Source organism: Numenius arquata, chromosome 15 (genome assembly GCF_964106895.1).
Source record: "Numenius arquata chromosome 15, bNumArq3.hap1.1, whole genome shotgun sequence".
Lineage (NCBI taxonomy): Eukaryota > Metazoa > Chordata > Aves > Charadriiformes > Scolopacidae > Numenius > Numenius arquata.
The window spans coordinates 13,807,441-13,878,698 of record NC_133590.1 but is presented as its reverse complement, the minus strand read 5'-3'; the positions used below and the strand labels follow the sequence as shown (position 1 = coordinate 13,878,698).

The 71,258-nt window shown below is 44.9% G+C and overlaps 2 protein-coding genes across 2 annotated transcripts; one reads left to right on the top strand and one right to left on the bottom strand.

Moving 5' to 3' along the window:
* Positions 1–29,342: 29,342 nt before the first annotated feature.
* Positions 29,343–47,625, bottom strand: ABRAXAS2 (abraxas 2, BRISC complex subunit). The gene is made up of 9 exons (XM_074158998.1): positions 47,523–47,625; positions 46,317–46,407; positions 43,373–43,409; positions 40,983–41,049; positions 39,357–39,547; positions 38,741–38,860; positions 37,980–38,064; positions 35,768–35,882; positions 29,343–31,606 (listed from the first exon to the last, which is right to left on the bottom strand). The coding sequence occupies exons 1-9, from the start codon at positions 47,592–47,594 to the stop codon at positions 31,140–31,142; spliced, it is 1,245 nt and encodes a 414-aa protein (XP_074015099.1). The 5' UTR covers positions 47,595–47,625; the 3' UTR covers positions 29,343–31,139.
* Positions 47,626–47,768: 143 nt separating this feature from the next.
* On the top strand, positions 47,769–56,821 carry EEF1AKMT2 (EEF1A lysine methyltransferase 2). The gene is made up of 6 exons (XM_074159079.1): positions 47,769–47,914; positions 48,594–48,659; positions 49,220–49,334; positions 53,021–53,128; positions 54,020–54,236; positions 55,010–56,821. Exons 1-6 carry the CDS (start codon positions 47,823–47,825, stop codon positions 55,135–55,137), a joined length of 726 nt encoding a protein of 241 aa, XP_074015180.1. The 5' UTR covers positions 47,769–47,822; the 3' UTR covers positions 55,138–56,821.
* The last annotated feature ends 14,437 nt before the right edge of the window (positions 56,822–71,258 follow it).

Sequence of the window (71,258 nt, the reverse complement as noted above, 5' to 3'; positions counted from 1 at the left end):
CTCAGCCTGGAGCTGCACCCCTGGAGCCCCAGAGGCAGGAACCCTTTGTGCCTCAGAGGTGCCAGCCTTGCTGGCAGCCAGCGAGGCAGATGGCTGGGAAGTTCCCTTCCTTTTCTGCACAGAATTTATAAATTTAGGCTGTTTTTCGGAACCACCCGGCACTGTAAATTACCTCTATCTCCTATGAAACAAGAGCACTTTGCACCATCCAGCCTTACAAGCCGCCCTGTTTCTGCTGTCCTGGTGCTTGCTGTTAGTAAAAGGTTTTTTTCCCTCAGCCCTCCCTGACGTCTCTGTTCTGATTCACCCTGCTTGTAACCGAGCGAGCGATACCAAAAGCTATAATTAGAAAGAAAACATTCGCAGTAATGTATTTCTAGATGTTGCATGGAATAGCTGGGGGGCTCGGGGAAGCAAAAATTATGTTTCAGGTGAGCAAAAAGACAAATACCAAGATTATTTTACCCTGGCGCGGAGTGGTTTTGTGCTGCAGCAGAACCGCCTCAGCTCGAGCGCAAAGATTACAGCTCGTTAGTGATGTGTAAGTGCAGATCTGGCTCTTAGGTAATTCTCTTTACCCTGGTAACTGCTGGCTCTCCGGCAGAGCGCTGCCTCCCATTAGGCGATTCATCCTCGGCTCATCCAGGAGCGCAGACGGACGTGCTCCTCCGATGGTTGTTTCTCACCCGCTGAACTTTGAACACGCCGAACTCCCCACTCGCACCGGCTCCTCCAATCCTGCTCTCGCTGTTGCTTTATTCAGCGTTTTCAGGCTTTTTGTGATCAAGGAAGATTCGTAACTGAGCTGAAACGCTTAGATAAAGGGTGAAGAATGGAAATGCACAAAAATCCAAAGGAAGCACAGTTTTTGAAGCTATTGAGAACAGGGTATTATAAATGGTTGACTGATTCGTTACCATTTTCCCATCCTCTCTCTGAAGCAGCCTCAGCCTTCACACCCAGTAAATCTCATACTTGCAGCTCTTTTTCCTATTTTAGTTTGAAATATAAAAATACTCAACTGTAGCTAGATCTCTATCCAGACGGGGATGAAGTCAGAGAAGGCACAGTGTCCTGACCAAATCCGTTCTTCTCTGCCACAGCTGCTGGGGTTTTTTCCAGGCTGCCACCCTGAGACCTGTAAACGAGCTTTAAATATTCGCAGCTGAGCTCTGGGCAGGGAGGGAAGGCAGGGTCCTTCCCTGTGACCACCACATGCTCCCAGTTGTGATGGGGGAGCTACTGTCCTCACAACTCATGGCTGCATCCGGTGGAAAACGGCTTTGCTCATTCTTACCAATTCTGTTGGCTCAGTTTTCAGCCATTTCTCAAAAAAAAACAAAACAAAACAAAAAACATCCTTCAGAACATATTTTCAGAGTCACAAGTTTTCTTCTGACTTCCCCAGGGGCTTTGCGCTGAGAAGGGATGTCATGCATGTGCATTAAGTCCTTCTCCTTTTTGTCCTTTTTTACTACAAGAAAAGTAAAGGTTTATCCCACACCCTGAGCCACCAAACACATCGGGACAGGGAAAGGAAGGAGAGAGACGTGGTCCCCTCTGCCTCGCTGTCTGTACCCCCCAGGAAGAGGTACCCATCTTCTCCCAGAGGGCAGCCAGAGGTAGGAGCAGCTCACATTGCACAGCAAAACACTCACTCGTGCCTTCCTCCTCTTCATCAGGCTGCCTTGTTATGGTTTGAGAAACCAACAATAATTTATTGTCATTTAGACAATTATTCTCTCACCCCATGACCCCTCCCCACCCAGGAAGGGGAATCGGAAAAAACAAGGAAACCCAAAGGGTTGAAATATAAACAGGTTTAACAGAATAATACTAAATAATTAGCAGTAATAACACTAAAGAACCAATATTGATCCTGATAGCAATATAAAATTCGCAAGGACTATACTCAGCCCATTCCATCACAGGAAGCCGTGCCCTCCCTGCAGGGACAGCCAATGTGGGACACTGCGAGCGCTCTGGCTTCGGGAGGAAAGGAAGGGCTCAGGACTCCAGTACCTGGGCAAGGAGTTCTCAGGATGGCAGCCATCAAGGAATAGAGAACTTTGAAGCAAACTTTCTAATTTATGTTGAATGTGACGCTTATGGTACAAAATAACCCTGTTGGCAGCTTGGGTCAAGAGCCCAGGTCTCACTCCTCCTTGTCCCCACACCTGGTGAGCTCAAAAACACCGAGACCTTGAAACCCACGTACCAGAGCTGGCTATGTAGTAAATATTTTCTCAAATTCAGACACTAGAATCTTCTAAAAGTGAGGTTTTCCCAGGCATTAGAAGATAAATTAGTCCTGTGTCACTCAATCCAGGACACTGCCCTGCTGTAAAAGCACCGAGGCTCTCCATGGGGCCAGCGATGGGCACCTCGCACCTCTCCAGGTGGTGTGGGCCCAGCAGAGGTGGCAGTGGGGTGTGTGATTGTTTTAGGGACAAAACAGCTAGGAAAGGTAGAGAATAAACACCCAGAGTGTGCAGAAACATGACAAAACTATGTATTGAGTTGTTATCTCCTCAATCTCTTCAAAACGTATTCCAATAGCAAAAAGTGGGGAGCACTTGGATTGAAAGCTTCAACGTGCACCATATTTTTCTTGCTTTCTCTCTGGTTCCACAGGGAGCAGAGGAAGGGGGTGATGGAGCAAATCCGTCATGGTGGGGCTTTCCAGCTGGAGGGTTGGAGCCCCACGATCTGGGAATCGTGGAAACTTTCCTTGGTTGGGCAGATGCTCGGTGGGGGAAGGAGTCTGTGCTGGATGGCCAACAGAAAAGCAGCGCACTTGGAGGAAAATGGGAAACTGGGAGGCGATGGGATGGCTGTGGTCCAGCGTCCTCATGATTCTGGAGCCTCCGGGAAGCTGCAGGATCTGCCTTCCCAGATGGTGAGCACAGCGTGGCTGCTGCCGCTGCTCTAAGCATGCATCAGCAGGTTTGTCACAGCCAAAGAACGCAGGGGGGAGGACAAAGAGGAGAGGAGAAAACGAGGGAGAGAACGAAGGGAAATGTGAGACAGCATATTAAAAACGAAGGGAGAAGAAAAATAAAACAGGAAAATGCAAAGAGCTCTTTGAACGCCCTCTTAAAGAAAGTCACGAGGGAGGACAATAACAAGTAACAATGCAACTATAAAAGGAAGCAGCAGCCTGGGTCCCTTTACGGGAATGTAAGACATTTGTGAGGAACTTAAGGCAAAAATCCCTGAGAAAAATGGACTAAAATCCATAAACTAATTGCTGTATAGAAATGTCAGGCCAAAAGAGGATGGATTCCTCTGTGCAATGGCCGGGATCGCTCTCATCCTCAACAATGATGCATTTAACCTCTACCAAACACCAGGACCCCCACAAAATGCTTCTACCAGCAGAAAAAAAATTGAGGTGAATTGTGAATTCTTCAGCGCTGCTGACTGAGGCTGGATAAAAATACCACCTTGTACAACCCCTGGTTTTGATGCTTGGGTTAGGTACCTCCCTCCTCCAAGGACAGGCTTCTGAGAGCATCACCCCTCCCCAGCCGTCCTATGAAAGTCATAGATGCTGAACTCAGTGGCCATAGGTTTGAAGCAAAAACTCAGGCATTTTTCTCCTTTAGGTGAGCACGCCAATTTTCCCATGCAGCAAGCCAAAGATGGCATTAATATGCCCCAAATCCAAGCTGTGGTTTGCAGCCATTAGCGGTTGGGGAAAGAGAAAGGGAATTTATTGTAAAAGAAGGCTATACAGGAGCGTGCGAGGCAACGGAGAAGGGACGTTCTGTGTTCAGTTTGCAGAACAGAGTACATCATGCCGAGCGTAATCAGCGCCAGCTAATCAGATTATTTGATGAGCCAGAGGAAGCAAAATCTATCTTGGAGCTGACATAATCCACCTGCTTAAGGATCCTGGATATGTTCATTGCGTGTCTGAGAAGCCTTCCCTTTACCTATTCATTGAGACTCAGCCTTTTTTATGAGCAAATCTAGGATTAAGCATATACAGTTCACATAAAAAGCAGGAAAAAAAAACAGGTAAGAGTGAGACTTCACAGGAGCGTGGCTGGCAGAGCGGTGCCAGTTGCCACACCACCGGTTTAGCAAGATAGTGGAAAAAATATCAGTGACACCAGGGACAGTTTAATGCTATTAGTGGGGACCTTATAAGGATGGTAACCGATGAAGCTAAGGAATACACGAGTCTGGAATTAAGACGTAGAAAGGATGATTTTCTGGAAAGTCTTGAATTTTAACAGATTTTTATTTTAATTCAGGCCTAGCCTGAGCCGTAAATTCGTAATGCTTTAGTACCGTTGCCTTATTTCAGAAATGTATTCTGCAAAAAATCTATGCCTTCTCACAGTATTTCTCATCCCAAATAGGCAGCTTCCACAACGGGATAAAAAGTAGCTTTCAGTCTTATTCCTACTTTTAATCTTACAGAAAGCCATTTAGCAGGATACCTCATAATTCTATGCCTTATTTACAGATACAACCAGGGGAAAAATAAATCAGAGAATCAGAAAAATAAATTACTTTTCAAACCAGATTACTTTCCTGAAAGGGCAATTCTTTGATTGCCTTTATTCCTAACTTTAAAAGAAAAGAATTTAGTAATTATACATTGAGCAACTATTGTTTACTTTTATCACAGAAGCTGCTGCATCTTATGCTGAAGTGATGGCTAGAAACAGAATAAAATAATTGCACTAGAACATTGTCTAGGATCACTGTCTCCCTCCCACTGCACAAAGAAATGCTGAAGCAAAGCTGAGACATTTATCGAGCAGCAGGAGCTCATTAGCTTGTTGTCAGTACTCTCTCATTGATAGCTCTTACGTGGATATCTAAGAGGTAAGCAGCATTATAAATAGACTTTTTGTAGCACACATTTCTGCTTTTATACAACAAATATGTTTGTCGTCTCCCAAATAATCCTTGCCGCCCTGAGGAGTACACATTTTGGGATTCAGGAATGTGTTGCCTCAGTATTCCAAGCACGAGACTCAGCTGCACGTGAGTTTGTATTGCCTAAGCTCTTTGAAAAAAGTTTAAGCTTCACCAGCCTCTGCTTCCATAAGACAGACAGCTCAGGAGCTGCCCATGTCCAGGGACAGTTTTAAATTTACAGAGTTTTAACACAAAAGGGCAATTTAGAGTATATATTGGGATTGTATACAGCTGAAATTGCTTAATTATTGCAGCAAGTTCGATCTTCCACAGAGGTCAGATAAGGACTGAGCATTAGAGAATTCAGAAGTATATTTAACTGTGGGGTAAACTTCTGTCTCAACGATTGATGTCATAAGCCAGCCAGAGCCACGTATAATTATTTGTCTGTACACCTCATTACTGGCCAAGGAAAACAGAAGCAGAGAGGGCGAGCCATTGATTTACATTTACCCAATGCAATTCAGGTTAATCAATAAAACCAATTTTACAAAATCATGCAAAATGTCGAGCTCCCTCCCTGAAATAATTGGAAATTGGTGAAGCTGCTCGGTCTCACGAATCTCCACTGGAGATTGAACCTTTACAAACACTGAAATCCTTGACCTGGGGGATTCACATGCTTCTCTTCTTGGCCATTGCTCTGCTCTTCTTGCAATGCTAGGGGTTTTCATGTAGGGTTTAATTCAGGGTTTTTCCACTTTCCCCAAGACTTCCCACCACACATCTCTCTGTCAAGTCAACTGCTTGCAATCGAGGGGCCTGGGCACACCCCCAAGGCCCAGCGAGAAGGTTCAGGTTTGGACCTTTGCCCACAAGCCATATGTGATCGATATAGAAAAAAAAAATCACATTAAATTGAATACATTGATAATACTTATTACACAACCAATGTAGATAGAATCCAGGCTACACGTGTGAGAAGCAGAAGGCGGCTGTTCAGATTATTTGCATCAAATTGGAAGCCTGTTTCTCAAATGGAGCAAAAATCTTTTGGATTAGGGCTTTCCTTCTATTCTGGGGAAGAAACAAAAGTTCTGCCATTTCATTTTGGTGCTGTTTCCATTATCGTGCCATCCTGGCTTTGAATTTGCCACACTCTTATTCTGAGTATTCTTCTTGCCTGGAGAGCTTAGTCTTCAAGAGGTTTCACGATGTTCTCAGGCAGTGAGTGAAGAGGTCAAGTGGAGCTGCTCTTGCCTCAGAGCACACGTCTCCGAAGCCGAACCGTATTCATTTCTTGGCCGTCTTCCTTTCACATCAGAGAATATTCCAAATAAGGTCTTGCTGGTGCGTTGCTCAAAATCAAAATAGCTTCATCTTATTTAAGTTTGATAACCCCTTGAGAAAACTCCCTTGGACTTTGACTTCCCTTTAGAGCTGTTGACTGCCTCGGCGTATGGTCCTGTTAGATCTCCTCAGTTAAACACAGTTAAATCACAGTTCTGTCAACTCTCAGTATTTTAATGTTTTTCTTGGAATATTTGCTTTCTGTCCTTGACCTCCTGCCTCTAGAGTCAAGTGATTAAGTTAGACACTGAGGTTTTATTTTCAAAGTAGATTTCTAATCCTCAAGGCAGTGAAGAAAAAGCATAAAATATGGACTAAATATAACCTCAGTGCAATCTGAAGGCTCAGAAACTAGAAGTGAAGACAAAAAAAAGAACCTCATATATTAGTTCTTAAAACTAATTATTTAAAAATAAATTTCAAATGTTTTTGCAAATGGCAAATTTGGTTTTTCCCCTGATGTTTTTCACTGCCGGTTCCACAATGCAGAAGACATTTCTTTTTGTGCCAGAGCTGGACCAATATCCCAGCTTAGTAGAGGAATGAGTAGATTTGTTCTCACCAAGAGGTCACTCCGGCTGAGGTTCTTACATGTAGTTGTAATCACAGTCTTCCTAAAACATGCCAGGAGAAATAAGGGATATTACCATCCATGTTCTATGTTGGGTAGAAACGCTATGTTTAGCTAATTTTCTTATACAGCAGAATACCTACATATTCCTTTTCTTTCAGTACCATCAGTCATTGGATTTGGGCTGCAGGAGTCCATCCCAAAGATGACTCTGCCATAGCTCTGGCTACAATAATTTCTTTGTATTTGCAGACATCATCCACAGTTTTACACAGCTTTGGTGTTAAAAGTGTACTAGATAATGTCGTGGAATTGTAGAATTATTTGGTGGGAAGGGACTTCCAGAGGTTTTCTGCTTCTCTGCTCAAACCATGGACAACTTTAAAGTTAGATCCAGCTTGAAAGTCAGGTCATGTTGCCAGGGCCTTGTACAGCTGAGTCTAAATCTCTCCAAGGATGGGATCCCACAGCTTCTCTGAGCCCCATTCCAGGGTCTGACTGATGCTGAATTATTTTTTTCTAATATGTAGTCTAAGTTTGCACTAGTTGTCTCCAAAACACGTACACTCTGCCTCTTTTCACTGCTGTAAGCCTATATGAGGTTTGATTTAGCTGTTTTGCATTGAGAGATAATGTGACTAGAGTTCATGAAGCCCCAAGTTTGCTGAGACGGCATGAAATAAAAGAGATTCTAGGTTAGAAACACAAGCCATTGACCTAAAGCACCAAAAAAAGCTTTGGCTTCTTTTTCTTCTAGACTAATACTGGAGGGGCCTTGACAAAAATAATGATTTAACTTATGTTTATCCTACAAGTTTATAACTAGAACTGGTTAAAGGCCATTATTTCTTTTCTGCTTGAATTTTCAAAGTTCCAAAATACTTAATTCCACAAAAAAAAAAAAAAAAAATTGAAAACTTGCCAGAAGAAAACAATATTATTTAAAACAAAAAATGAAATGATCACAGAATTTGAGGCTCTTGCAATTTATCCAGGAACTCTTGGACTTGCTCTCCAAAGCTCTCTGCGATCTCCTAAGGTCTCCGGTGTCCAAGCCCGGGAGCCCAGCATGGCTGGTCCAGAGATGGACTCTGAAGTGATGGGGACACCTCGTTACAAAACGGGGCTCCTCAGAGACAGACTCCATCAAATCCAGGCTACCTCCTGGTCCTCCTGGCACGCTGGCAGGTAGTTGACTGGAGCACTCATTAGAGTAGCTCCAAAACGTGCTGAAACTCATTAGCTTGTGCAAAACAGTTTGGTTTCAACAAACTGCCATTTACCACAACATCTGCATTTTTGGAAACTGTCTGGTGAGCAATATTTCCTATCTAAAAGGAAGTATTTTGCTTATCATCTAGCAGCCGTCTCTTCAGCAGCCATTTACCTACGGCCCGATCTGAGATGTCCTATCTCCTAGATGCAAGGAGCAAGCAGCATATCCAGCTCACCACACTTGAAAAACGTCTCACCGCGTTACGCTGCATCTAAACTAGGCTAAACAAGTTACACCCTGGGCACACTGACCCCTCGGGGGAATACGAACAGTCTGGTTCAGACTACAGTCGCATCACGAAGACCTAATTTAGTCCTGATGTTTTGAGATACACATGCAAGCTGTTTTTTTAAAAGGTCACCCCCAGCAGAGACAAGAAATTTTTTACTATGAGCGTTAAGACCTTGAGTTTTGAAAAATGCCTTTCATCATCATCATCTGCAGGCTATTTTTTTTTTTCCATCTTACTTACATTAAATGGTCAGTAGAAGAGGCTGTAATTTATGCAGTTCTCCAGACAGCCATCTCAGGGGTTACATGGAATGCAACCACCTTCATTTTAAATGCTGGTTTTAAACAAAAGGTCTCAAAACCACTGTGTAGTTTGAAAACTGGAAAGACAACAGAGGCTACCTGGTATGGATGAAGAACTGAACTGCATTTGGTGGCAAATTAAAGGCACAAAAACAATGACTAAGAGGAGATGAAGGAAAAAAAATGGTAAAAGAATGTTAAAGAGACATTTTGACATTTAAGCACATTTTCTCAGTCTCCTTATATAGATGTTTTAAAGGTGAGTCCTGATCCTGTGCACTTGTCCTTAAGAGTTAGTACCAAACACACAGGAACATGATTTAGATCCGGCAGCTGCTAATTACCCTGCCTCGTGGTACCCATTTCCTTGGGTGCTCTGTTTTTCTCTATCGCCGTGACAACACTTCCCACACCAGAGGAAATATTTAGCTCCCATCTTCCTGTAGAGTAGCAATTTCCCCATTTTTCATAACTCGGGCCTTCCTCACCCAGCAGCTGCGGTATCTGCTTGAATTGGTGAGTATTTATTTTGCGATTTGTTTTTTCTTTAAGTCCTGATCAAATTAGTTTGAGGGAGAGGTACCTACAGCATCTTAAAGAGCAGCTGCTCTTTACAAATCAACCCCAGGAAGTATTTTGTCTGTTTATAGTATGAATTGGCAGAACACAGGCTTCTGTATCCTGAGATGTTCTATCATCTCCCACTAAACAAATATGGAACCGAACCTCCGTTCCGAGCTACAGATCACAAACGTAAGCGGGAGGAGAGTAAACATCCAGTTTAGCTTTCACCTCGCTGTGTTTGCCGAGATCCGTATCGCAGTTTCCAGGTCTCATTCATCTGAGGTTTCTCAGCAATATCCTTACGAAAATAAGTGAGTATCTCGTGTTTTTTTTTTTTTTTTCTTTTACTGAGCATCAGTTTCTCTGAAGTGCTAACATCCCTCTTGGCTGAGCTGATCCATGCTAGATGGATAAAGATCTCTATAAAAAAGGAATTCTTGTCTAACCTTTGTCTGGCCGGGGGCCAAAGAAGGCTGTGTGATGGTTAATCTTACGTTTGCACAGCACAGCGTGAAAAAGAAACGTACAGTGGTACTCTGAGGGGCTCAGCCAGCCACTCCTCAGCCTGTTTTTCAGTGCTAAACTACATGGAATTCTTCCCCTTCAGTGAAAAAAAAAAAATATAAAAAACCCAAAATATATATTATTTTTTTTTTGGCACGGTGACACTGGTGGTTGTGGGGTTTGGGTTCAGAGGATTTTTTCTTTATAGGGTTTCTAATGGCAGCAAGGGTTCCTGAATCCTGCATGCGTCACACTTCTGCTGCAGGCGGAGCCGTACGGACGGGCTCTGCCATCCTGTCCCAATCTGGTAATAAACAGTAATAACAGACTCCAAGCTGCCATGAGAGGATATGACCAAGCCTTGGCTGGGCAATGGGGAATTCAGCCACCTCTAATGACTGGCAGCTGAGGTCATCTCAGAGGGAAGGGAATCTGCCCACAACAAACAGCTTGTTGCCCACCCAAACATACCATTGACCCCTCCATGGGATGGTCCTGGAATCTCACCTCCAGCATCCCTTCTACTCACCACGCTCAAGAGTCATCCTCGGAGGGTCAACCCCAGCTCTCTCCTGTGCCGGACCAGGTGGTCAAAACTGGATTAATTTAATTTTGCCCTAAAAATGATGTAAGCTCTGTGTTCTTGCTATACCACAGTGGGTGGGGGGAGAATTTTACCCCCCTGTGAGGTTTCCCACCCATAGGGATGCCCCCTGCACCCGCATGTAGCCTTCGTACAAGCGATGGACCTTCTGCAAGACTCTGCATTTTAGGGGAGCAGTGGTGCCCAGGGACGAGGCTGAGCTCTTTCCCCAAGTAGCAGGGCAAGCAGCTTCCTCAGTTTTGTTTAAGAAGCCACACTAATTACAGAGCTATTGTCCTCTTCACTTAAGCAGACAGCATTAATCCCAGCGCTATTAAAATCTCAGCGTTTCCAGCTTTCCTCAGGAGCGGTGGGTGAAGAATGGCTGTCCATGGAGCCAGCTCACACCCACGCTGCTCTTCTGTGGTGACCCTGGGCAAGTGGCAAACGCTGCACGGTCACTATAAATTCCTATTTTGCTGGCCTCCTTACCTAGGAGCCAGGCCAGAGCAGCCTGGAACAGGATCTGTGCTCCTGCTTCCTACTGTGACAGAGAAGATGCCACAGGAGGGCACAAGGAAAGTGAGTCATTCCTGTGATCATTAATTAATTAGTGTCCTGCTGCTGCTCCAGGCAGGCCAAACAGATTACACATGGCAAAATTGACATAAACAAGCAGAAAATTCTGCTCATAAAGGAAGCTGGGAAGGCACTCAGTCCCAACCTGCCGGAGCCCCAGACGATCCATTCTGCTCCCTTTTCAGGATGCTCTCAGGTGCTCGGATCAATTAGGCTTCTTCCTAATGAAGGTGGGGTTCCCAGATGAGGGGATGCTCAGAATTTACTCTCCCTGGTGAGACAAACACCTCACTCTCCAGCCTGGATGGGTGAAGCTTTAGGGTCTGACTAAACCACAGCCAGGGCCACCACTTCCCAGCGGGTGCTCTGTGTCTCCTGGCAAAAGGCAGACACCTCCACTGCCAGCACCGAGATGAGGAGTTAATGTCCCTGGTGTCCCCTCTGCACCAGAGCCACCCCAGAGGAAGAAGCTCACCAGAAAAGGCAATATTGCTACCAAAAAAGGGATATTCCAGCCCCCAGCTGCTCAGAGAAAACCGGTCTGGGGGTAGTGAGCTCAGAAGGAGGGTCCCTGCTGCCCTCACGGTCCCTCTCGGCTCCCTGAGCTCCCCGAAGCTGCTGGCCAAGGGGAGGCAGGGGCTGGGCACGGCAGAGGACGGTAAATGGCAGTGATGCTCCCAAGAGCGTGGGCTGCCTGCCAAAGAGCACTGCCAGGTGCTCACTGTTTAAATTGCTTAATATATTATATTAAACAAAGATCAATATCACATACACTGTCTCCATCCCTGTCTCAGAGCACGAGCTTGTCCAGAGCACGCAGCATCCCACGGCGGCTGCGCCGAGGCACTTCGAGCATCTCCCGACGGCAGAGCTCGCTGTGCCACATCAGTCATATTCCACCTTACCCCAGTCAGAGGACTGGGGGTGCTGGGAGAGTGCAGATAGCTACCACTCTTAAACTGACCCTCTGCGAATTCTGGGTGCTGAAGTACAAAAACAACCTCGGCAGGGAAACTAGAGCAGGGCAGCCCTCTGAATTCCGTCTGCACACATCTGCCTGATGATGGAAAGGACCTCAAACCTCAGAGAAGGGTGCGCGGCCCCAAACCCACCTTCCTGAGGCTGGGGGGGGGTAAGTCATTCTGAGACCGATGGATAAAACCACAACAAAAGAATCAAACCTTGTTGTTAGTTGCCATACAGGCGAGGTCCATCATCTTTCCAAGTGCTGTAGGCTCAGGCCCAAACTCTAATTGCTTTATTGTTGTTGAGTTACAATGGTCTGTGATAAAATCTCCAGCTATACAGGGCATTTCCCTGGCACGGATTCAGAGCAGCAGACACACCTCGATGCCTGAGCCGTAGCAGAGCTCCCCGTGGCCATCCACTGCCTCGGCAACCAGGGAACAGCCACCAAATCCCCACGGCATCCCTGGAGCCCCTGCTCCAGCAGGTAGCATCCTGGTTGGCAGTAGTCACGTAGCACTGAGGATGGCAAAATTTCACAGAATCATAGAATTGCCTGGGTTGGAAGGGACCCTTTAGATCATCTAGTCCAACCATCAACCTAACGCTGACAAAAACCACCATTAACAACTTTTTCTGGACCTCTGAGTTAAAGATGGTGGACTGTACTTGGGTACTTGGTAAGTAAAGTGTATCAGGTCTGACAGCTACAATAGTTTATTAGTTTGCCTCGTTAATCTAATTCCCTAGACTCTTTTGGGAAAGATTAAATCAATCATATATCAACATTAAAAGTCAGCACAAGGGGAAGAAATGTGGAGGCCTGGCACAGAAAAGTCAAAATTTGTTAAAAAAAAAATATTGGGTAAGTGTTTGTGGTGACCAGAAGCTAAATGATGAGTATTTGTTACTAGGAGGAAAATTCCCCTCTCTTCTGTATATAGGTGGGAACCCTATGGAAACCCCATGAAGGACTATAAATGAGCACAGTTTATAAAGATTTCTGCTCTGTGTGAAGCTGGGAACCATGGCTTGCTGAGGGGGTTTCCGTGGTAGGTTTATGTTCGTGGAGCCTCTGTGCTTCTGTTTTCTTAAGTACAGATACGGCTTTGCAAGAATTACAACGTGTGAAAAGCAAAATGCTAAAACAAACCTGGTGGCAGGTCACCGCAACCCCTGGAAAGTCAGATGTGAGATAATCTTCCCTTGTTTACCCCATCAGTTACCTGCGTGGTCAAGGCCACGATTCATACTTCAATGTTTTCTGAAAATCAAACTGGGGAAAAGATTTGCTTTCAGGTTTTCAATAATAAAAATTTTCCCAAGTCAGATACTTCAGCAGAAAATCTCAGAAATAGGCTGGAAGCTGTCCTCTGAGGAGGAGCTTAAAGGCAGGTTCCCATGTCCAATTTACCTGACTTTAAAGGTGGTTGAGACACTTGACTAAGATGTGTTTCAGGGTTTAATCCTTAATCTCGCAGAGGCACTGGGAAGACCTGGAGCACAGTAGGATTTTAGGGATTCTTCCAACCAGGAGTTAACCTTTGCTTTCCGAAAATAGGTATTTCCAAAAACCTTGTGCGGAACATGCATAGAACAAATTTATAGGGTCAGCCTCCCTATTTTCTTCCACAAAATAGGCTCTCTTTTAGAAGTTGTTATGTTTAGCCGTTTTGCATGGCTGAATTTCCATTCCCCAATGGCACGTGATGTCCCAGCTTGGAATCACAATCAGTTTGATACTTTAAAAGGACTGCTCTCCCCTATACTTCAGAGATTTCAGATTGTAGCTTGTCAGACAACTGGTCTGTCCCACCCCTGGTCCAAACTGCAGCTGAGTAGTTTTTCTCCCTTTGCTCTACTAAAAAACGTTTGAACAACCCTGTGAAAAATGCCATGTCCTGTGTACTTTCTCCATGGGAGACAATTAACCCAAGAGAAGGATCAAGACTTGGTCCCATCTCCTCAGGATTTAGTAATCCTTTCAACATTATTACACTTTTAAAGCCATCAACTGTTTATTTCACCTCATTTTCAGAAGGTTTCCACCCAGCTGCCAATATCTGCCTTGTCTAAATTGAACATCCCTGTCATTTCTTACTCAGACATCGTAGAGGGTATCGATCATGGACCATCTCAACTTCTGCTGCAAGAGACGTAGTACCTGGAAATAATTCAAAGGGACCTTTCTGAGATAGATCCTTCTTTCATTGGGAAGCCTGTGGAAGGGATGAAACATTCACCAGAGCCCCTATTTGAAATGAGCCTAGGATGGCAAGGGGGACCAGTAAATGTAAAGCAAATTATCCCAGCTTTAAAATGGCTCAGGCCACCAATACAGTCCTGCAGGAACAGAGTGGGGAGGATGGAGGACAATAGAATCATGGAATCACTATGGTTGAAAGAGACCTATAAGATCACCAGGTCCAACCATCAACCTAACACTGCCAAGGTCCCACTAAACCTTGTGCCTCAGCACCACATCTACATGCCTTTTAAATACCTCCAGGGACGACGACTCAACCACTTCTCTGGGCAGCCTGTTCCAATGTTTGATAACCTTTTGGTGAAGACATTTCCGTGTCCAACCTGAAGTGGGCAGCATGTCCAGAAGCTACCCAAGGCAAGCAATGAGCCCAGCAACCAGCAGGCAGTGGGATTTCCTTGGGAAACCAGGCTAGAAAACAACCTGAACTCACTCGAGGGCTGCAAATAAACTCCCTATGAAGAGATGAAGGCTGTAGCTCTGTGTTCCCCCAGCCGGCAGCCTCAATGACTGCCAGCATCACCCGTGCCACCTGCGAGACCCATTGGCAAAGCCCTGCTGCCACCCCAGCATGCTTCTGCTCTGCTCTGCCTCGGCCATCCCGCTTTCTCCCGCTTCGAATAGAACACAGGTATTTCCTAGAACATTTTTAAGGCTTTTGTTCTGCAGAGATCAACTTTTTCCCTGCACGAGGCCAGCCACATGTTAAGAGGTTGGCCGTGCCGTGCAGGAGTGTATTTATTTCCACACGGAACCGATGGGATCCCCCATCACCTGCCTCGTGCTCGGTGTTTCCCTGCAGCTGCAGTTTGAAATGTTGCATCTATCTGACTCTCCCATCCTTCTGGAAGGGATTTTAACATTTTTCTTCCATGTTTCTCTGCTGCAGCAGCAGTGGGCTGGATGTCGGATCAGCCCAGTGAAGGGCAGGCAAGGTGCAAGGACTCTTCTGGTGGCTGCTTGTGGCATTGGGGAGGCTCAGCCCTGAGGGAGGGGGTCAGCGCAGGGTCTCAGGGTCTCAGAGAGATGCTGTGCCATGCCTGGGGACATTTAATACTGCTGAGACCCCTGAAAAGGAGCACTTGGCAGGGGAGAGGTGAGCATCAGCTGCCAAATCATAATCCCTGCCGTGGCATGACTCAGTGACGAGTTTTAGGGTAATTTATTTCTCACTCTGCTCTTACCTGCATAAAGGGGAGATGTGGGTCACTAACAGAGATCCCAAACTGGAGAAGTTTAGTAGCTTCAGCAGAAGAATCAGCCTTAAGTTTGTCTCTACCACATACACAACAGTGGTCAGAAATATCATTTAACTGCATGTCCCATCACACAAGGGGAGCCGTGCCCCCCGCTGCATCCACGCCTCCCTCACCCGCCTCCCCGCGCTCTCCCGCTGCATTAATCAGACCTTTTCCAAAGACACTTACTGGCTCTTTCCCTGTTCAAAATCCCAAAATAATTGTCAGTAGCTATTTAAAGCCCTTCACAGACCGGCGCACCACGGGTACAAACAAAACCCTTCTGGGTCAGCCCAGCCTGGCTGTTTATAAACAGGACACACAAAAAAGGACAGTCACGTTGCCCAGATAAGCACAGAGACTCCTGCTCGTCAAGAACATCCCCGGAGGTTTTGCGTGGCCAAGCCCATGGGTCACACGACTGCACTTTATTAACCTGCCTCAGTCATAGTGAGAACAGGCACCACAGGTTTGGGTAACGCTCAGTGTCCCTAGAGATGTTTGCAGCTTAATTAGGGAAAATTCTTCTTCAAACACACACGGGCAGCAGCACAAGGGAAGAGGACCTCTACATCTTCTTGGGGTTGGTGGGATGCTGTGGAGCTGCTGCAGGCGTGCAGGAAAACACAGGGATGCTGCTCGGTGCGGTTGATCAGCAACTCTGGGCTTCATATCCAGAGAAGGAAGGTGAAAACATGGGCATGGAGAACAAACAAGCCGTCTGAGCGAGCCACACAGAGGCACCCGAGCTGTAACCCTGGCCATCGGTTTACTCCGGAGTTTACCAAACCATAAACCAGATTGCAAAAACTTTTTTTTTGGCAAACTGAAAGGGGAATTAGAAATGCAGAGAATTATCTTGCCGCAAGTGCTGTGCAGCGCACAAATGTCAGCAGAAAAATCTTCAAAGCGGCGGTAAGGTCATTCCTATAAATAAATCATCCTGGCCCCGAGGAGCCCTACGGAGCTTCCCGGGAAACATGCATCCTGGCAAATTGGATCTACCCTGAAAGAGGAGACGGGTAACGACCGCTCCTTTCAGTGCCGCAGGAACTGAGGGTTTAAATGGGACCAACAATAGCTACCCCATTTTTTAATCTCTCTGATGAATAATGCAGTGCATTCAATAAGACGATGGGCAGCGTGTTCCAACACACTGATATCAAATACCAGCGGCCCTCGCGATCCCAGGATGGGCTGTTTATTAAGAGGGTAAAAGCAGAGATGGAGCCACTCAAGAGGAGTGGGGTTTGCACACTCAGGGCACATTTAGCCAGGGAGGCATCTAGTGCCCACGTGCAACTGTGTGGCTCGGCCTGGATATTGAACCTTACAATCCCGTAAATACCTGCTAGACAGCAAAAAGCAGAAGAAAGCGCACTAAATTACTTCCACCCAACCTCATGGCACAGCAAACAGGCGTGAGCCGATCAAATAGGCAATCTTTCTGCTTGGCTTAAGGACCAACAGAGAGGACCCACCTGCTTTGGTGGGTCCGTGTCTGAGAATTTATCAGAAAACAAAACTAAGCAGCTGGCAGACTGGGTACCACGCAGGAGGTGATGTCCAAGCCACAGAAGCACATTGCATGGGTTTTGCGTGGGACAAATCGCCCAGGTCTCCGTGGTCTGGCACAGCATCCTGTGCCACTGCTGTGAGTGAAAATCATCCCTGGGCGAAAGGAAAAAGTAATATGTAGGGAATCATCTGATTATATGTTTTAATATTTATGCATCGCAGAGCTTACTACGAACTATTTTGCAAGCAGAAATTTCAACGCCGAAGAGAGAAAGCATTAGGGGTAATGCAAGAGTTGTGAGTCAGGCAGGGTTTGCATGTCTTGTGATCGACTTCCACAGCCATTACACTAAAACTACTTGCTGTTCTTCCGGAAAATAATTGGATTTGAAAAGAATAAACCATAATTATTTTTTAAAGTACTATTACTCCATCCTCATCCTACAGCTTCTGCTGACCTTCAGTAGCACAGATCAGATCCACGCAACACCTTTTAACCTCAACCCACTGTAAAATATTAACGCTTATGTGCGGCACAGCATTATTATTCCCTTTCTGGGGTTGGGAAAGTGTGGTGGGGAGACGGGCTGAGCCGCTGGAGCTTCAGCAAGCAGGGGCTGATGCACTAAAACCCCTGGCCTCTGACCAAGTGCCTGCTCTTACCTGTGCTGAGCAGAGAAATCAGGAGGGGGGCAACGATGTGCTGGGTAGAACAAGCTCAGTGCTCGGCTCCCAGGGCAAATCCAGGAGGGTGGCACCACCCCAGTGCATGGGAAGGTGACCAAATCCATTACAAGGGGAAACAAAGCTTTTACTGTAGTGTCTGTCCTGTTTGAGAAAAATAAATAAATGTGTTATGATATTCTCATGGTAAAATTATCTGTGCCATTTTTTCAGATAACAATGAAAAAAAAAGCTACATTGGGATGCAAATCAACCTCTGATTTTCATTTTTTAAATTATTTATTTTAATTATTTTGCTTTGGAACAGAGAAGGGATGGGGAAGGTTTCCAAGTGAGAGAGAACTGCATTAAAAGAGGGAACTTGTGCTTTATGATTAATTTTCATAAAGGATGAGAATGGTCAATTAACCTGAAAATGTGGTGGGAAAGGTTCACTTTGGCCTGAAAAGGCTTTTCTCTCAAAAATGGTTTAAATAGAAAATTTATGATCAATAGCCAGCTGAAAATGGGTGGTAGACACGTTCACATCCTACGGCAGCATTAGATGGATGAAGCAACCTCCTCCTTAACCTCCCACGTCTTATCAAACACTGTGCAATCAAGAGATGTTGCCAGTAGCAACAATGAGCGTTTCACCTGTTTGAAGATCTCTCTCTCTCCTTCGCTTTAGCTGCTTCCCGGGCCCTGATCCTGCTGCACGTGGTGTATCCCCAAAGGCTCTGCGCTTCAGTGTGTCCTTTCTGTTCCACCAGGTGTGAAATTCAAGCCCACAGGGCTGACACGGACCTTTACGAGACGCCTGGTCTCTCCATTTCATGCCGTGCTCATTTGGCAGCCCAGTAAAGCCAACTCATAGAATCACAGACTGGTTTGGGCTGGAAGGGACTTTTAAAGGTCATCTAATCCAAGCCCCCTACCGAGAGCAGGGACATCTTCAACTGTATAAGCCCCTGACATTGAAATGGAGTAGAATGGAATATTTCAGTTGGAAGGGACCTCCAAGGATCATCTAGTCCAACTACAATGGGACGGTGTGCTATGGGTCAGTACGTTAAAAACAAGGAGCTCCAAGAAGAGACTGAGTGAAGCTGCCCAAGGTCTCCATAGCTCACCCGTCCTTCTAGTTATGAAATTAGAAATGGCCAAGTCCAGACACAAATGTGAAGAGGGAGTGAATATATCTTTCATCAGACGTAAGCAAAGCAACACAGGGACCTTACCTTCTCCCAGCAGTGGCCAGCAGCCGACCTTCCATCTTCGTGTCTTCAAATCGATCCCATTCCCTGATGTTGAAAATATTTATCTACTCACCCCAGTCGGTTTCGCTGAGTGAAATGTTTCCTGAACAGTTTATGAAAATGTAGAAAACAAAAACTGCAGCTGGGATTTTTCATGAATAAATGATGTTAATAGTTTTAAACATTTTTTAAAACTTAAGCTGTTCTATTTTAAAAAAAAGACTTCTCCATTTTTACCAGCGAATCATCTCCATGAATACACTTCGCACTCCTCCAGCCTCCCCCCAAGGGAAGAGAGCCAAAGCCCTGCTGCAGACAGCAGTTGTCAAGACAGTCTCTGATTTGAATAGGGGCTGGGTCATTTAATGCTTTACAGATGGCAAACAGCACCTTGCGGTTCACTGGGAGATAAGCTGGCAGATGCTGCCACATCATGCCACGGCCACGCTTGGCTCCGTGCACCCTCTGGAGTCACCCAGCACCCGGCAAGGACCCAACCTGCTTCTCCTTGGAGACTTCTCCCGTGCATCCCAGCTCTCCAGTATGGATCAACTGCACCCTTCACCCGGCCAGACTGCAGTATGGGCCATCAGCACCAGCTCTTCCTAAACACTTCTTGGTTTTCCTCAAGGTCTTACCTATGCATAAAACATCCTGAAAAACGGAGACCAAATGTACTGATCTGCTCTTCCAGCACCTGCTTAAAAAGTTGCGCTCAACTTCACTCAATTCAGTACTTTTTGGGTTCTCTCGCCTTCCCCTGAAAAACATTTTTTTCTTTTGGTTGTTATTCTGAATCCATTTCTGAAATGACAACTCTGAAAGACTTGAGTCAGTGCCTTTTGTAATTGCAACTAAAAAAAGAGTAGGTGAAATATCTGCAGAGAAGCTTGATGGAGCAAAAAGAGCATCGGCACAATAGCAGGTGTCAGTCTGCGAAAGTATTTCTGGAAAAGGGAAAATCACAGAGTGTTCGGATTAGAGACGTTTTGATTATAATTCCCCCCCACAATGACGGTGCAGTTACAGCTAAGAGTTATTCAAAGGTATTAAAAATGATCATTGCCAAAAAGATAGAAGGAAAGAAAATGTAAGGCGGACCAGCACCTTCTCCCAGGTGAGGTACTGAGGCACCAGTTGTCCACCTGCATAAGATAATCATGTTGTATTCATGAGACGCTGTATCTAACGAGCCTACAAATGTGGCTGGAGTTTGCCGCTGCTGGACATTCACTTCAAAGCTTTTATCTGCTTTTTTCCAGATGACGTGCAAGAGTTCTGTGTCTTTGGGCTCCTCTTTCAGGCGCTAAATCCCCTTTTTCACTTGGCAAGACCCTGCCAAAACGCAGCCCTCTGATTGCTGCTGGTCGGCGTGTCACGGAAAAGCTCCCCCTCTCTTTGCACAGGGTTTCTTTTAAAAGTGTGATTTTAAAGGAAAAAATAAAAAGGCACAATCACAAAGAGAAGCCAGTGGAATAAAAACGGGGTTACATATGCAGAGAACACCCGCAGAGATCTGCTCGGTCCGTTCTTCCTGAGACATCTGTGATGATGAACCTTCCCTGGGTGCTCTTGAAGTTTGGGAGTACTTCAGAGGAGCGGTTGGTGAGGAGCAGGTCGCATGGGGTTTTCCCAGGGGTGAGCAAAGCCCAGCTGGCCCAGAGGGTTGAGCAGAGCCCATTTTTTGCCTGCTTCCCTGCACTGGAATTGAATCATCAGTGGAGAAAATTAGAAAAGAGCCAGCTGCATCCTGCTCTCCGCCTGGCTCGCAAGATGTGGCTAACTTAATTTCGCCCAGCCGTGCTTGAAGATGCAGGTCAGCTTCCCAGGTCTAGATCTGCACTTTTGCCCCCAGTCCACACCAGTGTAACCCATCGCTGCCGTGGCAGGAGATGGGGCTTCCCATCAGACACCAAAGGATGCTACTGTATCTCTGCGCCCCACACAGTGACCTAAACCTGCAAATCTGCGAGGCTGCGTGGTCTACGTTGCCCTGAAAAACTGAAAAGTTTGTCTTCTTTTGCCCATTGGGTAGGCTTCAAGGCCCCCAAGTGAAGCCATTTTAGCTGCTCCCCAGCTCTTTTATGAGTTTTCCAGCCAAAGCGGGAAAGAAAAGAAAACTGAGCACAGATCAAAACCAAAAAGCGAACAAACCAAAAAAATCAAAACAAAACAAACCCTCCAAAACTGGAGCCATTTTAGGCTTTATACTAAATGAAGGCAAATAAGCGTAAAGAGGATGAATACAAACCTTTGTGGGGAGAAGCTCTTTAACAGAGGGGTGAAATCTCTCCGAAGTAGCTTTGCTACCCCACACAGCTTCAGTGAACCGTGGGCCCAGTGAAGTCGTCTCCAAAGCAGTCTCTTCTACTGCCTCCAAAACCATAAACGATTTTTTCCTGAACACTCCCAGTCCACCCCAGATAATCCTGAAACCTGCCAGAAATTTGGACAAGTTATCAAACAGCAGAACAAACCTGTCATCTCTCACTCTGTGGCTGGCAATGCAGCTTCAAGACTGTATTCATAAAGAAAATCAGTTTTTCAGCGTTTCTGTTCTCAGATAGAGCTAAGCTGGCACTCGGGGCCCGAGCAGATAATTTTAACACTTGAGTCTTTCACTCACCTCATATTAAAATTGCAACACCCTGCAGCCACAACGTAGGCTGTGAACCGTTCTGGAGATATAGGTAGAAACCTAAGTGCTATTCTCAGAGATCAGTTCCATCTACCGAAGTTATCCGTCAAAGTAATTACATGGACCCAAAGTCCTATAACTGCATTGCGTCATCAGCTGGTGACAAGCAAAATTCCACCCCTCCTTCCTAGAAACTGGTTTGAAAGCAGTTTGGCGGCTCTGAGACTCCCCCTAGATCATTCCTTAGTCCAAAAAAAACCCCCAAAGTTAAAATAAAGCAACTTTTCTCTCATGGATTCATGAGGATAATCCAACTTGGCGGATTCAAAACTTCACCACAAAGCAGTTTGAGAGCTGCCACTGAGTCCTGAGTTGGCTCTAAAGCTTATTTGCTAGCACAGTCTCATGCCCCACAGCCCTGTTGATTCCATCATAGTGATCCATAAATCAAAATAAATGAAAAATCCTCAAACTCTTCCAATTCAGAAACTAAATTTGTGGCGCTACTTCAGCAGGATGCTGGGGGGGGGGGGAAAGTATAGTCCCATCCGTTTGGAGAAAATTCAGGTTCTGAATGGATTGGTTCACTGGATTTGTGGTGGTTACCAAACCCAACTGGAGCCTGCAGCTGAAAGGCATGACCAGGGTAGGCTGCTCTTCATGAATTAACTCGCTTTCTCTCTCAGAAACACGCTGGCAACCAACATCTACTGCCCTGCAAGATTTCTTCCCGCTCCCTGAGCACGGCTGTTGTAGCGGAGGCTGGCAGGGATTTTGTTTTGGAAAAAAGAGATCTTCCTTGAACACCTACCAGCAGACAGGAGTTGTGAGACAGATCAGCGCCGGGGTCACCCGAGGTGAAGAGAGCCTGATCCCAAGCCCACATCCAACGCGTGTGAGCTATTTGCAGCCTCCTGCCCGTCGATCTCCAAATATAGGCTCTGATTCCCTGGGACTCTCCGGCACATGCCTCCCCTCGAGTACACAAACTGTCCCATCACGGGACACGGGGCGAGACAAAGCTCGTGATTCAGTGCCGGACCGGAGATGCCAGCCCTGCTTCTGCTCTCCTTTCGGCCGGGAAAATTCCAAAGGGAAGTAAGGATGCAGAAGATGTGGATGGATCTGACCTGGGATTTTCTACAAGCATCACTGGCTCAGGCAGCCTCAGTGGGAGGATAAAGCTCTGCTCGCTGCCGCAGTTTCCCGGCTGGGAAGGTCACATTTGCCAGCGGGATTATTTTCCTCCCATCTGCCCGATTTTCTTTCCCAATCTGCCATCGCTGCTTCAGATGCACATACCAGCCCGACGAGGAGCTGGGATAGCACAGCCAAACACAGCCCCATCAGTAAAAATACACTGTATGGGTGGCCTGAGGCCATCTCTCGGATTCAGAAGCGGTGACTTTCCTTATTTTTAAAGCATTTTAAACAAATGGCACCCTGGCTCGGAGAGAGGGCGGAGGAACCGGGCTCCATCACGGCAGCAGCCCTGACCCCTGCCTCACTGGGAGCACTGGTTTACCAGATGAGCGTGTCGAGAGAGACGTTTCTTACTTTACACCCCAACTACCATTTCCTCTCCTCCAGGGGCATTTCCCCTGGGATGCGGCTGGGTCAGTGCCGGGACAGCCCTAGAAAACCAGAGGCCATCCCAGCAGAAGTGCTTGGGGGGCTCCGAACACCCCTGGGGAGCTCTTTCAGGGGCCAACTAAGTGCAAGCACATATTTATTTGGTTACTTCACAGAGGTGAGTACTGGTGTGTGTACTCAAATAGGATTTTTAAAAATCACCTTCTGGCAAACGCACCGATCACCCACCAGCAGGAGCTGGCCGTTCGGAGAACGGGCTCCTTAGAAAATCAGGGTCTGCTCCTCTTCCAAACAGGTGCTCTTGCAAATCCTGCAGGAGGAATTTTAAAAGAAAAGGATCATTTGTTTTCTTTTAAATGACTGAGTTTTGGTGTTTTAGGCTGAGACTGTGTGTCCGTGCCATCAGGAACATCTCATTCCTCTCCCGAGGTATTTTGACAATCCTAGCTTAAGTCTCCTGCTTCAGTAAAAGGAAGATACCAGTATTTGCAAAGAATTAAAGTACTGTAGAGACAAAACAAAACAAAAAAAACCACCCAAAAAATCCAAATCAGTCCTACTGAGGATCCTCACATCATCCCTGGTAAGCAGGTCAGAGATGTTAGCAGATAAACAGAAAAAAAAAGAGATTCAGCCGTGCCCTGAGAGCGCTGGGGGTGAGGTTGAAATGCAAATTCCTGGCTGTCCTTTCTGCGCTTGCAGAAAAATCAGCAGAGCACACGTTGGGCTGGAGCCTGGTTTCATGATTGATCTCATCTGGAAAGCACACACAGGGCTGTCCTGCACGGAGAAATATGCCTAGAAATACACAGAAAGAGAGCGAGGAATCTTTTAAACCAACAGCAGAGCACTTGCGCTGCCGCCTGCCTGTGTACGAGGGGGTTCAGGCACCCAGGGCCGGGCAGAGGATGCCAGCAGTGTCATGGTAACAACGTCAGGATGTTCCTTCAGTGCTCGGCATCCCCTGTACCACTGTGGGGAATCACCATTTGGTGGCCTCGCTCCCCAAATCTGCCTGTTGCCGCTACCACAGGAACAGAAGATCGTGGTGAGGCTGCGTGCGGCCAGGAGAGACCCGGGTGGGATGACCGTGCTTGGAAGCAGGAGGTGAGACCCTATTAGCAGGACAGCGTGCACAGGAGATGCTAATCCCACCGTAACGAGCCTCACAGCCCAGCCAGGGCACTGCTCCTGCCCAGCACTTGCAGCATGGCCAAAGACAGGGTTGATGGCCAAGTCCTTGGCAGAGCTGGTGTGACCCCTCTCAGGCCTCTACAGGAGATGGAAGGCTATATTGCTGTGCTCAACGCTGGAAAAGGGGACACTTTTTGCCCTTGAGCCTCTTATGCTAAACACCACATATGCATTGAGGTTAAGGGCTTGAGAAGAAGTAGCCTGATGCACTGCTGCTGCAAGAAGTGCTCCCTCCTTCCCTCGTGGCATGGGACCAGCGAGGCTGTCGATGGGTTTTTTTGTGCAGAAAACTGGCTTGAGAATGTCTTTTGGTGGCCTCAGCCAGCCCCGCGGTGGGAGAAGGCGAGGGTCATGGTCCTGCTCACATTCCCCTTTCTGGATGTTCAACAAGCAGTTGGGTTTGGGTTCCCATCTCACATTCCCACTCCTCTGGGATCTCCCCAAGATTGGGCTGCCTTCTCCCTGACTGCACATCTCCATAGGGTTCCTAGATGACTCTTGACACTCCTGCTACATTTCCGAACAAGGATCACAGCAAAACCTTAACAGTGTGCAGTAAACCAGTGTATACAATTCATTCCCTTCTCTATCTTCACCAACTCCTGGGAACTTTTTGGGTCCAACTGGTACTCTAAGCCACTAGAATCCTTTCTCCCCGACACCTGCATGGTCTCACCTTTGCACTTTGGCAGCTTCTTCAAACTGATGATGAGGGGGAAAAAAATATTATTTCTTAATCCAGCCCTCCAGTCTGCTCTAGAGAGATCTCACTGGTAGGCGAGGAAAGATCTCAAAATTATCCACTGTTTGCTTAATCCACAGCATGCTTGGGGAAATACATTCGGGCTGGAAGCTTTCTGTCAAAGATTGTCAATTCAATCATCAAAATTGAATAACTTTACATTCTGTGCAGGAATCTTACCTTTCAGTTGAGTGGCCATATAGCATCCAGGGGTGACGACAACCACATGAGCAGGTTCACAGTAATGCTGGTTGCTCACAAAGTGATACTTGGAGATTCCAGGAGACAGATGACAGTAATAAATAACCTGCCAAAATCCCACGGTGAATGAGAAAACGCTGCTCACGGAAGACAAACCCACAACAGAGACTTCTTTCCTAATTTGCGGTCAGCTCCAAGGCAAATCTGTGCTTGCAAAGTTCCCTGTCATCAAACCTCGAGGTGTCACCAGTGGGTTTGCCTTTCCCTGGTAGTAGACTGGGGTCTGAGAAGAATCACTGTGTTGGTTTGCTCAGCACCGGGAGAAATACCACGGCTGCCCAGCATCACCAGTCCCGATGCTTTCACCAGCCATTTATATGAATTTTAACGAAATAAATGTCCTATAAAACCCAAACCCACCTATAGCTAACACCAAACATCGGAGTCATCCTCAGCTCTGACAGATTCATGAAGCAGTTGCTTCAGAGATAAATGTACATTTTTCTCTAAGGAAGCGTTTGTGCTTCACACTAATGGAGTAGGAGGTGTCCAGACAACCTCTCAGTGTCTCACTACATGTTAGAGGAGTAAATTCAAACCTCTCTACAGGTCTACTTAAGACAAAAGCTAACTGAATAGCAAGCAGTGCCTTTGGTGCTGCCTTTCAACCAGGAACTCTTGCTGCTCAGACTAGAAATTCCCAGCCACAGCATTTGAGTGATATAATTCTGTTTAATTTAATAATTCCGTTTTAATGGACTTTTTCCGTGAGTCTTGAATAAGAAGATTTTATTTAAGAAGGCTCCATTTATGGCTAAAATTAGCTATTCCTTATGAGTACTACAGACCACCAGTGATCTCTGCTCACAGCTTCGAGACGGCAGCTACAGCAGCCCCTCGCTCTTGAAAATGTGTTAGAAATCACAAACTGGCACAAAAACATTGTTGGAACAATCCCCATAGCAGAAATCAGCCTTCTGATGGGAAAACCCTTAGCAGTATTATTTTCCCTCCTTTGGAAATAAAAACGTTTGCCCGAAGAAGAATGCTGAGCAGGAAAATAACTCTGGTAAAAGTTTTTTAAAAAAATAATAATATTGCTTATAATGGCAGAATTTCAAAACACCTGTCTGTTTATTCTGTTACTGACTTGCCTCCTGAGGATTTTCAGATTTTTCCTTCCTAGCACCTTCTCCAGTAAAGTCAGAGGAAATGAATATCTGGTACACAAAGCCACACGAGGGAAACGACCGACTAATCTCTTTGGCATCACGGGAATACCGAGAGCCCCGGTGCGGGCAGAGCGGCCCTGCACACCTTGTGCTCTGCGGGGCCTCAGGGGAGCCAGAGACAAATAAAACAACCACAAAAAGACACAAAACCCCACAACGACCTGCGAATGCTCCAGAAGCAGCAGCTTTCCCAGCCGTGGTGGCCTCCATCTCCTTCTGCCAAGCTCGGCGGGCATCCTTTCCCTAATAAATCTGGAAAAGGCAATAAGGTCTTTTCTTTTCACTGGACAACACCTCGGGAAAAGACAAGGAGCTACAAATTAATATCTTGTTTAAAGGTCAGAAAGAGGAAAAAAACTACCTTCCTGGATTTCTACTGGTACATAACCTTCTGCAGGATTTAATCCTAACCCACCTGGGACTGGTCGTAGGCGCTGAGAGATGCTGATGAGGTTGAGATTACGGTCCCCTCTCCCATGAAGCTGCTCAGCTGCTTTAACATCCACCGTCACCTGCAGGACTTGCCCTGGGAGGTGGAACCTGCAAGTCTCAAAATACGGAGAGGGTTGAGCCCCTAATGCTCACTTTTCCAAGGCTGAAGCAGCCGGAGCTGCTGCCCTCTCTGCCTCCCAAGCCTGCGGAGGGCAGGATTTGTTCCCTAAGGAGCAGGCTCGGCCCCACCGATCTGCCTCGAGGGTATTTTGCTCCCCAAGGGGATTGATAAGTGCTCCTGCTCATTCCAGAAAGGCAATTTGGTGTCCAGAAGGATTCAGAGGCTTTGGGTGTCATTAAGGTAAAATTACCATCAGATTTACGGGAAAGTGGAGAAGCGTAGCTTTAAGAAACAAACCAAAACGCTCAGAAAGAAATTTCATCTCAAACCAATTGTACAGAAAGGAAAGCAGTGAAAGAGCCCGCAAATTTAGGAGGACAACTCTATACCCCCTGCTACGACGTGCCTGAAGTATGAAGGTGAGCAGCTGCTCCTGGAATGAGGGTGCAAGGACCTGTGGGAATTGGTCCATAAGAGGCTAAAAATGCTTGGTGTTTGCTTATCTCTTCTGAGAACTTTGTGGGAGGAGATCCTCGAGGTCTTCCTGAGAAGCACCCGAAGGAGGGAGTCCTGTTTTGGCTAAAGGCTGAAGGAATAAGCAGATAACCGGGTTCAGCACAGAATCTTGAAGGCTGCGGTGCCCGGAGTGAGACCTTTTGCTTGATTATCCGTGAAATGAATATTGAAGTTGACATCCCTGAATATGATAATGAGCTTAAAAAAGGACATGCTAAACATATACGACCACAGCACTCGACTCTCCACCTAAATCATGCTAAAAAGTCATCCCGGGAGGGGCACAGGTAAGGTTAGAATTTAAAGGACATAGAGAAAATATATCTCTTGGAGCTCTCTCAGGGAGAGAGGAGATGAGACCTAGAAGATCCAGTCAACGGGCTGCGCTCCTCTTCCCCCACCAAGACAGGGACACCTTGGTAAGCATTGCTCCTTCACCTGTGGGTGAAGAACACCCGGGACATCATTTAGTCATTTATTTCACTAGCACTATTATCATATATTAATGTATTTATCAATGGCAAATCCAAATCTGTTCTATCTGTCACTTCAGGAACTCATTTTTCTTTTCAACTTTGCCGAAACGTCTCAGTGAAAGTCAGAGAATTGTCAGAGCTGGAAGGGACCTCTAGAGATCATCTGGTCCAACTCCCCTGCTGGGGCAGGGTTGCCCAGAGCACATCACTCAGGGCTGCATCCAGGTGGGTCTTGAAGATCTCCAGAGAAGGGGACTCCACACCCTCCCTGGGCAGCCTGTTCCAGGGCTCTGCCACCCTCACCGGAAAGAAGTTTCTCCTCATATTTAAATGGAACTTCCCATGTTCCAACTTGTGCCCGTTGCCCCTCGTCCTGTCACTGGAAACCACTGAAAAGAGTCCGGCTCCATCCTCCTTCAACCCACCCTTTAGGTACTTGTAAACATAGATAAGGTCTCCCCTCAGCCTTCTCTTCTCCAGGCTAAAGAGTCCCAGCTCTCTCAGCCTTTCCTCATCAGGGAGATGCTCCAATCCCTCAATCATCTTTGTTGCCCTGCGCTGGACTCTCTCCAGCAGTTCCTTGTCTCTCTTGAACTGGGGAGCCCAGAACTGGACGCAGTATTCCAGTTGTGGCCTCACCAGTGCAGAGCAGAGGGGGAGAATGACCTCCCTCCACCTACTGGCCACACTCTTCCCTGTGCAGCCGAGGGTCCCATTGGCCTCTTGGCCACAAGGGCACATCGCTGGCTCGTGGACAGTTTGCTGTCCACCAGGACTCCCAGATCCTTCTCCTCAGAAGTGCTTTCCAGAAGATCCGTCCCTAACCTATATTGGTGCCTGGGGTTCTTCCTCCCCAGGTGCAGGACCCTACATTTGCCCTCAGGCAAATGGGAACCACCACGGGAAACTCTCCGCGAGTCAGACGAGGAAACCTGGTACTCGGTGGGGACGAAGCTCCCGTTTTCCGTACGATTAAAGCTGCTCCCTATTGCCTTCAGGACATCACAACCCAACACCATTGTTTTTAACGGGACCGTAATGAAAACTGCCAAGTCCGTTCATGTGTATTTTTACCAGAATATTATCTGAATTAAAAAAAAAAATAATTTAAATAAAACCATAGTATTTGTTCTTATGAATAAGCAATTACATGGAAGTACCTGCAGAGGCACTGGCTAGAGCGGGATTACATACTCCTTCACCTCCAATCACCTGCATGCTGTATGTAAAACCAAGTAGAATTTAAGACATTTTTTTGTTATTAAAATATTCCAGGTTCTATCACCATCATCACAAGCACATGGGGCAGGTATTTAATATGCAGGGTCTAGCGTTACCCTCTCCCCCCTCCATCAAATTCCCCTCTTACTCCTACGACCAGACGGGCTTTAACAAATCCTTGATTATTTCACCGCCGTGGACCCTGACAAACATTAAAAACCTAAGTTACAGGATTAAATAAGATTTTATTGTCACATTTAACTGCTTTGTCAGAGATGTACATTTTGCAGGTTTCTGTGCGGAATAAAAATTAAAAAAAAAACCCCAACGGTAGTTGCCATGTGTCGATTCTGATTCCCAGAGAGGCACATCTGGAACAGCTGGACCCTGGGTGCCCGGTGACACCAGGGATAACACTGGGGCGAGTTCTCTCTCAAACGGATTGTGACGCTCAGAGACAAAACGCATGGAGTTAAGGCTAATGAGAATAACGTAAAAATAGTTAAAACCGACCACGAGGTGTTTAAAGGTGGAAATAACTCGGTAAGAAGAGTGGCAGTTTTAACACCTCACGTTTTTTCCAGGCGTTTTGCTTAATTTAGTAGAGGTGAGGAGAGGCTGATGACCAGGCTTTTTGCCTATGTATAAAACATATACATGGGATTTAAAAAAGACTTAAAATTTCGGTACTTAAACTTTTAAGTGACTGTTTTGTTGTTCTGGGTGTAAACCAAGGACGTGGTTATTCACACCTCAAAGCCATAGATGCTTAAGAGAACCTCATCTTAAAATGTGGCTTTTCTCACTTACAGATCAGGGATTAAGTCCAATAATACAAACTTCTTAGTGGCACAATTTCACATATTTTGGGCAACGTTAGCATACAAGCAGTATTTAAATAAAAGTAAGTGCATCCAAACATGAAATTCTCTAAATATACCACACTTCATTTATCCCAAACGGCAATTTTCTGACAAGAGCTGTAATTCAAATTAAAATAATCATTTACACATTTCACCCAGAGGGAAAGAGGTAATAAACCCAGGGGACTCTCCAAACAATCTTCTCCTACCCTATCCCCTATTTATTACATAAAATAACTCATCTAGAAGCGCAAATCCAATATTCAGACGCAAATAAAACGCACAAAGCAGTCTCTGATGTTTGTAATTTCCAGACTCCAAAGTCCAATCATGATGGAATTTACTACTTCTGTCAGTCACTGACTCCTGTATGTGCACTTCATACTGATGCTAAAATAACAAACGAGACAATAAATGAGGCTAGTGTGGCATAAAGTCACTGTAAACCCAGCGAAACCGGAATAATTATATTTATGACATTCATTCGGATGATTTACCGGTCATCCCACCCCCCCCCTCCCCTTTACAGAAAAAAAGGCAACCATCATTTGAAGTGATACACACATTCGGCTAGTAAAAAAATTAAAACAAACCCCCTCCTCTGTGAAAAGAGCAACGCCGCTTGAAGAAGGTACACCACATTGGTTCCAATCAGGCTTCTCAGAATTATCAACATTTCTCCGCTTGCAAAGGCCAATTTGGCTTCCCAGAGAAAGCTATTTTGAAGGCGGCTGATATATCTATTCCCTTTCAAAAATTAAAATTCAAGGCATGATAGTGCAAGAGGTAAGTTTTGATTTGAGAACATTATTTGTAGACTAACTGTGCTTAGTTACTACATCCCAATTTATTGTCTTAAAGAAAATACGGCAACAAAAGCTAGAAGATCTCTATAAATTTCATTTTTGCCTAAATTTACCAGTACATCCATGAACCTCATCAGTATTAGTACAACTTGATTATCCTAATGATTCCATTATAAAACTTGCAAAATGTATCACAACGTGAATAAACCATCTAGTGCAAGTCTTCTACATTTTGTGTGCACAGGAATCCTGTGTAGTTCATTTCCTCCAGGTTCAATCCCCAAAATCTCTCTGTAACAATTACGAAGAAAGAACAGTGTCATGTGGATGATTCTCTTTTTTTCCCCCCAATCTATCAAATCTGAGAAGTTTGAGTGTTCCTGGAATCGCCATCAGGATGCGCCGAAGGTCGGGAATCCCTCGTCTGTGAGTACTCGCTGTCAGAGGACTCTGTGGGTTCGAGCAAGTTTTCGTAATCACTGTCTTCTGACTCGTCAACATTGTCACCAACCGCTCTTTGGGACGATGGCATGGACGCTCCATTACCAGAATATTTCAATCCTGCATTTGTGGAAACATAACTGGAAGAACCGACTGCTTGAGGTCGAGGCATAAACACGTTGCTTTCCAGGAGAGTGTGCCCGACAGTACTTTCTTGACTGCTTGCATTGAAGTCGGAATACGGCGGGGGGGGATCGGAGACGTCTGAATCTTCAAGCGTGCAGCCTTCCACAGCAAATCCAGTGTAGGACATTCGGGGAACAAACAGTGGTTCCAAGTTATCTGTTGGCATTTGCCTGCTTAAAATGGCTTGCTGCATTCCTACAAAAGCAAAGAACGTTACTATAATTAGTGCTTACTTTGCAATAGACTTTACGTAACTCAGCTGTGACGTCCCCCAGCCCCCCAGCCCTTAGATGTTCTCTCTTCTTTCATAGAGTCCCTCACAGCAGAGGGACTCCAGCCCTTGGAGCATCTTCGTGGCCTCCTCTGGACCCTTTCCAACAGGTCCATTTCAGCGAGGGCTCAGCCTGCTCCTTTCCACCTACGTCTTAGTCAGTGCTCAGCTTGACTCAGTTTTGATTAGACCATAATCCTGGAAAAGTCAGACACAATCACTGAAATTTGTTCCCTACGAAAAGCCACACTAACAGACAAACCCCCCACCTCCGCGTTTAGGCTTTTATTTAAGTGATTGTACAGTTAGACAGTTGCTATAAATAAATTTGTCCACTAAGGACAGGGTCTCTCTCCGATCCACGTGGTTTTAAAAATCAAAGCAAGACCAAAAGCCGTAGATAAGTCTCGCCTTTAAGGATTTCACAGCGTCTCCATGTTTCATAACAAACAGACAGTGACAAAAGTACTATGAGGACTGAAAAAACCCCAAACCAGCTGAAGAACTGGTTAAAGAACAATTAATATCGTTAAGAGTCACATTGGAAAGACACATCAAGATGAAGCTCCCAGAGCTCCACATCGGAACTATACTCACATTAACAACCTCAATGATGGAATTTAATCAGCACATGCTTATTAAAATGACAGAGAATACTATGCTAGTGATAATTTGAAAATTATCTTAACTGAGATGATTTGGAAAATAATTTAAGAATAAACAAATGAAGACATGCACAGAAATTGCACAAACTGCAAAGTGAGGAACAGTTACACCCTTCTGCAGAAAAGAAACCAAGGTTTAGTGTTGATTTATGTAAATATAAATATCAACATACATTAAGTGTGGTCAGCTGTTGAGAAACAGGTATTATTTTAGTATGTGCTGTAGTGGTTAACATTACAACTAGAATACTGTCTCTAATTTTGAATACTGCAGTTTGAGAAACAGGGAAAAACTGGAGAAACCCTACAAAAGAAAAGGACCGGTTAGAGGTCTAGATATCACTGACTTAAGAGGAAAGATCATAATAACTGGGGTAATTAGAGAAGCCTGAGGAAACAGTTTAAGCTTTCAACAATACATAAGAAACTGCTGTGGGTAGGTAAGCAGAAGGCAGCTTAAATCAGAGTATGATACACTAGACACAAGGAAAAACTTCCTTATAAGAAGGTTTGTTAGGCACTGAGACACACTTAAGTTTTTGACTGGTTTCTAACAGGTTATTAACCTCCAAATATCTGTCAGAACTGGCACCGGTACGTGTAAAGCTGCCTTGCAGCTGGGTGATAGACAAAACGGCATCAGCTCTACTTGCTGTAACACCTTACTTCTGGAAAGAGCAAAAATCAAGGCTGAAGAGTTCCTTTAATCAAGTCAATGAGGTATCTCTTCAGTAATAAAAAGAGCCTGTTCCCTCAAGTGGCTGCACAACAGCACTCCAGTTTTGGTCCACAACACAACAACTCCAGTGGGAGATTTCCTGGAATCTGGGAAGCATGCAGCACTCGCTATGCCCTGAGACGTGCTACTACATGTACAGAATTAATTCAGTGATCCGGGAGCAAAGTCTCAATTGACTTTTTATGCTACAGCGTTGAAGTCTTAACCTGTTAACCCAAAATTTGTAATAATAACAAACTTTCCCACAACGCTACTGCAGGAATTTGAATCAAACGCTCCCTTTTCCTCCGGCTCAGAGAATGATGAACTGCAACATTTGACTCGCTGAAACCAAGGAAATTCTCCCAATATCAAGTCAGCAAGAGAACAGAAGGCTGGCTTCGGTATTTAGCTACTCACATCTAAAAATATTGCAGAGACACAAGCTGCGTGTTTTCTTGCTTCAGCCCCTCTCACAGGATTATCTGCTCGGGCATCAATTTTCAGCCCGGAATCTGCATCCCACTGGCAGTACCTAGATTCTAGCGCCGACTGCTCCTCCTCCTCATCCCATCTTTTGCCATACGGGCTGGGACCAGCTCCAGCCACGCTTAAATACCCATCTCCACTCCTCACTCGCTCGCGTAGTAGCGCTTCCCTGGCTGTTTCATCCGCAGCCAAGCAGGAAACAGCAGGGACTGACACCACTTCCATCTATCAAATGGTGTGTGGCCGGTGCTGCTCTTTGCCTTATCTTTGAGGTTCAGGGAAGGAAGGACCTTAGAGAAATGCGCTGACAGATCAGACCTTGCTCTAAAATGCTCATGTGATAACAGGACCTTGCTGCCAGGAGAAAGTTAAAATATCCAGACGTAACAGCAGAGGGGCCTATTGCACAGTTTTGGGTGTTAACTTGTCTAAACCATCCTTCAGTCTCAGGAACAGCTTTAGATAACAAGATACACAAATAATAAAAAACCATCTTGTAGCTAAAATGACAAAATTTGGTTATTTTCTTATCGTTTCAAAACATGGAAAAGAGAGGCAGTGTTTGCTGAAATATGTAATTTTCTTATGAATTATTTTTTAAAAAAAATATTAGAATCATAGAATGGTTTGGGTAGGAAGGGACCCTAAAGATCGAGTTCCAATCCCCAGTTACTTCCCATTTCTGCTCCTACTCTCTACCTTCACACTTCCTTTACACTCACAAATTAAATCAGATCAGCAACATCTTCTTGGAAATGTCCAGGCTCTTCACAAAACCAACCTACTGCTAAGCAAAAGGCTTCCCTTTTTAGGATGGGGGGGGCGGGGGGGGGGGGGGTGAAGTGTGGCAACCAGCCAAGCGTGCTCACACAACAGGACTCACTGCTTCACAAAATTATGGAGCAGCAAAAGGAAAAAAAGCAAATTAATATAAACCCATTACTGGTTTCCCCTACCAGTCCTAACTGCATCCTAAGAAAACTTGTATTATTAATACAGAATGCAGAATCAACTCTAATAAAAACATAGATTTTTAATGGAACTTATTTGCAACATGAAAACTTAAACCAAATCAACTTGGTACTAATATAACTCTTCAAAACACAGCAGTATAACTTCTGCATTCAGAGGTTCACTAGAAAGAGAAGACTCTCATGCCTGTATTGCCTTAAATAAATCAAAGAATTACCTTATTCGCCTTCCCCCACAATGAATCCCCCCAACACACTGCAAGAAGGAAAATATTTCAGTAGCTTCATGGAATTAAAATTAATACAGACTGAAATCCTTATTAGTGATGATATGGTACTTGAAATAGGTAAGCAAATTCCAACAATTTTCTGCATTTAAGTAGTTTCTTCCACTTTCTAGCAGGTAATCCTAGAAACAGGAATGACTTCAAAACGGACTTTTAGAGCTTAGATTCAAAATGTAGTTCAACATTAAAAAGCGTTATTTCAACGCCAATCGTGTTCACCATTAAGTCAGCAAATAACAAAAAAAAAGCTGACTAAATTAGAATTCTGTAACTATGAAGTGGGAGAGGAGCATAAAAATGTGGATGGTCTCCTGTAAATCAGTGGTGAAAAACCTAATATACCCACCAAAAGCTGCAAGGACAAAAATAATTTAGGCAACATTTCAGATGATCCGCATCGACATTCATCTCTTACACACTCATTTTCCTCCACCCTGTTTGTCTGGTGTCCAGTAACAGAACTGAACTCTGAATGAATTGGTGCTGGGCTTGTCTTTGGGGATAGGGCTGGGGACTGGGAAAGGGAATAAAGATTTCAAATAAACATTGATAGCTCCTGGCCTGTAAACAGAGTACCCTGTTTCCATGTAATACTGCAAAAAGGAATCTCTCCAGTGTTTAGATTTGCTTTTTCCATTCCTGGCTTTGCTCCACTTTTCCTTTCCTACAACGGATCTTTTCCTGTGTTATTTCCAAAATTGACTTTCTTGTTCTTTAGCTTTGTCTCTCTCCTCTGTTTTGCTAACGTTGGAGGACTCCTACAAACATATCTGCAGTACACATACTTTCACAGTTCAGGTATCATTCAACGTAAATCCATCATATACCCTTCCCAATGGGATTCTTTTTAAATTTTGCTATGAGCTACCAGGAAAACAACTCAAAATAATTCCACAAAGTGTTTTCTCCTTACAGCATCTGCTTCTGAATAAAAAGAAAGTAAAAGGAAACTTACTTATTTCTTGTTCTTTTTCGTTTTTCTTTTGTGCGATTTGCCTTTTTAACTTGTTTACATCAGCTTGAAAAGATTCAACAACACGTTCACTTTTTTCTACATCTATACATACTGCCTAGGAGAAAAACATAAAATATGCTAAGATTTTGCAAAAATACAGCAAAGACTTCCAGGACAACATTAATAAAGCCATGACCAAACAAGAAGCCACTAAAAGCACAAAACTAAGAGCAGGAGTTAACTGTACCAGAGCATAACATTCAGCCTGAGGATTGTTTTATTTACTGGCTGCTGCCAATTCCTAACTGATAGGAAGAGCATTTCCAAATAATTCATCAGGAAGATTTGTAATAAGATCAAAATTCCTATTTGGTGGAAAAGACTTGCCATTTTGGTGGATTTTTTTGGGTTTTTTTTTGGTTGGTTGTTAATTTTAAGTTTAAATACACTGTTGTTGGCACGATAGTGATACTATAGTAGCATGGTTTTAAAATGTAGCACGAAGGTGCATTTTTTTGTACTAGATCAAATTCAAATTGGGGTATTAACAGTTGACTCGAGAAACAACTGTCCCCAGCTGATCTCCTAAGTGATACCTCTATTAAATAAACAAGACTCATGGATTTTCCAACAAGATTTTCCTATACTGGTTGGGAAATGAAGGTGAAATTTTCATAGAAGTATCAAAATTTGAAAACAGTTCTGGATAATATTATTTTCTTTTTTTAAAATCTAGACAGATTATACTGAATAGTTTATTTCTTCAGAAATTCAGTATTGGTCATTATCATTAAACCTGATCAGTTTTGAAGAGTACACAGCTCTGAAAAGCACTGATGAATCTTAGACAGTAACTCACCAACCATTTACTGTTTCTTCTCTGAAAGGTTACTATTAGTGATCTTACCCACAGAGCTAAAAAATATTAACTATGTTTTCAGTTCTATATCTAATTTTTAGAAGTTTATGAAGTTTAAACCCTCCCCTCCCAACTAACTGGTGAATAATGCAGATACAGGTGTCTCAGCTGCTTTACCAGAAAACTTATTTCCAGTCCTGTAATATTCTCAGTGAAACATTCGCTTTAAAGATAAAAGTTTCTCAAGTGAGCTGACACCTAAGTTACTTTTAAGCTCTGTAACAACGTACAGCAGCACAATTTACATGGCAAAACACAGCGAAGTCATGCTTTTAACAGGTAGGAAGCCAACTCCCTGATGATGTTATATTTTCCATTTATCCAGATGCTAATTCAAACAACGGCAAGAGCGCAAAAGGATATATGCACTCTTGGCAAAAACAGAATAATACCATTAGCTAATGGGATAGACCTCTGAAAATACATTTTCATGTCTCCTGAAGCTGAAATGAAAGCTGTCTGCCTTCTCGATGCGAGTTAGGAAGCAGGTTAGGAAGTAGCAACTTCCTAATAGCAGGAGAATAGTAGAGAAACCTTCCATGGAAGCAGGGTGAGGGGATGGTTGGAGCGATTGCTGCCTTGTTCTCTGCTGCATGTGCCAACCAGCAAAGCTAAACCGGAGCAGAGACACAAATCCCTCCAGGGCAGATGTAAGGGGAAAGCCTAGAAATAATCTGTGACTACAGCACAATTAGTAGATGCGTGCGCTCCCGAGGCAGCACGGCACCGCTGCTCTTCGCGTAGGACAAGCTGTGAAATGACAAGCTTCCATTTAGTAGAGTTTGACACTCAAGGCGCTTCTCAGATGCTTTGCCACATTTGCAGCAGAATTCACTCCTGCTCCACACAAAACATTCACAAGTTTTAACTGACAGATGGAGCTCTTTGCTGCACGCTACATACCAAGAGCCAGGAGTAATTTTTAAACTCACACAGGCAGGACTTTAAACCTGTGCAAATCCCTACAGCCTTCAGCGAGGCTTTCCTTGAACGCATACTCTTAAAAATAGCCAGCATTTCCCAGAAATCACTAAGCATAAAATCATTCTTACTTGCAAAAAGAGAAAGAATTGATGATATTCGCATCAACTGCTTTTACAGCAGCCACCGCAAATGCACACGTTAAATAGAAACTGACACAATTCATTATTAAAGTCAAACTTATTTTCCTACAATTCATAACAAATTTTTTATGAGCTCTAAAAATCTCCATCTCCTCCAATTCTGGTTTAACCAAAGGACAAACAAAAGATGCCACGTACATATGGATCAATGTTAAGTACAGCAAGTTACCTGTACTTTTTCCTGAAGTGCATTATAAACCTGATATATAGCCCTGATGTCCTTCATCACTCCATCTTTGTCAAAAAAATCAGTACTGAAAAACAAAAGCAGAAATCATTAGTTAGAAAAGACAACACAAGTTTCTAGCTCAGGCTGTCTTTGAATTGCTGTTAAGCAGTCTATCACTGTAGTTCTAAAATGTATTTTATTTTATATTGCTAAAAATGTATCATCTCAAGAACCAAAATTTGGACAGCAGCATATTCAACATCAAAATTTCTTCTGGAACAATAAAGTCCCATTGGAATGAGACTAAACGTGCAGAAATCTTTAAGCTTGTACAATTTCACTGTTAACAGTCAGAAGAGCTACTTCACATTTACAGCATTTAATTAAAATTACTTAAGAAAAACAACAGGACTTCAACACTTCCAAGTCAGAGTTCCAGGTTTTAAATCAAGGTTGCACACAGAATTCCTTGAGGGGGTGGGACGGGGATGGAAATGAAGTAAAAGACTTTCAGCCAGAAGGCCCACACCACAACTGGCCATCCCAGCTCTGATTTTCCGATTAGTGCATCAAGTCCCTTCTAAAAGATTCAGTTCTTCTAAAAGATTCAATTCTAAGCAGGACAAAATCTACTAGAGCTGACCATGCTCCTTCAGAAACATTTTTTTCCTGCTTGAAATGCATACTTGTAGTATTCTTTGGAAGGTACAGAAGGGTAGAGCTTGATGACTGTACTTCATTTGCAAAGGAAAAATCCTTACCCATGTTCCTTAATAACTTTGGCATAATTCTGAGAAGTATTTGGCACTGAAGAAACTTTGTATTCCTGTTGACTAGTGTTGCCTAGATTAGGAATAGTAAGTGACACCCTTTGATTATACCTGTAGAGAAAGTTTAGAAAGACTTTTTAATTCATATTCAAAAGATTATTTACAATAGCCTTGCTATTATCCCACCTCCCTGATGATTACAACTCATCTAATTTCAAAGCTTCTGCATTAGGTTAGTTATAAAAGCTGCAAAATATTACAAGTTGTGTTCAAAACAAACGCACGATCAAAAACTCCCCTGAGACAGACCTACCTCTGTACCTCTTAGAACCTTTTCACCCTGCGTGCAAACTACCACAGATACAAGAAAGGTGAAGCTACGTTCAGGTCTGTTGTAAGAAACATGGTACTGACATCTGACTTCGCTCAAAATATTTAATAAAATATTTTAAAACCTGTCATCATTAACAATTGTAAGCCAAGACATCATTTCACAAACACAAAGCCTTCTTTACATGCAATAGTTCAAACTCCAAAATAGTTTAAAGAACAGCAATAAGAAGCAGAACAAAAAAAATGAGGATTGGTTCACGTAGAGATAGCTTACCTTCGGTTTGGTCTAAAAAGCACATATTCTAAAGCATGTGTTGAGTTATTTGCAGTGGAAATGAAGCTGAAGAGAAGGAAGACAAGATCAGGCACTCCAAGAATGTGTGTCAGCTGTTTATGAATGATGTGCTCTCTATATGACATTTGCTGCTGAGTGTTTCTCCTAAATCTGTACCATCCAATAACGTTCTGTAGGCAAAGTAAATTAGAAGAAAACAAAGTATTAACTGAGAGACACAGATTTACCTCCCGATAATAAAGTTGCTGTAACTGTGGTATCACGTGAATTAGCCAATAGCTTTATCACAACAAAATCGGACTGAATTACGAGAGGCTTGAACCTGAAACAAGCGACATCCTGTTCCGACACAACTATTAATTGCTCAACCTTATTGTGCTACAAACACCTGTGTGTCCTCAGTGCCACTCAGGATCCCACTTCCAACATACTTCCAAGTATATTCAAGCCTAAATATTTCAACTGCCTATTCCCTTGTATCGGTTTGTGAGACTCTTCCAGTGCTTCACAAATATATTTGCAAATTCAGGTCTGTTCATGAGACAGGCAGGACCAATCTGCTGTGTACAACAATAAAATAAGAATCATAGAATGGTTTGGGTTGGAAGGGACCTTTAAGGTTGGACTAGATGATCTCCAGAGGTCCCTTCCAACCCCATATCATTCTGTGATTCTGTGAAATACAATCAGCAGCTCTACAAGCAGCAGTAACAGCATCGGTTTGGTGCTGCTGCTTTGTAAAATAAATAAAGAAAAAAGTTGTTGTTTTAACCACCCCTACTTTGTACTAGCTCTGGCACTAACCAGACCTCGAGAGCCAATTTCATGTATTAGTGTCGCTTTCCTGCTGGGTCTAAAAATGTCCACGGTTGCCACAAATTGAACTATCTGTCCTCCCACCAGAGCAAACTGGTGGCTTCACCACATAAGGAACCCACCTTCAGCTCTGCTCTTTGACAAATCAGTTCATGAGAACTTCCCAATCAATTATTTGGGGGAATTTACTATAAGTATGGAATGCGATGAAATATTGAATAAAGTTTTGACTCTTCTCCAAATAGCTACTAAAATTTCATCTTCTTAATACTAGTGCTACGAACAACATATGCATGATGTAAAGCTCTGACAACATCTGACATAACCGATAGAACAGCTTTTCCAGTTTAAAACCAACAGTGCTAAAATTGTAATTAAAAGGCTCTATCATTACAACTCTTTTAAATGAACTCTTCAGAGCAGATTTTCAGATCAGCTACATTTTTGTTGGTTTCAGCAGCACAGTACACAATCATAACACTACACCTTTAGCCCAGAAATTTGAGTGGGTTAATACCAGCCCTTCACTTTTGGAGACTTAAATTTACATCTTTTGCATTTCTTCAGGAATTTAGACATTGCCCCCAATGGCAACCTAAGTACCACAAATTCACCAACTTCTGTACAGGAGAAAAACAAACTTTAGGTCAAACCAAGCCATCAGATTTGTGAATGAAAAATACTTCTTCCGGTTAACTACCTTTTTTTGGTTGCTTTGTTTTCCAAAACCACTCATTCTAATTATAGGCTGTAATGACTAGAACAGGAGGAAAAGATAGAAAAACTTACTTTTCTTCGGTCTTTAAGAATCCTGTCCAAACTCTCCTCATTAACTTTGCCCGCATAGTCATAAAAGCTTGAACCAAAAAGGAAGAGAGAAAGGTAGGTACACAGTTTACTCACACAGTATACATAAAGTAAATAATTTATATTTTGAGTGTTCTTTGAGTAGATGCCATTCTATACATGACAAAGCAACTTCTACGGTATTACCTTTATCATCATCACGTCAGTATTTACATCACCTAGTTGAGATACCCCACTCGGGTGCCATACAGAGTGCGGTTAGAAGCCCAGGTCGGCTGCACAGTTGCTCACAGAGGAATGTGTAGAACACTTAAATTAGAGGCCTAAGACTAGCTGGGGTGAAAACTCTTAACTCTTTTTAAACCACTAGTAATGAAATACAAGATGCCTGAAATTAGTTTTAAAATGCTTTCATTGCACACACTAGTTTGATGCCCAGTATTTCACTGCCAGCCCCTACAACAAGGGGTACCTACGTAAATGCACTGTGTAATTTTATTTTGACCAGCATTCTGTAAAACCCTGCTTTGGTAATAAGAGGCCTACCTGCCAAAGCAGAAAGGAAAGCAGAGCCCTTTCACGTGCAACTACAAATCAATTTCTTGAGCTCCAATCCTGCAATTAGACTCAGAGGATCGGACCCTTGAAGCCAAAACAGTTACACTGAAGTCAGCAAGAATCCAAAGTCTCATGGTCCTTCCGTACAGCTCTGCTCATGGAACTGAGGCCCAAACCCTGACGTGTCGGTATTTTGAGGACACAACAGATTGAAGAATTTATAAATCTCTCTACGCGGACAGGTTTATAAATTCAAGTAGATCACGCTTCATGATAAAAGCAAAAACATTTGAAAATAGATCCCTCCTTGACTTACCTGCCAAGTCCTTAGTCTCTTTCAAGAGCTGATACCACTAACACCTAAAGCGGTGCAGGAAAACACTCTGGTTTAGAGGTCTATGAGCTCAACTCTTGTGGGGGGGGAGTAAAAAAAAAATACAACAGAAAATCCTGAGCTCAGTACTTGGCTGAGTGGAAATAAAATTCGTTTCAAGATGCAAGTTATTGTGAATATTAAGACTGCAACTAATTACCAATTTGAGATACTACATAATATTTGCATAATCTTTTCAATTCGTGTTCACTGTATTTGTACATTCTTGTAAGTAGCAGATATCCAATTATTTCTCTTGCTGTGCTTTCTAAGAATAATTTTCCTATGGGATGAGCAAGTAGTATGTAATGAAACACCTTCATTTGAAACCTGCAGAGAGAAATCAGTCTTTTCAAAATCCTTGCTGCTTATTCAGCTCCCACGTGTTGGTAAGAGCAGCGGACCCAAGCCTTGTGCGGAAAGCACGCAGTGAAAGACAGGCTCCCTCCCCTTCCTCCATCAGCTCACTTACTAACAACCAATTTCTCGACTGGGGAGAAGCAGTAAATGCGATGCGTTTTGATTATGTGCTGCACAAAGCATCACTAGGAATCAGACAGAGTCTACCAGACACTGGGATATTATCTTGATGTGTGGAGTCTCTAGCATTTCAGTCACTGGGTTAAGAGTACCCTCTCTGTAATTATCAGATAGCAAATGACAGACTGCAGCTTTTCTCTCTAATGTAACTAATGTCAATCATAATGTCTAAGGTACTGTCTCTTCTTAATTGGCTGGAAATCTCTAAATAAAGACAAGAGGAGATTAATTGGGAATTCCTTCTAAAAAGACTTTCTAGACAGCCATTTAGAAGCCATCACTGTATAACAAATGAAGACTACCGAGAAAAACTACATATAAATAGATGGAAGCTGCTCAGTAGAATATATTAGACCTATATTTAATTTACATTCTGGAGTAAAGGAAATCAGAAGGCAAAAATAACTAGTAAGCTGAAAGCTTCAGAATAATTAGTTGCTACAAGTCAGTACAACTAACTACAAACCTACTTGTTAACCCAGCAAGTTACTAAGTTAAGGATACACAAGGTGTTCAGGCCCAAGCAGAGCTAACCTAAGACTACAATAATTTAAACTGGTTTTGACATTCATCTTAATTATCAGAGTGATACGATTTGATCTCACTGCTGCCCTACCTCCACTAACTACATGTGAATTTCCACGAGGTGGAAATTCAAAGAGACAGAGAAATAAACCTCTACCAGTTACCTCAGCACCCCTTCTCACCTAAGGTAAGTGCTAGTGAAACTGTAAACTCGTACTTTCATTGTCATGGTTGGTGCCATTTACATGTATTTCAGTAATATCATCAGATAACAATGCAAACATCGGTGGGTACATTTGAAATGCTAACATATTTCAGCGAGCTACCTATTTTTATATTCTGCAGCCAACACAGGAAGACAAGAGCAAACGCTTACCTAAAGAGTTTTGAACAAGGCTCATGGTTATGGATTTCTGCAACAACAAACAGAAAAAGAGACATATGTCCAACTGCTCAAGGTAAAGAGAAATTACAGTGGCATATCTTGCATGAAATTTCCACATCACAGCTACTGAACAAATAAACATTTATGTCAGACCACACACTGCTCTTAATGTCTCCACAACACTTGATGACACAGCATCATACCCAGAAAACCAGCTGCTCTTCCTCTCGCCAGTTTACAGAGAAAAATATTATAACAATAAGCAAGACATACACTTGCTCAGATACACATAGATATATCTGAGCCCCAAATACACACTTCTGATACTATTTTATACCTGTAACCTCCCCAGGAAGGCATTTATGATTTTTTTTTTTGCTTTTTGATGCACCTTTCCACAACAGTTTACTTGCATACACATACACTGTTTATTACAGCAGCAATAAATAAGAAAAGGGATGGGGAAGGGAATCACTGAAACGCTATACACTGGAGTATTTAACCAGACAAGGAAAATAGAAATTTTCTCTATGATGAGAAAAGGGATTAAAAACCCCTCCAAAATGGTTAACTGCAATATATAATTCTGTTCTAGAAAGTAGTAAGAAGTCTCAGCAGTATTTTTTTTTATATTGAAGAGATTGTAACAAATGCTAAGATGTGTATTTAAGCAGCAAAGGTTATAACACAGCAGTAACCACGGAGAAGAGTAAGAAAAGAGCAAAAATTCAATTCACATTATCTGTGTAACACCAAGCACAACTTACTGTTTCGTAGTGTTTAGCACTTCTCTAAAGTTCTCCTCTACTCTTTTTAACAAATACAGCTCATCATTTATTCATATTATTATCCCTTGATCACATAACTTTTGCCTGAAACTATTTGCTCAGACTGAACAGCACTTACGTAGCAATAATATTTCAAGCTCCTGCCTTAGAACCCGGCTGGAGTTGTTTAGCAACAACTTTGTTTAGATTCTTCCTTCCTGGAGAGTGAGTCACCACCTGCTGTTCCCAAAGTCACAGGCTGCTTGCGATTGCGATCTCAGCAGAGTCAGAATCGGATCACAATCCCCAAGAACAACAGACTACACACATTAATGTCTCAGCATATTTAGCCTCTATCAAAACAAGGCCCTGATCCATGGCAGGCGTCCTGACTGAGAAGCCGTACATTTTCCCTGGCAAGAACTCATGATGCTGCTGTTACAGTTCCTTTATTTGGAATCTATTTAGACTTTCTTTATTTTAACTTGTTTATAAGTGTATCAACACCCTATTTTTACAGTGGCATACAGGGATTTATGGATGTGATTTGCTAAACAAAACCAGTTAAGTTTAATTATTCCAGTTCAGACCTACTCCTTCCAGCAAACACACTGACTACGACTACTGAAAATACACACTTAATTCTCGGGTTATGACACTGCTACACAGGCCTTGTCTTTTGAAAAACAGGAAGCAACACGCCTACTGCTCAGAACACAGCCATCGTTCTACATTTGAGGTTTACGCATTGACTTATTTTATGGAGAGATATATATAGTACCTATATACCCAAACACCACCACTAAGCTTTGAGACAGCAGACACGTAAGAAAGTTAAAACTCAGATGTGACAACAGTGCCACAAAACTGTCCATCTCAGTCCATGAGCTGAACTGAGAGTTCAAAAGTTAATGCTGATGAATAAATATTGAAGTAAAAATTTGGTAAACAAAAAATATCCAGATCATCTGGAGAGGATTGGGGGCAGGGGTGTGTGCGTGTAATTTCTCTTCTCAGAAAATAACTGTTACCAGGAATGTGACAAGAGTTATCTAAAAAGGAAATAATTTTTAACACCACAAACACTTGGTTTATGAAATCACGCTGAGGGTGCAGTTGTTGCTGTTACTGTGTTAACACCGTCAACAGTAACTAAGATCAGTTACCCCTGAATAATCATGTCTAGTTTTGTCCAAACACAGTCATGAGCTGCCTTCCTTTATACAATACTTTGATACTGATTATACACACACACAAAATCCAGTCTGGAGATGTAACATAACATTGTATGTAATTTCAGAGACCTTTAGTTCTCTATTGGAAATAACATTTGAGAGTCAATCCCAAAACATTTGTGTATTGGCTAAGCTCTATTCAGATGCTGCTACATTATCTAGCACCAGATCCACAAAGCCAGGTATGTACACATTTGGGTTTTTAAAGAAGGTTTATGTGCATTTTAACATTGGGGTTATATATATGTATAAAAAAAAAAAAAAAAAAAGGTGTTTAGTTTTGGAGGTTTCCTATTTTCTATAAACCATAGAGCTAAACCCATGCAACAGCATCTCACTCGTGCATAAAAATATCTACTTCAACCAACAGCACTTAACTTTGATCTACTTTCACTTTTCACGACAATAAATCAGCTGTACAGTAAGTACACGTACTTATCAATAAAGTAAATTGTTTGACAAATATTCCCTGGTCAATCTTGCTGTGACAGTTTACGATGTCATCAACTACCAGCCATTTATCCAAAATCTCCACTGGAAATTCAACCCCTTTCAGTATTAGTACAATCAAGTAATACATTTATTTTATTTTGAGCACATCTGTATTTGGACAGCCATATGAAGCAGGAAACTCCCTGCAAGACCAAAACCCAAATTAATCATTTCTCCATCATGAAATGCAGATAACTCTCTTCAACGCACGATCTTTACTTCGCAAAAGGAGATGCATAAAACCCCCGTATCTAGCAAAGGACTGTTTCCTTTCCTCACACCTCAACGACAAACACAAATACTGCAGCAAATGCTGTTTTGAGAGACCGGAACATCTTGTGCTGGTCTCACAAGTGAAATAACTCTTACTGAACTGTTGTATTGAAAATTGAAAAAATGAACAGTGCTTCTTTCAGAATTTCTCTGAATTCTATTACTTACCAATCACTTGTAGAAATTCAGTGTTGCTGATCTGTGAATCGCTAATGCTAAAAGTCTCTTCTTGTCTCACCTCTCCTAGCAGAAATCCTTCCTACAATTGCAAGGGTGGAGAAAAAAAGAAAGACTAAAAATAGAAAAAAACCCAACCCTACTATATACAGTCATTTACTCTAACTTTCTCAGCATTCAAGGGAATAATTAAAACAAAGATTTAGTCTGAAATACATATCTGAGTTACAGTAGGTATAACCTGTCCTTACCAAGACTGATTTCCTGATTTACCAACATCCTTTCACAACACTATAGGAACAGGTTGTCCAAAAATAACATTCTACTGAAAGCTTCCATAGGTAACACATAACTTAAACAAGGTAAAGCCAGATTACATAAAGAAGCAGTCCCAGCTATGCAGGATGCAGTGGATAAGGAGGAGGCCTGAGCAGGGTGCACCAGACCAACGCTGCCCTGCTCCTCCAAAGCTAACAGGGAGCTGAGTTTACGCCTGTAGAGGCTTATTCAAATTTACATACGGAGACTGTGCTGGACCCTGAAGAAAACCAGAGATCATAAAATTCAGCAGGTAACTTTAAGTCAGCTTTTATTCTCCATCCCCGCCCAAAAAGAGGAAGGAGAATAAGCAGGAATTGGGTGCTTTTGGCATAAGCACTGAAACTGCGATGCACCGTTTCCTGGTGAACGGGTAAGGGAGCAAGCTCAGACTAGAAGTTTGTCAACAGAACAGCGAGATTTGTTTGGAAACACCCCGGTTCTGCATTGTAACCGGGGTTAGTTACCGGGGCTGGAACGCGAAACCTACTGCAACGTGCCAGCAAACACCCGCAGCTTTACCACAGGGGTTTGCTGCCTGCAGCCGGTTCCCCTCACGCCAGGGCAGCCCCGCGGTGCCCCGCAGGCGCAGGGCGGCCGGCGGCCCCGCCAGCAGCGGGACCCGGCGGGTCTGCAAGCCACCCCCACAACCCCATGCTTGTGGCCGGGACGGGGCGGCACCCCGTAGCCACCTCCACCGGCGAGGACCATCTCCACATCGCCGGCAGGAGCCGAGCGGGACGGCTGCCCCCAGCCCGGGCCCGACCGGCGTTGGCCCGGCCCGGCCCGGCGGCTGCTCGGGGAGGAAGGGGAGCCCCGTAGGCCGAGGGAGGCCCCGCCTGAGGGTGACGGGAGGCGGCGGCGGCCGCGGGCACCTACGTGATCGGCGCTGCTGTTGGCGCTGTAGTAGCAGACGGAACTGAACGTGTAGCCCGAGATGGAAGCCGCCATGATGGAGACCACCGCCGCCGCCGCCGATCCCACAAGCCTCCGCGCAGGCTCGCGACCCGCCGACTTCCGGCAGCGGCGCGGGGGCTTCTGGGAAGTGTAGTTCCATCCCACACTGAGACGAGCTCTCTTACTCCCCCCTGGCCAGCGAGTGAGAGTCCTCCAAGCGCCAGAGCGGCGGCGGCGGGCCCTCTCCCAGCTGCTCTCTATGGTGCTGAGATCCTTCCGGGCATGGCGGTAGCGGGGGAGCGGGCCGGGCGCCCCGCGGGGCCGGGGTGTCGGGAGGAGCCCTTCAGCCCCTCGGTGCTAGGCACCAGAGAGCAGTGAGTGGTGGCGGAGGGGGTTCGGGGGCGATGGGCCGCGGCGTAGCGGGCTCGGGGCGGCGGCGGCCCAGGCGGCTGCCCGGGGAGCAGGGGGCTTGTGCTGTGTCCCTCGTCTGGTCACTCTTGGCCTTCCCGCTCTGGGCATCGCCAGCTCGGTGTCTGGCAGTCAACGTGTGCCCGAGGAGTTTATCTGTTTAGGTAATACTTGACGTTTTCAGTCAAGTCCTCTTCCCTGAAGGGGGCCCACAAGAAAGCTGGAGAGGGACTTTTTACAAGGACATGTAGTGATAAGATGAGGGGCAATGGCTTCAGGCTGGAAGAGGGGAGATTGAGATGAGATCTCAGGAAGAAATTGTTTCCTGTGAGGGTGGTGAGACCCTGGCCCAGGTTGCCCAGAGAAGCTGTGGCTGCCCCATCCCTGGAGGGGTTCAAGGCCAGGCTGGATGGGGCTTTGAGCAACCTGGTCTGGTGGGAGGTGTCCCTGCCCAGGGCAGGGGGGGACTAAATGATCTTTAAGGTCTCTTCCAATATAAACCATTCTATGATGCTGTGATACTGTGGATATAAAGTGGCACTGCTACATAGATACAGCCTTCCCTGCCCTTTCTTCCCCTTGCTCTTTAATCTGAATCTTTTCCAGTATTAATTGCAATATCCTCTCCTTTCCCCCTGATTCTAGCTGGGATGCTGCATATGAAAGAGAACTGCAGACATTTGAAGACATTGGAGATGCGGGGGAAATCTGGTAAATAAAATAACTCCACCAGAGTGTTCTCTTACTTCATTTTTAAAGTAGACACTGCAGAAATACAGCCAGAAATTTGGTGGGTCATTGTATAGTTCTGGATGTTGGCAAAATGCCGGGGAATTTTGATCTTGAAGCCACCAGTTTTTCTCTTGCCCAGTTTTGCAATGCAGATTTCTAAGTTGCACTTGGACAACTGTCCTTGCACGGAAAGTGTGCTGGTAGTTGTGGATGTTACTAATAAAGGTGCTTTTTATCCCTGAGCTCAGGTTTAACTATGCAAGTTGTGGGTGCTGCTGCTGCCTTTTTTAATGTATGAAGGGCTTCATCTCTCAGAGTTGGTGTTTCAGTGGATTTTTAAGGCCATGTAATTTTAATTTAAAAGCAAACATGGAATATGAGCTATCTCATATTTATTGTTGTTGTTACCGAAGTTGTTACTGAAGTGCTTCAGTAAGAGACACTTTGCAAAAGCTGGAGGGAGAGACCGAAGAAATTAATTTGCTGTGCCTTTTGTATGTTTTTGCTGTCTTGATTACCTGAGCCCTTGTTTTCCATAGGTTTGGAGAAGAAAGCATGGTTCGAATCATCAGATGGTTGGAAAAACAACAGATTCCCCTTGATAGCTCTGTGCTTGACATTGGAACTGGAAACGGTGTTTTACTGATTGAATTGGTTGGTATATTGCAAAGTTTGTGCTTTTGGTAGAGGATCGATGCTCCAAACACTGGAGTTTAACTACAGTTCTCACAAGTGATGATAGTAACCATGGCAAGATATAACTTCACGAAAGACAAAAAGCCAGCAACCTAAATTAAAACTTATTTTGTGGTTTTTTCCTATCAACAGAACACTGGTTACTGTGCATCAGGTTTTATATTTCCATTTGCTTTAGAAGTATAAGTGAAATTAACTCGGTGCTGTTGATAGGCCTTAAAGACCATCCTGTCACAAAGACAAGGCATAATTACAAGTGGCCACCAGGCAGCCTGTGGGACTTGGGTATGTCGCTCCTTGCACCAGCAGTGCTGGTAGGGGGTTTTAAAAGTGTAGACCTAGCAACAGGGTGGGTGTACTGTTCTCCCAAACGGAAATACCTACTTTTTCGCTGAACATGCTCAAACTTCTAGTTTCTTGGTGCTGCCCAGATTGTCAGTATTCAGATTTTGAAATTTATGGTATTTCTTTCAGTCAGTCAGCCTGAATATCCCTTATTTTGACTTGACCTTTCTGTTTTCCTGTATTTAAAAATGCTTCTCTTCCCATTGTTGTGTAAAACACAGATAAGGAAATTGAGTAATACACTAAGTACTCTAGTGTACAAAACCGAACTCTGGTTTCTCCATACTCAGTTCTGGTAATAATATGCATTATTAATGTAAAAAGTGGTTTTAACCAAGTTTTTTTCTGTAAATTGCTTAAAAAGTTGTTAATATTTCTTTCAAGAAGTAACCATTTCTGTCAGGATGAAAACCCCTTACCAGATGTGTTCTGAACTGTTACAGTGTTGTTGTTATACGGTGGTGCAAGGTGTTTAGGAGCTATGGTATTTTTTTCTCGGTTTTGATTGAATACAGGAGAGTTGGTAAAGAAAGGAGCTATCATACTGTAGCAGTTTCTGTTGTTCTGCGTTCTCCGTTGGCTCCATTAGTTACTGTGGAAACTGAAGGGGATGGAAGTCAAAGTCAGGTTTATAATGGAGTTTTTTTTAACATGGACTTTGATTTTAGAAGAGTTTAAACCTTTATGGGGACTGGCAGCTGTGCTGCAGCACAGGAGAAGTCATGTCATCAAAAGTAGAAATTGTTCATCTCATTAAGATTAATTAATTTTGAAGCCTAATAATGATGATTGCTAAATGCAATGCTAGCTTTTTCAGTGTTGAAACATCCGACAGAGAAAACCTTATTTATAAAACTTCCATTTTATACTGGCACCACTTACAAATCTGAAATGGATTTTCATTCTGTAATGGGAAAACAACAGCCTGTTAGCTTTTAAAAACAAACTGCCATAAGAGCACCCTCCCCCCTTACACTGAGCACACAAAGTACTGTGCTTGCTTTAACACGAAATTTTCAGTCTGATTCCCATTTGAAAAGCGACTTCAAAAATTACCTTGTTTACTGTTCCTAAATAATTCAGGATCTCACTTGCTAGGCTTTGAAAATAAGGTTAGGATTCTCTTGGCAAGCACATCAGCTGCTGTAGAACAGTTCTGCCCCTGGAGTTGGACTCCATAATGCGATAGAAATGGCAATACTGAAAAAGGTAGAAGGACTTTAGTCATGTAGGACATTAATAACACCTCTCTGAAAGGTGGCTACTTGAGGGTATGTAACAGACCATCATCAGAACAAGAAGAGGTGCCGTAGAGCACAGTTTGTTGGGGAATAGCTAGAGGCAAAACATCCAGCTTGCTGCTAAATGTCTTCTACACGCACACAGCAGGGATCTGCCCATCTGTAAGCTCCGAGAGAAGCGCTGCTGGAGTCTTCCTCTCTTCTCTCTCTCTGCTTTGAGGATCTGGGATACAGAAGTGAGACCCCTTGCTGGTTTTATATGTGCAGTAGACCATGGTCCTACCCCTGCTAACTTCAGGAAGCTGGTAGGCTGCATTGATGACCTAATTCTTCTGCCTTCCAAAAATTTCTGCTCTTCTAAGAAAATGTTGCTGCCACATGGAGGGAGCTCTGACCTTCCCTTTTTTTTTTTTCTTTATTTTTTTTTTCTCTGAGTATTGTGGGAGCCAACGTATTGAAAAACTTCTCTGAAGTGAAGGGTATTCACCACCCAAGCACGGGGGTCTACCTGGCAGCACCACAAGCCCAAAAACTGGGCAATGTTGATTGAGTTGCAAAACACCTTTCTGCTATTTAATCTGCTTTTTCAAGAAGCAGCAGCAAAGTGCTTACAAATACCACCTTCACGACAGGGGTCCAGTTGCAGGACGCAGCATGGTCATGTTTGGCACTTGAGTGAATGATCCTTTCCTCTCCGTACGTAGTCAGGCCCTACAGGTTTAGCAGCATTTAATGTTGTTTATCCTTAAACTTTCCTTTTCTGCTCCGGAGACGATAGGAGTGAACAGGAACTCCCTGAAGTGACTCAAGCTCTTCTTTTCCAAACAGAGAAGCTGTTGTGGGAACTGCTTTTCCACCCCCAAGTCTTCAGCACAGGCATCTCAGGAAGCTTGGTTTGCTCTGGGGAGGGACGTGGGCAGAAGCCTGAGCAATACGCTGTTCTTCATCAAACACAAACAACACGGTCTTTGTGTTTAGCTGAAATTAGTCCTCAATTAAGAACAGCTGGCTAGTGCTAAGCTCACACGGGCTGAAGGGCTGCTGGAAGGACTGTCTTAAAAAATTCTCAGTTTTCCTCACTGTGGAGGTATCGGCCTTTGGAAGAAGTAGATCTGCAGCTGATTGCTTAATGCTAGTTAAAATCCATGTATTGTTCAAAACAAACCCAGGCCTCCTCCCTCTGTCTGCCTGCAGCTGGCCGTAAGATCGTAGCTTTTCCTGTTGGGTTTGGATCTGACCAGACCAACTGACACACGCGATACCCAGATCTGGGTGCTTCAGCTTCTGCCTTGGAGGGAAAATGTCACTGTCCCCTCCCAGGTGCCTGGCTCCAGGCGATGCAAAGTGGCCACCTGCTTTGCAAAAGGCTTTCTACTAGGCTCTCACTTTGCTGAACTGGTTTATCGTTATCAGCTCCAAAGTGAGATTAATAGAAAGCCTCTGTCTGCTCTTTTACGTGGTGCACAACCTGCCTGAAAATTGCTGATACAAAGAACTTGTAGCATGCAAATAATTGCATTCAACTGGACACCAGCGTGAATAATTGGAAAAATGTAAGGCTTTGCAGTAGATTTCTGTACTAATGTATTACATATTTTGGCTCTTACCATTTGGGTTATAAACAAAATAATTGCTCAATCTCAAATGTGTAAGCGTCAGAGAGGTTTTCTTCTTATTTTGAAGCATCTGGTACTGGCACGTGTTCTCATCACTGAAAATTCCTGGTTTCTAGGTTACATTTGGTGCAGATAAGAAAGCTTATTCCTCTCCAGGGTATTACTTTTCACAGTTCTACTCAGTTTTCCACTTGTTGACATAAACCAGCTTTCAGTCAACAGCTCTTTTGATGAGGTATTAGGCAGAATGGAGTTATTTCAGCTCATTCCCCCAGCTGTTTAGCTCTTGTAATGGTAACAGGAATAAAAGTGAGTAAAAGGTTGGGGTTTTTTTTCTGTCATTAAGAGGAGGAGAGGGTGAGATGGATTATAGGTAGGAAATACATCTGTTGGGTAAAAAAAATTGCTAGCACGCTGATTAAGATTCTCTGCTTCCATCTAGGCAAAGTCTGGCTACACTGATCTCACTGGGATTGATTATTCCCCTTCTGCAATACAACTTTCAGAAAAAATAAGAGAGAAAGAAGGGATGTCTAACATTAAATTCAAGGTAAGTTTTGAGAGAAAGTTTACTGAGGAAATAGAAAGCAGCTGAACCCAAGATTAAATGACCTAATTGATATTCAGATGTGCTCAGTGTACTGTATTAATGATGTCTTTTGACACTCATTTGTGAGAGAACTCTAACCAAATAAATCTGTATTTACAAGAAGATTTTTGGTCTATTTTTTTTCTGTTTGTAACAGTCATTGGGGCTAAAAATGTTTCCCTGCTTGTAGCAGGGAGCAGAATAGTGGTTCAATGTTTGGCAAGCTCTGTATTTTAGCTGCTACATTCTGAATTTCAGATTTGGGATAGAGGATGAAATCTTTAAGTGATAGAATCCCTGCCAGCAGCTGTGCAGCAGGAAGTTTTTGGGAAGCCCTGCTGGAGCCGAGGGTGGGACCAGATGACCCCCAGAGGTCCCTTCCAACCTCAGCCGTCCTGTGATTCTGGAACTGCCTTTCGTTCTGAGCTGTCTCTCTGCTCTGCTGTTTTCTCCTCCAGCTCTGTACCTGTATGAGGTCTCCGTTCTTGTGTGTCAATTGTAATCTCTTCGTGGCAGGCACTGTCTGTTCTGTATTTGTACAGTCCCTAGCACCCAGCACCTTGAAAACAGGGGTCACAGTACAAATAAGGATTTAAAGAATGAACTTCAAGTGTGTTAGCTTGAGCTTTAGATGGATAGGTGTATACACAGGTTTTACAGCATATAGATCATCACATAATACATAAATAAGAAGGAAGCTGACATGGCACTGTAAGTGTGAAAAGCCTGTGAGTTACCCTTTCCTAAGCACAGCTATTGTCAGGGTTGAGGCTTTTTATTTTAAAGTATTGCTTTGCATTAAAGATTCAGGAGCTCCTGGGTTGCTTTCACAGTTGTAGACTTCTGGTTTAGGTAGAAGACTTCCTGGCTCCATCAGCTGAGCTGTCAGGATTTGAGATTTGTATTGACAAGGGGACTTTTGATGCCATCAGCCTTAATCCTGATAACGCGGTGGGGAAGAGGAAGCAGTACGTGAGATCTCTCTGCAGTGTATTGAAAGCGGAGGGCTTTTTCCTCATAACGTCTTGCAACTGGACCAAGGAGGAGCTGCTGAACGAGTTCAGAGAAGGTAAGCAGTTGAGCAGAACCATCTGCCAATTTACGTTTGTTTGGGGATGTGATGAGTAAATTCTGATGTCTCTGTTAGCGTATTGACTTTCTCAGATCAAGATTAGACAAGGTAAAGCGACTAGTAAATGCTTCAGCCTATCTTCTCCCTGTTTTCTTCAGGATTTAGAGTTTCTGTGTTTGCCAGTGCCAACGAGACAAGGGAGGACAGGTTTTGTTAGAGTTTGGGGACAAGGATTTCAGTCCAGTTACCCTGGGAAAGGAGGGTGTTCTATAGCAAGGTGATGCTTTTTCTCTTTTGGTCCTCCATTACCAGGTCCAGTTCATCCATCTTGATTGCTCTGAAATTGGGGTAATGTTGTTACCCATATTTAGGGGAACTGGGAAGTCTGTGACCTTCTATGTCACCTCCTCAGTGACCTTTCTGAACCACTGGAAAAGGTGTTTTTTACGTGCCGGTCAGCTCTTGAATCTCATGCCTGAGGCTTGAAACTCAGCATGGATCTAAAACAACCGCCCCTTCTGGAGAACTAAAATTACTGGCAAGTTATCATCTTTTCTGCCATTAATTTGTGTAAGTCAGCCAGCTAAGATTTTTATTATCCATGGAAGGGTTTCAGCAGCGGTGCAGTGTAACAATACAGTCCTATAAACTTACAGAATAACTGACTTGCAAGTTTTCCATACAAATAAAGAATGGTTTGCAAAGGGTTATCCAAGAGGAGAATAAAATGACTTCCTTCTAATAAAAGCATTTTAATTTCTGTCTGGCAGGATTTGAAATTCTGGAGGAGCTGCCAACACCCAAGTTTTGCTTTGGAGGAAGAATTGGAAACAGTGTAACAGCATTGGTTTTCCAAAGGAAAAAATTGAGGCCATCCATCTTGGACAAATTAGATTAGTTGAGAAAAGTCTGAACTTTAAACCTGACAGAAAACCTCAGACACGTGTGTAAATAAATGCTCTTTGAGTGCACAGTAAAATACTGTGTATGGAACTCTAAGGGACTATAAAACATTGCCCTAGAAACAGTTCAGCTTTGCATAACTTGCCCGTAAATTTTGTCCTTGCTGCAACCTCACTTGTTTTAGGGAAGCTGCAAGTGTGAGAGAGAAGTACGACTAGTGTTTGTGTTTGGAACATAAAGATTATCTGGTATTTAATTTTTGTATTGGTAATTGGTGAGTAATAGATAGGTAAAGGTATTCTACAAAGCAAAAATCTCATTTCTCTGTTGTGCTGTGTAATAGGGAACAAGCTTTTGCAACCTAAGTGCTGGATCTTTAATTTTTTTTTTTTTTACATGAATGTAGCTGTTAAGGAGGGAAATGGATATAAAAGCTGTAGCACTTGCAAAAAAGGACCAGTTAGTGCTTTAAATTTCGGCTTTCAGAGGTTCTCACATTCAGTGATGTCCTGTCTCCACTGCAATAGCTCGACCCTTTTCCCACAGAAAGAGGCTATGGAGTGGTTTTGAAATTCTCACTTGCCTGAGTGTCTATGTACTTCGTCAGTTATTTCCACCGATCCCATAAATGTATAAAGGTGCGATGTTACAATCTCACTGGCATGTGACATGTGCCTCTCATTATTAATTTGCCATATAGTAATGTCTTAAGAGCCAACAATGACTGTATGTTTTCCAGTGAATTTCTCAAGACAGATTTTAGCTGCATAAATCCATAAGAATTCAAAGCATAAATATCCATTCTTTTTTTTTTTTTTTTTAATTAAACTTCTGAGTGGGTTTTTCTTAATTTCTTTGCCTTTATTTCTTCTGTTGTTTTATATTTTCGGAATACTACTATTGCTTGAAAGGTAGGAAAATGAGATTTCTTTATGCCTGGACAAACAGGTGACAATAAACTTGTTCTTTCAAACATCAAGGGGGCCCTATCAGGCAATCGGGTTTTGTTTCATGGGCAAGGTCATGTTTGCTTATAAGAGAATTGCTTCTCCTAGTTTCCAGACTTCTAGTTCCCAGGGTTCAGGAGATCTTTAAGGCTCAATAAATACTTCTAGTCCTTTCCCAGGGTAGGAAATAAGGCATTATTTGCACAGTGGTGAGTTGTCCCTCTGCGATCCATCTGGTGATGTCTTTGAGGCAGGAACCCTAAATTACTCAATTCTCTTTAAAAAGTGGGGTATACTGGTTCCATTGGAAGAATGCTCTATCAGCAGTGGTGAGAAAGTTTAGTCCCAGTGAATAGCTCTTTGCATGTTTGGTCAGGTTTGGGTTCCAAAGTGCCAAAACTTGAGTGTCGTCTTGTCATTCGGGTCATGTCATCTGGCTCCCAGCAGCCAACAGGGGTGCTATGGAATGGAAGTGGTAATTCAGGCAGGGTTTTTTTTTGATGGAGTAGTACAAAGGATTCAAAGTACGCTACTGATAACGGCCTCAATAAAAAGACTGTGACGTTTTTGTGGCCAATTTGGCATCAGGTAGAGTTAATACAAGCGAATTTTAATTGGCAAGTGCTCTGGCAGGATGTGTTTAGGGCATCTGCTTTATTCCCATCTGTAATTTTTGCTAATGAAGGCATGATACATATTTAATCATGGAATGAAAATAAATTCATGACTGTCATGGATTTTCTTTTAATCAATTTGGAGGAATTTGACTATAGATTCATACTCTGTAAATATGTAAGGTTCAGGGCAAGTATTGTTTCCTCCTCTTCATAGGATTTATTATTATTAGATTTTGTTCTCTAGGTAATATTTTTATATCATTTGTACAGCTAAAAATAAGCTTCCTAAAATGGTTACACAGAAGTTTTAGCATCAGAAATCATATATCTGTGTCATGCAAGTTGTATGATCAACCGCTTTTAATTAGTATTTTTAGCAAGGCATTTGGAAGCAATGATCGTAATTCCCTGTTTTCTCTTGCAATCATATTGTTGTTTTTCAAATGTTCTGGTAAACTATGATATTTCTTTTTGTAATTATTTCATCCCCTATGAATAAGTTTTCTACCAGGGAGGCTTCGTAGTGGTGGGGAAAGGCTGAGGAGCAGTCTCTTCTTCCATCCTACCTCATTTTTGCCCAAGGTCTTGGATTATTGAGGGCTTCAAGCATTTCCCTACCACTTCTGGGCTACGTATAACTCCAGAGGCATCAAGCCTTCAGAGACAGCATGTTGTTCCTCTGCTTTACCTTTGGCATTATGGGATCCAGTCATCAGGTGGAGATACACAAACTAACATCACCCCTAAAATGTCATCCTGCTGCCTGAGGGTGTCACGGGCCTATTGTTAGGAGCCTTAAATACTGGTTTTCTGAAGGAGTTTTGGACAAGAATGTGTTTTTCCCACAGACAAGGGTCAGGCCTTTCTACGTAGGCATTTGTCTTCATGTCTCTGTGTTGTTTTGGGGTAGAATTCATGTGCCTCTCTGCTTCTGGTGAAGTGATGGTGCCTCTGTACTGGGCACTGGTGAGGCCTCACCTCGAGTGCTGTGTTCAGTTCTGGGCCCCTCACTACAGGAAGGACATTGAGCTGCTGGAGCGTGTCCAGAGGAGAGCCACCAAGCTGGTGAGGGGTCTGGAGAACAAGTCATATGAGGAGAGGCTGAGGGAACTGGGCATGTTTAGTTTGGAGAAGAGGAGGCTGAGGGGAGACCTCATTGCCCTCTACAGCTACCTGAGAGGAGGTTGAAGAGAGGTGGGTGTTGGCCTCTTCTCCCAAGGGAATAATGACAGGACCAGAGGAAATGGTCTGAAGTTGCGGCAGGGGAGGATTAGATTAGATATTGGGAAGAATTACTTTACTGAGAGGGTGGTCAGGCACTGGAACAGCCTGCCCAGGGAGGTGGTGGAGTCACCATCCCTGGAGGTATTTAAGGAATGTGTAGACATGGCGCTTGAGGGCATGCTCTAGTGCCCGAGATTGTTGGTTTGTGTCTGTTTGTTTGTGTCTGGTGGGGTTTTTTTGGTGTGTGTGTTTTTTGTTGGTTTTTTTTGTGGTTGGACTCGATGATCTCAAAGATCTCTTCCAACCATGAAGATTCTATGATTCTCAGGTCTAGATACAAGTTTTCTAGTAACATGCTCAAGAAAGCTGAAAAGGAAGAGCCTGGGCTAGGTGTCTTTACAGGGAGGAGGGGTGGGGAGTGGAAAAATAGAGTGGCCCTCACAGGTGCAAAGGGTTTGATTCCTAAATTTGTCATGGCCCCGTTTTAGTCTAAAACGAGCACACAAGCTGTTGCTTGGCACCTAATTTCTGCGTCTGATCTGTAGTCCGCAGATTTTTCGACAGGCCCAAGCACTTCCAAGTATCACTGGAGAGTAGAACAATGCTTGTAAAGCATTTTTGAGGAGATTTATGTTATGACAATAATAACCAAAGGCTTAGTATTTAAAATCCACTCTTGGAAACCTGGTATTTTTTGAATAATGGAGTCCAGGTAGCAGCTCTGATACTGACTTAAAAAACGGCTTTTCACTGACGAGTAGGATTTGGCAATGACATGTCAGAGAACGTCCTTGATTTGGGGCAGTTCCTCTTGCTAGATGGTTCTTCACGAAGGTATGATCTCTAAATGTTGATGCTTTTCAGTGAAAAACTTCTTAAAAAGAGAGAAGAGGCGGGGGAATAAGCAGTGAGTTGGGAGGAGTGAGTCTTTGCTTGGTGGCTTGGGGAGTGCTTCGTGGTGGTAGTTCCTGAAGGCTGGCGTCTTCCTGACTACAGTTGTGTGACTCTTGGTTTCAGCTGCAACACCAGGAGAATAAATGCATTTTAAATACGTTCTGCTGCTATTGTTTAGCTATCCGAGGACTGTATATGTGATTTTACTGTCAAATTTGAGGTTTGTAAAGCTAACATCTTCCCCAGATCTCGGCAGCAGTTAAGCCCACAGACTTTTCCTGCAGTGCCGAGCTTAGGCTGGATGCTGCTGTGGAGCTGGCAAACCTTTCTGGATATGAGTGTGGTTTTGCATAAAACATAAGCAAAACAGAAAGGGTTTATGTTCCCTTGTTGATCGACAACGTGCCGAAGGATGAAATTCTCTGTGTGCCAGTGGGCTTTGTGTCGGGCTTCGTGAGCCTGTTGCCAAACTCAGGGAGATGCCTGGGAAGACTGGAAAGGGGAGGGAGATGATAGCCAGTGTTCTCCAGAGGGATCCAGAGCCCTGACATGAAGTCTCTCCCTTTCTCATGAAGCAGTTAAACCTCAAGACCAGGATGCAAGCTAGATCTCAATCTTTTGAGGCATTTACTGGGAGGGAGAGGCCATTGAATTTGTTGTGGAGCTTGTACTACTGAAAGAGCTTGGAGCATTTTACCTTGTTTTTTTTGGGGTGTATCAGGGAAGTGAACTGTCAGGATGAAATATCTGAAAGAGGAGAACAAAAATTGTTTAAATAAATACCAATTTGAGATGTCAGATCCAGGGGAGTTTCTACACACGGGACTTGGCTAGAGTCCCACAGGTCCTCAGGACAAAAAGCCTTTGCCCTTTCAGCATCACAGTACTTTCTTGAAGTAAATACTTCTATAGGCATGTTTACCTAAATGAAAAAGTGAGAAATACCAGACAGGAAAATCCTGAGACAACTGAATGAACACAGAAAATTCAGAGGACAGGATAACATTCCCTTATTCCTCGACTTCCCTCTTGGTGACCAACTTGTTACTTATAAGAAAGGGCGTTCATTTAACGGTCCTTAAGAAGCAGAAATAGTCAACTGCATTGCTGTCTGTAGGCCTTTTTTTAAATGTTAATTTTTTTTGGAAGGCATACGAGATATGGAATTAATATTCTGTTCTTGAACTTCAGTATAATTCTGTGGTCTAAAACAAAGAGTTTCTGGGAGCTACAATTTTTTGAAGAGACGTTGGGTTCTATCAGAAGCACTAACAGAACTATGGCAGCTGCTCTTCCAGACGGGGCAGCAATGATGAAGCTTGTAATTACAGGCTTTCTGTCCTGTCAGGAGAGTATTTCTTCAAATCGTTATCGAGAGCATCAGGCTGAAGTAACTGTTTGCATTATGGGCTCACCCTCTCGGTTTCAAAACCAACATTGCTGCACCATTTCTGAAAACCAGGAAGGGCCAACTGCCTCGATTGTATCATAGGATTTGGGGTATTTGACATCTGTAGCGACAGGAGACTCTCAGCTTTTTTTTTATTTTCTATTTTTCAAAACAATTTTTTAAAGGAGCTTTCAGATGTTTGGGTTTTTAATCCTGCCACTGCTCTCCAGGACAGCTGGTTATACCTGAGTTAAGGATATATCCCACCACACGGGTCTCAGGTGTGAGCCTCAGGAGAGCAAATAAAAGGTGCAATAAATAGCGGTGTGAGCAGATGGCCCCACACCTTCAGTGTTAATTAGGGGTTTCAAAGACTGACCACAGGATACCAACATGGAATCTGTGCCTGCGGTTCGGAATTCGAGGTACAGAACTGGAGCGCTCTCAGGGGTTGGGCTGATGTCTTCAGAGGGTTTGCATTATCCCCGTCTCTAAGCAGTGAAAAAGATTCTTGTCTCGGGGAATGTGTCAGTGGCTAGAAATGGAGATGTTCTCTCATTTAATTTGCATCCAAATTACTTCAGTTCTGCGCAGGTTTCTGGTGCAGGCCGTGAGGTCTGTGGGGCTGAAGGGCCAAAGGTCTGAATGGGAGAAAGAGGTGATGCACTGGAACCGCTCACTTAGAACAACTTGGGCTTTGTGTCCAGGTGTGACACAAAGCCACGTGTGGCTTAGATAGAGAGCTGTGAAGCTACCAAGCTGGGCTGACACTGATCCTGGCAGCTTCTTTGGAGTTATTTTTACGTAGGGATGAGTTCTTGAATAGCTTTCCCGATCCATTAGGCACGGCAAGCTTTTCTTCGTCGCCGGCACTGGCTTCCATGTATTTCCACGTTCCAGGAATGCACTGGCAGTGCTGTAGCCATTGTAAGGAAAATCTGCGTACATATACTCTGCTATGTCCGTTCTGCTGTGTTCCAGGGTGCCTGGGAAAAGACTGCCAAAATTCATGTTATTTCATACCAGACAAAAATCTTTAAGTATGGTATTTAGCAACATAGAGCAAAATTTTCAGTGTTTTGGCACTCGGGTTGCTTTCCCAATCTTGGCATGCCGAAAAGTAAAGAACACGACTTGCTACAACAATAACTGCTTTATTTTATAGGGCCTCGAAGCATTTTAACATATCGAATCGTCTCCTGTAAAATATGTGGAGAGCACATAGAAAATAAAACAGGCCAGGGCTTTGCGCTGCCGTAAGGAGACCTGCCTTTGCGTTCCCATCACTCGCTGCCTTTTTTTGGGGGGGGTAAAGAGCTTTTTTGGGGAAGGCTGTGATGCACAGCGTTCCCTGTCCCCTGACTGAATGGGGGGTATGGACGCCTGGGCGGGGGGGACGGCTCCATCGGCTGGAAGTACATTGAGCATGACCTAACCCTTTGTGGGCAGCAGCTAAATTGAGGAACAATTAATGGATACCGAGGGCTTTCGGTGAAAGGGGATGAGGTGTTACAGCCTGAAGACAAAGGCGAAAAAAGGAACGCTGGTGTGTTTTATTTGACACAAATAAGGGAAAAGCCAACCTGTGGCTTAATTTTCATTTCTTAGGTAACAGTGTAGTTTGAAACTTCATTTCTAGCTTACTGGAAATTAAACTGAGTGCTGTCAGGCAAACAAACGATGTAGCTGCCAGGTAGCATATAAATTCTGGATAATCGCAAGTGCATGAGCCCCTGCTGGAAAGCCAGAGCTTATAAACACGAGCGAGGGAACAGGAACGTACCTCAGCACAGTCACTCCAGTGGCCAACTGTTCATGGGCAGTGTCACGTGTCACGCAGGGGTGGGAAGAATGTGTATTTATTAATTTGAAACGTTGCTGGGCTTGTGGACTGAAACCCCTCGTTAGCAGCACAGAGACGGGCAGGCACAGCGTGATAAGCCTGTGTCGTCCCCCCCCAGACACCCACCAAGAAAGGAGAAAGGGCAGGCTGAAGGTTCCTCAGTTAGATTTTTCCCCTAAAAAGCGAGTTGGTGCTTCAGGCAGAAGATCTAGGCTCTTTGGCCCCAATTTGCGGTAGTAATTAGCCTCGCTGACTGCTGCCCTACCCTGGGGCACCTGAACCCCGTGGCTACTGCATTTCTGCTTATCCAACGTACCGTGCTGCTTTGGGGCATGTCCACAGCTGCCTCAGGTTTGGTGAGTGATGGACAACTAACTGTTGGCTTGTTTTAAGCCAACTCAGATGCAAATGTGGCTGACAAAGCGCGTTCAAGTGAGAGGAGGGTTCGCCATATGTATTTCATGGTCTATTTATTTTATCCGTCAACTGTTTCCATTGCACCTAGTCTGGGGCAGCCCATAGTCCTGCCCTCTGCCAAGGGCAGCGGGGAGCTGAAATGCAAAGCTGTTGCGTGTGTGCAGCAAATAACCTGTGAAATAAAAGAAGGATCTTTAGGTTTGGTGCAAATCCCGTAAGCCAAATGTACTAAGAACTCCACTCCTTGTTACAGCCCTCTCTGCACAGCAGCGCTTCACTTGTTTCATAGAATGGTTTGGGTTGGAAGGGATCTTAAGGATCATCAAGTTCCACCCCCCTGCCCTGGGCAGGGACACCTCCCACCAGACCAGGCTGCTCAAAGCCCCATCCAACTTGACCTTGAACCCCTCCAGGGATGGGGCAGCCACAGCTTCTCTGGGCAACCTGGGCCAGGGTCTCACTACCCTCACAGCAAAGAATTTCTTCCCCAGATCTCATCTCAATCTCCCCTCTTTCAGTGTAAAACTGTTCCCCCTTGTCCTATCGCTCCACTTGGTTTAGGGTATTGGGTCTCCTTGATTGAGATGCTTTCTGACCGAGAACACATGGACTATATTACAGAGATGTGCTCTTTCCATGGGTATGAAAAATTTGTTAAAAATGCTTCTGCTCGCTGTTACTTAAATTCTGTGAATTTCAGGATTTTCCCTGAAACTGGAGTGTGGCTTCTGAAACTGGTCTTTGGCGGAGCCAAGGACGCTCCGACTCTCTGCTTGGCCTTGGGCGAGTCCCTTACCTTTGTTGCTTGCCTGGCAGGAGAAGCACAAGGATAAAACCATAAATAACTGGGAATTCTCAGGTGCTCAGAACAGCACAGAGTTGTATGTCATCACAAAAAGGGACGCTTCTGAAATTGTTAGCAACCCTGGAGCATATGACTGGGATAACAACACACTGGAGTAGATAGGGAAGCGTTGGAAAGGCTCCACAGAAAGCAGATTGTAACTGAGCAGCCGAATCCTGTGCCCTGGAAGTGAAGGACATTGTGTCTATCCACAGGGCTTAGCGCTGTTACATCTAATGGTTTTAATGACGTGGACCCCGGTATAATTTCAAAGGGATCATGGGGATCGTTAGCTTTTTTCCTACCCGCAGTTTCCATTTCCGTAAGGAAGGCCCCTTAGTCAGTGGGTAGCAAAGGCGCTGACATCCGAGACAAAAACACAAATTAAATCAGCTCCGAATTGAACTGAATGAATTTTCTGTCCACGATGACTAAACTCTTATGCCTGGTTCTTTAAAGCTGGAAAGTGCTCTCCATCTTTTCCCCTTCTGTGCTGTCACCAGAGCAGGGACCTGTGGCCGGCCTTTACATTTAAATGACGGTACCGAAAATACTACCTGCGGAAAACAGGTTTACGCTCTGGCAACAGGCTTTCACGCACGCTGGTACCGCTCCACAGGCAGCTCATCCCTCGGAAAGCACAGAGGATGGGAGGTAGGAAACGCTGGGTTTGGACCGAGCAGCAGAAGCGGACGGAAGGCAACCTTCTGCTTGGATCCGGGAGAGCGAGCCTGCGTTGCGCAAGGCTGCCACGGGAATGGATTCAATTACGCTGCGAGCTTCGTTACTGACACATTCAGCTGGGAAACCAGAAGAAAACATTTTCAAACTCGATTCCCAAAGTTCTGGAAAAGGAGTTTGCGCGTGGTTTCTCGCTACCCGTCTCGATCCGTGGTAAGAAAAGCAAACAGGGAGTGGGATGGAGGGGGCGTGATGCAAAAGCCCCCTCACATCATCCAACCCTTCTCTCCTGTTCCTAGCCCACTCAAACCGGCCGCTCCTGCCTAATTTTACATGTGCCTAATTTTATACGTGCCGTTCGGTGCACACATGCCCCTACTCGCTCCTACTTGCCCTCCCCAGCAGCGTGCCCGGCCGTCCAGCCGGGCGGAGGAAAATTAAGCCTCAGCTTCATTCCCGGTGACGTCTGCGGTATCTGCTCGCGTATGCTCAAGATTGATGTTCAGGCTTCTATTTTGTCATGGGTTCTAAATCTTCCTTTTAGCTGTCATGTAGTTTCCTTGTTCACTAATTACGCTGGCTCTGGGAAGAAGCCTACGTGCTGTGCGGTGTTCGGCTTGGATGGATGGAAAATGTTATTGTTAGAGCAGATTGCTTCTAAAGGCCACCTCCCCGGTGAAGCCACACAGATGGGGCTTTGAATACCACAGAGGACCCGTGGCCACCTTAGTCTGGCAGGATTTCCTAAGAGTCAAATGCCTCTTCCCAAAAGAAATGCTGGAAAAAAAAAAAAAAAAAAAAAAAAGAGGGAAATTAAGGAGTGGGATTTTTTGCCGGATCCCACCTGCGGCTGCAGTGATGTACTAAAACTTCAGGGCTGCTTCTTGCCGAGGGGACCCCGCAGGGCTGCGGCGGAGCCCGGCTCTTCCCCCTGGCCGTGCCACCAGGAGTCACTCTCGGCCTCGGGACGGGTGGCGGAGCCCCCACGCGTGTCGCAGGGCTGCTGTGACAGCGGTGCGGGCCAGCAGCCGCCGGCTCCCCGTCACTCAACAAGGGCTGCGCTGCTTGGACTCGCGTCTTTTTATTATTTTAGAGGATTTTTTTTTTTCTTTCTTTCTTTCTTTCCCCCTCCACCACGCTCTTTCCGGGCGATGTTAACCCCGCGGATGCCCGTTCAGGCCGGCGGCTCCTTCCTCCCCCCTTACCTCGCACCGACCCCTCCGGTGCGGGGCTCCCCGCCTCGGTGCGGGGAGTCGGGGTGGGGGTTCCGCAGGTGCGGGCCGGGCCCTGCCTCCTCCCGGGCCCCGCTCAGGAAGTGACAAGCGCATTTCCTCCTCCTTTCCTCCCTCCCTTCCCTCCCTCCCTCCCTCCCTTCCCTTCCCTTCCCTCCCTCCCTCCCTCCCTCCGCCCCGCCCGCAGCACGGCGGCGGCGGCGGCAGAGGCAGCGCGGCTCGGAGCGGTGCCCGCAGCCGGTCCCCGGCCGGGCCGCCCCGCCGCCACCACGGTAAGAGCCCGTGTCGCGCTGTCACTCGCGGCCTGGGGGTCCCGCCGTCTGGTCCCGGGGATCGCTGGCTGCGGGAAGGAGGGGGGAGTGAGGTTTTGGGGGGGGGGGGGGGGGCGGACAAAGGGCGGCGGTGCGCCCTGCCCTGCCCGCGGTACAGCGGGGATGGGGGGGCGGAGGGGAACGGTGAACACCCCCCCCACCACCACCACCTCCACGCATCCTCGCCCCCGGGGATGCTCCGCTCCGGGGGTGGCCACCGGCTCCGCCGCCCCCCCGGCTCTCGGCACCCTGGTCCTGCGCCGTTCGGCCCCCGGAGGAGCCGCTACGAGCTCCCCGGAGGGAGCGAGGTGCGGGCGGGCGTGTGGCCGGAGAGCGGCGTGGGCTGGGTGCGGGGATGCCGTGCGGGGATGCTGTGCAGGGGATGCTGAGCCCTTGTCGCAGGAGAAAACCGTGTCCCCTGGCCGGTGTGCCGGGGGGGGAATGTCGCCTCTCCAAAGTTTAATGTGCGGGGGGAGCAAGTGTTCTTCTGCCCCAAGTACTCTGGCATTCCCTCTGTAATTCCTTGCTCTGAATGGATCAACACGTGCTTTCCTCTCTCCGGGCCGAGAGTGATGTTTAACGGGGCTGAAACTTGGATGTCGGCACAAAACTCCCCAGGTTGGGGGTCTGACGGGGGGGCTGCAGGCCAGGGGAGTGATGGACGTGGTTGAGCATAACCACAGAGATGCTCTCCGGCCTGTCTGGCGCCGTCACACACGCTTCCCACCGTGCCCTGCCACGGTTTTCACGCCTGGCACGTCAGAGGTCGCTCCTGGGGGCGAGAGACCTGGAGGGTCTCCATTGGTGAAGGCCAGCAGCGAGGGATGGTGGCTCCTTGCCTCTGCAAAGTGCCCTGGCAGCAGAGTTGTCCTAGAAAGTCTGTGACTCTTGTTTCTCCATTCAGTGACATTCAAATTATAGAGTACGTGAAGATTTCATGTGTAGATTTACCCGAAGATTTCATGAATAAGGGTTGTATTTCCCCTCGATAATTTTTAGATTTAGTTTACTTGACAGAGAGAGTGAGTTTGTGACAGCACGGTGCCTGTCACCGGCTAGTGCCGCCGGCTCGCTCTGCGCCGTGCGGTCTCCACAGCCGCTGGTGTACCTTGGCAGCGCACCCCCTCCTTAGGAAATCCTCTGGAGTAAAAAGTAAGCATAATTTGTTATGAAATAGGCTGATAGACCAAACTTCAGTTTGCGATTGAAACCAGATGTGCATATTTTCCTTTTGAATCCTCAAACAATAATAAAAGTCGTATTTTGACAGATTAAAAACTACTTGCAAATTGCAGAGGTAGCGGTGTCTTGCAATCATACTCTAAAACCACGGAGGGCTGGGAGCATCTCTGCCCGTCTCCCACCAGTATCGGGGCTCTCCGAGCACCAGGGGCTGCTGCCCCGTTCCCCCCGATCGCAAAGGCACAGATTCCCTCACCCCACCTCTGACGCAGGCAGAAGTATTTACCAGGGCTTGGCTGAGGGCTGGAAAAAGAAATAAATAAACCCCCAAACAATGTAGATAATGTTTCTAGAGAAAATATTTGGGGTGGGTCACGAAACAGATTAATTAGATTGATAGTAAAAAAACCCGAATTTCAGAGCGGTTTGCTGTGTCCCTACCTGTCGTGGCTCATTGTAGGTTTGAAAAGAGTTTCTGATTTATTGCTGAATTTTTAAAAGTCCTGAGGATGCTGGTTGGGGGTGGGGGTGTGTGTTAGACCCGGCTCCAGCGTGGCCGGGCTCAGGGGTGCAGGATTAAGGGTGTTCACCCCACGGCAATTCTCTTAGAGAAAGACACAGCCTCTTCACTTTCACAAACTGGGGTGGAAAAACCCAAGCAAAACAACCTGCCGTGGAATTGTTTCCTTCTCTCCACTTCAAAGGAGAGAAGGATGCCCTGGACCGTGGAGCACGGCCACGCGTGCCGGCGGTTTTGCAGCTGAATCCCTGGATCCAGACTTTCTCATTTCCAGGTTAAACCCAGAGGAGGGAGGGGAAACTTTGGCGACTTCCAGCCCTGCGTAGGGCCAAGGTCTCCAAGAACCGCTTCGGTTATAGAAAGCAGATGGCCTTCAGGAGGAAGATCAGTGAGAGCTCAGGCCGTCGGATACAAAACTTTGCCTGTAAAATCAGGGCAAATCAATTCAGTAGGTAATTGATTTCAGTGAGTGAGATCCAAATTTTTACCTAAGGAGATCAAACAGACTGTGGGACAGAGCCAGCACCGATGCAGGCTAATTTTCAGGTATGGATACTTGCATAAATAAATCCAGGTGTATAAAATATGCACACATGCAAATAGGTAAACGTATACCAATATAAATCCCCAAATCCACTTTGGTTAATTACATGTAATTAATTTTTTTCAGTATCAAAGGCTTGCTTTACTTTTAGCAAAGGTATAGGTAGAACGAGATACACAACTTTTTGCCGAAACACCTGTATTTCTGCGCAGAAAGGGGAACGATGGACCGTGTTCTGAAGGGAGTGGAGGGGGATGGGGTTTATCCAATTTGTCCATTTTATTATTACTGATCGACTTCTGATTTCTCAAATCTGTGTGGTTTGAGGCTGTTCTTCCTTTTTCTTTCTTTCTTGGAATGTTGTGTGGAGCTTCTTTTCTTGATCACCGTCGGGATGGGGGTAATTTGTGCTTTCCTTGTAAAATCCCAGGTAGAAAAGAGGGCACCCTGGTTGAAAAGGCTGGTTTTGTTCCCTTCCCCCTCCCCTATCATGTGGTTTGTAGAATGATTTTCCTGGAAATAGTCCTAATGAACATTAATCTGGGGCAGAGCAGACTTTGGACCCACGGGCTGGGGCAGGGCGAGGTGTCAGAGATGCTCAGAGCTCTTTGGAGAGCTTGGCCCCAAGGGGTCGAGGATCCTTCCCACCTCCCACGGGAGGAAGAGGGGATGCATCAGGTCTGCCCTCACCAAAACTGGGGTTCAAATAGTTGAAAATAGCTCCAGAAAGACAAGCCCACATTTAATTCCCGTGGCTGTGGGGGACCAGGCCAGCAGAGGAGCTGAGGAGGTTGCTCCTCTGTAGCCCCTTAGGCAAGCTTCTTCATGGCTGACTTTTTTTTGCTCCTTTCTCTCCCAAAATGGGGAGGAGGAGGAAGAGGAAGCCAGCCTGCTGACTCGGGGAAACAGAACAGAAAAAAAAAAAAAGAAAGTCCGATGGGTAGCGGAGGGCTGTGACTATCGGAGGTCTCACGTGCCTGGTCCGACGTGGTGGTGGAGCGAAGCGGTGAGAGCCTCCCCCAGCACGCCGGGTTCCCCGCGGGGCCGTGCAAAAATATCACCAAAGCAACAGCTCCTCCAGTGCGTCTGCTCCCTGGAGAGCTAAATATAAACTAATCGGGGCGAAGAGAGGGGAATTTTCCACCCTGCTACTCCTCTGTGCCTGCTGGGCTGAGCCCTCCCTGCCCAAACCCGCTCCCCACCGACCCCGGGCACGGCACGAGTGCCACCGCTCTCTTTAGAGATGAGACTTTCCATAAATTCCTCAAAAGCGGTCGGGGCAGGAGCAGACCTGAGCCCTGGAGCTCTGCTTTTGCACTTGAGTTTGCCTACCAGCAGTGTTATAATTATGAAAAAGGACTTTTCCAAGGTCACCCCGGGCGGCCGCAGTCGCAGCCCGGCTGCCCACGACCCGGCTGTTTGCTTAGAACAGCAATGCAGAACGTGGCTCTGGTACAGGGAAGCGGGGGAGCAGATCCTTGGCTGTTTTGTTTTTCCCAAACTTGTAAAAGTTTGGGAAAAGTTGCCTTTAGAGAGACAAAAAAATTCCTAAGCAAGAGCTTTATTTCTGAAGCCCTGGCCAAGCTGGAGCGAGCTCTGATAGCGCAGGCTGCGGGTGCGTGAGCCTTTTAGTCATCAACAGGTGAAGAGGGTATCGATAATTAAAAAATGTCACCACGCAATTCGTTTACACCTGGAATTTCTCCTGCCTTCAGGTGGTTGGTCCATGAGTTTTGGAGCCTGTGTGTTAGATATGTCAGACATCGCATCTTATGTGCATCTTTCTAGGAAGATAAACCTCTGAAGATTTCTAGATTAATTTCTAATTTCTAGATTATCTATCTGTGAAGATAAGGGAGATGTGATATGTCAGAAGTTGCTGTTGAAATGCATGGAAGGAGGAAACTGCGTTAGACTGACCTGGAGGAACACGGATGCCTGCACGAAGCACGGATCCCCACACCCGCCTGAGTTTGGCTCCGTAATCACTGTATTTGAGTAATAGTTTAAGGACTGGTTGAGTGAGTGCAAAAAATCTGTTCTGGTGCATTGAGTTTCTATATCCCCCCTCCCTCCCCCTTAAAAATAACGCCGAAGGGAGACTTGGTCACGGTTTTTGCTTTTAGAGGATTAAATATAGCAGCATCATTGGTGTCACTCCTCTGTAGTCCATTTGAAGCATCCCTTGGGCTATACTATTCCCCGTTTTTGTGGATCCTGGCCGTAGGTTTTGCTTTCAGCAGCCAAAGTTCAGGGCTCGCGCTGTGCGGTAGGTACGGGGCCATAGCGAAAGAGGAGTTTTACTTTGTGGCCGTTTTGCGCTTATATATTGTTACGTCTCCTAGGGTTTGTAAAAAATGAAATCTGGCAAACTTTGATCCGGCAGCTGGAAAACCTGCTCTCCCTCTCTCTCTCTCTCTGCTCAAAACCAGCCCCGGGAAGGAAGGACCACAAAAAACTCCTTTGGATGGCAGAGGATAAGCGGGGCTTGGGGCTGGTGGCGGTGCAGAACGATGCTGCTGCCCGAGGTGCACCCGAGTCTGGCTCTGGGCTCCTGTCAGGACGCCCTGGCAGCACGGTTACGCCAGGTGACAGCAGCAATTTCTCATCTCAGGTGATGTGGGGAAAGTCACAATAACTCTGATTTTTGTATTTGTGTGCTTACATTAACATCACTGAAAATAGCCTCCTGGTGTGCTGGGCAATAGTTGTTGATGCTATAAAATGACTTCAATTATGTATCTTATTGACCCCGTTATCGCATGCTTTTTTTGTCCCAACCGCTACAAATTAATATTGCATAATATTTTTGAAAAGACACTTTTTAATACTATTAAATAGACGCCAAAAGTTACAATTCTGTGCTAACGCTGAAGACCTGTTACAATTATGAAGATACAGAAAGCATTATAAATGCCTGCATTTGGTTTCGTAGCCTCTCTGTTAATTCAGAAAAAAAAAAAAAAAAAAAAGATGTCTTTATGGGACTATCAGTTGTGTTGTAATTGAAGTGCAGTGTGATGGCTGTACTGCTCGGAGCACAAGCATCGTGGTTAATGAAGATTTACGGTTACCGATAGCTTCATTTAGAAACTATCACCCACATTTTGGGTTGCGCGTGGTTTATGGTGTTGGTAGAAGATGACTTTTCCCACGGGGGGTTTCGGGTGAATTGTTAAATTTCATTTAAAAAAAAAAGTCCGACCCTCCAGTGTGATGGGTCGCGCTGTTGATGCCCTCCCTGTGCCTGTCTCTTGCGTGTCCCCACGACATGCCGTGAAGGCGGCAGGTTGAGCAGGAGCCATGTTAGAGCTGGGACGGGAGCCCCGTCAGCCTGTGGGGGGGCTGGTTTGTCAGCCCCCTCCCATCCTGGTCCTTGCACAAGCCATCCTGGGGACCATGCTGGGACACAGGGGGTGCTGGGCAGGGGGTAGAGCGAGCCAGGAGAGCCACCTCCTGGAGACTGCTCT

Excerpts from the sequence above, each read along its gene's own strand:
- EEF1AKMT2 (XM_074159079.1), top strand. The coding sequence starts at position 47,823 with ATGGCGGTAGCGGGGGAGCGGGCCGGGCGCCCCGCGGGGCCGGGGTGT. Across the intron at positions 48,660-49,219 it reads GGAGATGCGGGGGAAATCTG|GTTTGGAGAAGAAAGCATGG; the intron begins GTAAATAAAATA and ends TGTTTTCCATAG. Across the intron at positions 54,237-55,009 it reads GCTGAACGAGTTCAGAGAAG|GATTTGAAATTCTGGAGGAG; the intron begins GTAAGCAGTTGA and ends TCTGTCTGGCAG.
- ABRAXAS2 (XM_074158998.1), bottom strand. The coding sequence starts at position 47,594 with ATGGCGGCTTCCATCTCGGGCTACACGTTCAGTTCCGTCTGCTACTAC. Across the intron at positions 38,861-39,356 it reads CTTTTTAGACCAAACCGAAG|GTATAATCAAAGGGTGTCAC; the intron begins GTAAGCTATCTC and ends CTTTCTCTACAG. Across the intron at positions 38,065-38,740 it reads AAAGTTATTAAGGAACATGG|TACTGATTTTTTTGACAAAG; the intron begins GTAAGGATTTTT and ends TTTGTTTTTCAG.